Source organism: Arachis stenosperma, chromosome 6 (assembly GCF_014773155.1).
Source record: "Arachis stenosperma cultivar V10309 chromosome 6, arast.V10309.gnm1.PFL2, whole genome shotgun sequence".
Taxonomy (NCBI): Eukaryota; Viridiplantae; Streptophyta; class Magnoliopsida; order Fabales; family Fabaceae; genus Arachis; species Arachis stenosperma.
The window spans coordinates 6,447,488-6,517,279 of NC_080382.1; the positions used below are offsets into that span (position 1 = coordinate 6,447,488).

General features: G+C 34.2%; 11 protein-coding genes and 1 long non-coding RNA gene across 14 annotated transcripts; 7 read left to right on the top strand and 5 right to left on the bottom strand.

The window, feature by feature from the left end:
- The first annotated feature begins 1,753 nt into the window (after positions 1–1,753).
- LOC130933549 (uncharacterized) lies at positions 1,754–4,105 on the top strand. The gene is made up of 4 exons (XM_057863180.1): positions 1,754–2,186; positions 2,408–2,799; positions 2,861–3,238; positions 3,584–4,105. Exons 1-4 carry the CDS (start codon positions 1,754–1,756, stop codon positions 4,103–4,105), a joined length of 1,725 nt encoding a protein of 574 aa, XP_057719163.1.
- Positions 4,106–9,797: 5,692 nt separating this feature from the next.
- On the top strand, positions 9,798–11,088 carry LOC130933550 (uncharacterized). Its single transcript, XM_057863181.1, has 3 exons — positions 9,798–10,217; positions 10,297–10,395; positions 10,783–11,088. Exons 1-3 carry the CDS (start codon positions 9,798–9,800, stop codon positions 11,086–11,088), a joined length of 825 nt encoding a protein of 274 aa, XP_057719164.1.
- Positions 11,089–13,079: 1,991 nt separating this feature from the next.
- Positions 13,080–14,658, bottom strand: LOC130936507 (uncharacterized). Its single transcript, XR_009068120.1, has 3 exons — positions 14,500–14,658; positions 14,268–14,383; positions 13,080–13,332 (listed from the first exon to the last, which is right to left on the bottom strand). It is a non-coding gene; the product is annotated as an uncharacterized LOC130936507 (long non-coding RNA).
- Positions 14,659–14,831: 173 nt separating this feature from the next.
- Positions 14,832–21,135, top strand: LOC130934106 (pentatricopeptide repeat-containing protein At4g11690-like). 2 transcript variants are annotated; one of them, XM_057863695.1, is made up of 6 exons: positions 14,832–15,229; positions 15,648–17,768; positions 17,915–18,320; positions 18,900–19,043; positions 19,140–19,958; positions 20,564–21,135. In XM_057863695.1, exons 2-3 carry the CDS (start codon positions 16,089–16,091, stop codon positions 17,987–17,989), a joined length of 1,755 nt encoding a protein of 584 aa, XP_057719678.1. In that variant the 5' UTR covers positions 14,832–15,229; positions 15,648–16,088; the 3' UTR covers positions 17,990–18,320; positions 18,900–19,043; positions 19,140–19,958; positions 20,564–21,135. The 2 variants fall into 2 exon arrangements, with proteins under 2 accessions (XP_057719678.1, XP_057719679.1); XM_057863696.1 differs by having other exon boundaries at positions 14,833–15,229; positions 18,065–18,320.
- An 8-nt stretch (positions 21,136–21,143) lies between these two features.
- Positions 21,144–23,999, bottom strand: LOC130934107 (TITAN-like protein). The gene is made up of 7 exons (XM_057863697.1): positions 23,617–23,999; positions 23,346–23,472; positions 22,870–23,194; positions 22,725–22,759; positions 22,384–22,429; positions 21,699–22,120; positions 21,144–21,592 (listed from the first exon to the last, which is right to left on the bottom strand). Exons 1-7 carry the CDS (start codon positions 23,964–23,966, stop codon positions 21,557–21,559), a joined length of 1,341 nt encoding a protein of 446 aa, XP_057719680.1. The 5' UTR covers positions 23,967–23,999; the 3' UTR covers positions 21,144–21,556.
- Positions 24,000–31,264: 7,265 nt separating this feature from the next.
- On the top strand, positions 31,265–38,780 carry LOC130933552 (uncharacterized). The gene is made up of 4 exons (XM_057863182.1): positions 31,265–31,433; positions 32,838–32,935; positions 38,614–38,665; positions 38,713–38,780. Exons 1-4 carry the CDS (start codon positions 31,265–31,267, stop codon positions 38,778–38,780), a joined length of 387 nt encoding a protein of 128 aa, XP_057719165.1.
- On the top strand, positions 38,215–40,757 carry LOC130935286 (nuclear transcription factor Y subunit C-9-like). 2 transcript variants are annotated; one of them, XM_057864974.1, is made up of 4 exons: positions 38,215–38,368; positions 38,614–38,665; positions 39,486–40,299; positions 40,485–40,757. In XM_057864974.1, exon 3 carries the CDS (start codon positions 39,487–39,489, stop codon positions 40,264–40,266), a length of 780 nt encoding a protein of 259 aa, XP_057720957.1. In that variant the 5' UTR covers positions 38,215–38,368; positions 38,614–38,665; position 39,486; the 3' UTR covers positions 40,267–40,299; positions 40,485–40,757. The 2 variants fall into 2 exon arrangements, with proteins under 2 accessions (XP_057720957.1, XP_057720958.1); XM_057864975.1 differs by having other exon boundaries at positions 38,231–38,317.
- A 114-nt stretch (positions 40,758–40,871) lies between these two features.
- On the bottom strand, positions 40,872–42,838 carry LOC130935284 (putative pentatricopeptide repeat-containing protein At3g05240). Its single transcript, XM_057864973.1, has one exon. The coding sequence runs from the start codon at positions 42,803–42,805 to the stop codon at positions 41,105–41,107; it is 1,701 nt and encodes a 566-aa protein (XP_057720956.1). The 5' UTR covers positions 42,806–42,838; the 3' UTR covers positions 40,872–41,104.
- A 5,617-nt stretch (positions 42,839–48,455) lies between these two features.
- LOC130936835 (NADPH-dependent aldehyde reductase 1, chloroplastic-like) lies at positions 48,456–49,830 on the bottom strand. Its single transcript, XM_057866996.1, has 4 exons — positions 49,729–49,830; positions 49,259–49,635; positions 48,646–49,004; positions 48,456–48,540 (listed from the first exon to the last, which is right to left on the bottom strand). Exons 1-4 carry the CDS (start codon positions 49,828–49,830, stop codon positions 48,518–48,520), a joined length of 861 nt encoding a protein of 286 aa, XP_057722979.1. The 3' UTR covers positions 48,456–48,517.
- Positions 49,831–50,299: 469 nt separating this feature from the next.
- LOC130933553 (uncharacterized GPI-anchored protein At3g06035-like) lies at positions 50,300–50,984 on the top strand. The gene is made up of 2 exons (XM_057863183.1): positions 50,300–50,375; positions 50,455–50,984. Exons 1-2 carry the CDS (start codon positions 50,300–50,302, stop codon positions 50,982–50,984), a joined length of 606 nt encoding a protein of 201 aa, XP_057719166.1.
- Positions 50,985–58,983: 7,999 nt separating this feature from the next.
- On the top strand, positions 58,984–62,047 carry LOC130933274 (serine--tRNA ligase-like). Its single transcript, XM_057862841.1, has 7 exons — positions 58,984–59,309; positions 59,386–59,653; positions 59,831–60,024; positions 60,137–60,240; positions 60,319–60,502; positions 60,606–60,785; positions 61,261–62,047. The coding sequence occupies exons 1-7, from the start codon at positions 59,106–59,108 to the stop codon at positions 61,468–61,470; spliced, it is 1,344 nt and encodes a 447-aa protein (XP_057718824.1). The 5' UTR covers positions 58,984–59,105; the 3' UTR covers positions 61,471–62,047.
- Positions 62,048–64,736: 2,689 nt separating this feature from the next.
- Positions 64,737–67,665, bottom strand: LOC130933275 (uncharacterized). The gene is made up of 6 exons (XM_057862842.1): positions 67,412–67,665; positions 67,278–67,317; positions 66,892–66,972; positions 66,520–66,712; positions 65,223–65,490; positions 64,737–65,140 (listed from the first exon to the last, which is right to left on the bottom strand). Exons 1-6 carry the CDS (start codon positions 67,460–67,462, stop codon positions 64,934–64,936), a joined length of 840 nt encoding a protein of 279 aa, XP_057718825.1. The 5' UTR covers positions 67,463–67,665; the 3' UTR covers positions 64,737–64,933.
- Between the last annotated feature and the right edge of the window lie 2,127 nt (positions 67,666–69,792).

Consider the following 69,792-nt stretch of genomic DNA (forward strand, 5'->3'; position numbering starts at 1 on the left):
TTAATTGCCTATGTATTAGTTTAGTAATTACATTTCCTCAAATATAAATATATAATCATTAAGAGGGTGAAAAAAAAATTAAAAACAGAATTCATCAATCATCGATGACAACCAAGAGAGTAGAGACACTAAGCCAATAATTTCTTGACCATATTAGGAGGTGATTTAAAAAAAAAACGTTGTGGATTTACTTCTAGAAATAAATAAATTTAAAGAAGTCTGCTATACATACAAGCCTTTTTGACTTACAAGTTATACAAGTTGTTCTAAGTTTAAAAAAAAAAAAACACGCGCTCCTTCAACAATACGTTCACTCTTCGTCTTCTTCATCAATCAAAACGCAAACCATCAAGAAAAAAATACGCACCACTTCCACAACACGTTCACTCTTTCTCTTCTTCCTCAATCAAAAACGCAAACCATCAAGATTCAAGGGATATTCAAAACAAAATACTACGATTCTGTAGAAATGTTCCAACTCCTCGCGAAGAGTAGAAGAAATCAAGAAAAAAAAGATATAAATCTCTATAAAAAATCACCAGAAAAAAGGAAGAAACATTATTCAAGGTACTGTTTTACTATTCTTCTAGGTTTTTCTTCTAGATTGTCTCTGCCATGTGTCTCATCCTTAACCAGCAAAATATTAAAAGATTTCAAGAAGAAATATACTGTCTCCTCCTGTTTTGGGTGTATTTTTTAAATCCTTTAGATGTATTTCTGTAATCCTTTGGGTGTATTTCTGTAACCGTTTCTGTAATTCTTTCGATAACCGTTTAGGTGTATTTCTGTAATCGTTTGGGTGTATTTCTGAAGTTCCATTATCTTCAAAATGATTTCAAAGCTTGATTTCAGAAACCATAACAACATTAGAAACAGAATTAAGTATAGAAGAATGTCAAATTAATTTTTTTTAAATAGTATAAATAACCTCACATTTTAATAAGACTGATAATTCTATTTATCTTTATATAATCTTTTGTAATTAGTATAGTAACTTGTAAATTATATAAAGTTTTAAAAAATATTCTCAAACTCAATTGCTTCCTTAAAATAAAAAAAAGTTTATTTAAATTTAAATTTAAAATTTTAAACATAATACTTTAATTAAAAATTATAATTAATTTTTTTAAATAAGTACACATTAAAAATTAATAACTAACTTAATTATATTAACAATTCATACGAGAAATTTATAACTTCAATTTAAATTTAAAAAAATACTAATGGTGTGAATAGAATTAAAAATAAAACCACAAGCAATAACCAAATAACTTTAATTTATATTTAAAAAAAATTCTAAATTTCAAACGTAAAAATCGAAAAAAACCAAAAGAAAAATAACAACTCAAGAAAAGACAATGTTTTCACAAAAACAAACATATGCTTGGCATTATTCTATTAGACAGACTTTAAAAGGGATTCCAAAACACTGCATCCAAATTCTCAAGTTTCATTCTCAATCTTGATCTTCTTGCAAGTTGAGGTATCTCCTTGCACCTTCGAATCTTCCAACTCTGAGGATAGTCGCTTGGCTGGTGTAATAGCATTTTTCAACACTTCGAATTCATCATTGTCCGCAACTTCATTGGAGAATTCAAACAACAAATTCTGTACAAAATACTACGTTAAATTAAAGACTTCATTCTCATCTTTGAATAAAATAAAGATCTAACTTTGAGAAAACAAACAAACAAAAAATTCATTTTTTGAACAAATAACTTAGCACCTACTTTCTCTCCAGATAGGCCGCAATATGGAGGTCTACGTAGATGACATGGTAGCAAAAACACCTATGCAAGGGTCACACTGTGACGACTTAGTAGAAATCTTCAAACAACTCCGAGCATATAACATGAGAGTCAACCCAGATAAGTGTGCGTTCGGAGTACAAGGAGGGAAGTTCCTTGGATTCATGTTAACATCTCGAGGCATTGAGGCCAACCCAGAAAAATGCAAAGCCGTACTGAACATGACAAGCCCAAAGACAGTGAAAGAAGTTCAACAACTAGCAGGGCGAATAGCCGCCCTGTCACGTTTTCTACCGGCAGTGGCAAAACGATCTTATCATTTTTTCCAAACATTCTCCAAAGGCAAGAAATTTGCATGGACAGACGAATGTGAGAACTCCTTTACTGAACTCAAACAGCTCTTAACATCACCACCAATCCTCCAAAGGCCTGAGACAGGTAAACCATTATACTTATATTTATCAGTATCTAACCATGCTATAAGCTCGGTTCTAGTAACAGAAACAGGGAAAAAGCAAAACCCAGTATACTTCATCAGTAGGGTGCTACAACCAACAGAAACAAGGTACCGAAGATAGAACAATTGGCACTGACACTAGTCACTACGGCAAGAAGACTGCGGCACTACTTCCAGAGCCACACGATCATAGTACGAACAGACCAACCACTGAGGCAGATACTAACCAGACCCGAGCTCGCCGGCCGACTAAAAAAATGGGCAATCGAGCTCTCTGAATTCGATATTCAATACGAACCAAGGAAGACACTGAAGTCACAGGTGCTAGCCGACTTTATATCGGAAATGACTAACGATACACAATATACAGAGGTTAGTTGGAGCATGCATGTGGATGGAGTGTCAAACAAAGAAGGCAGTGGAGTAGAAATTCTACTAAAGGAAGGAGACAAAGTGGTGGCCGAGCAGTCACTACAGTTCCGCTTTAACGCAAGCAACAATCAGGCAGAATATGAGGCCCTACTCGCTAGACTAAAGCTCGCCCTACAACTGCAAATACCTCGAATAACAGCCTACTGCGACTCTTCATTAGTGGTACATCAAGTAAAGGGCGAATTCCAGTTTTGAGCAGGATACAATTCTGAGTATTACATAGGCCCCAGACTGGCGAACACCTTTTCTCGATTACATCAACACAGGCACTATGCCAAATGACGAGCCGAACTTGCCGCTCTTCCGAAGAAGAGCAAGCTTCTATATAGTGCTAGGAAACACTTTGTACAGACGAGGACACTCCCGACCACTCCTTAAATGCATCAGCTGGGAGGAGGCCGAGGATGTCATGGCCGAAACACATGAAGGAGTCTGCGGCAACCATATCGGCGGCCGAGCTTTAGCAGCAAAGATCCTGCGAACAGGATATTATTGGCCGACAATAAAACGGGACTGCATCTCCAAAGTCAAGGCATGTGATAATTGTCAAAAGCACGCCACCCTCTCGGAGACCCCGGCCGAAGAACTCCATACCATAGAGGTAAGCTGGCCTTTCGATAGGTGGGGATTAGATATCCTCGGACCTTTCCCGAAAGCGCCAGGCCAGGTAAAGTTCTTTTTGGTTTCAATAGGTTATTTCTCTAAGTGGATAGAGGCACAACCACTAGCACACATAACGGCAGAAAAAGTGCAATCTTTTTTATGGAAAAATATCATATGCAGATACGGTATCCCAAGAGAGATCATCTCGGATAACGGGAGACAATTTACAGATCATAAGCTCGCCGCCTTTCTAACAAACTTTAACATCAAACATCATTTCAGCTCAGTAGAGCACCCGCAAACTAACTGACAAGTTGAATCGGCTAACAGAATTATCTTGCAGGGCTTAAAGAAAAAGCTCGGCGACGCTAAGGGAGAATGGGCCGACCTCATTCCTGAAATTCTATGGAGTTACAATACCAGCATTCAATATGCCACAGGAGAGACCCCTTTCAAACTAGTATATGGCGCAGAAGCACTTATCCCAGTAGAGGTCAGCGTCCCAACATTAAGGACCGAGCTCTATGATCAATCGAATAACCTACAAGCTCGGACAGCCGAATTGGACCTTGTAGAAGAAGAAAGAGACATTTCCGCCATAAAGCAGCGAACCAGAAAACAATACCTAGAGCAAAGACACAACAGAAAAGTAGTTCACAGGTCTTTCAACAATGGGGACCTCATACTCAGACGCACAGAAGAAGCCCGAAAACCCCCGGCACATGGCAAATTGGCAGCAAACTGGGAAGGGCCTTTCCAAGTTCTTCAAAATCTTGGAAAGGGGGCTTACAAGCTCGAAACCCTTCAAGGAGATCAACTTCCAGGAACATGGAACATCTCCTCCCTAAGAAAATATCAGTCATGATGTAGTCTGTAAGTTGCGAATGATGGTACTCTTTTTCTCCTCCGAAGGTTTTCTCCCAAAATACATGGGTTTTACTCGGAGAAGGGTTTTAACGAGGCCGGACGCCACAAATCATCACGCCGATGTACCTTGTATCAAGACATTTTTTACATTAGCCGTTACCATACATGAAAATTCAAAACTAATCCGAGCTTCATACTCGGAAACCGACAAACGCGCTCCGAGCATAATACTCGGACAAATACAAACAAACACGAGCAATCACTAAGTTATTCTAGTGAAATTTTAAAAGCTCATTCAAACACAAGCCATACACTAGAGCCTCAGCTCTCCTTATCGACAATTCACCAATGATAAAACAAGACAACTTTTATCTAAACAGCTATCACAATACACGTTCAAAGTTAATCCGAGCTTCATACTCGGAAGTCAACATGCGCATGCCGAGCATTATACTCGGAAAAGTACAAACAAAAAATTATCATCAACTTACCCATAGCAAATCTTAAGCACTTCCATTCAAAACTGCAAAATACCATATTAGAGCACCGACTCTCATTTTTAACAAATTCGTCCAAAACAAAAGAAATGGCTTCGGTCATCTCCAATACATACATACGATTGCTTCCAATAGATGGTAATATCCAAAATATCAGATTCTATAAAAAAAAAAGTCATTTTCAAACCAAGCTATATACTCGGAAGCCAAAATACCACTACTAAGGATAAAATTGGAAATTGTTCAAATAAGACCGAAACAGCCACAAGTCTAATACACCCTGCACAGGGCTTACAAAAGAAAATATAAACTAACGGCCTAATTCGCCTTATCACCAATGCTTGACCCCTCACTCTCACTTCCAGCAGCAGCTTCATCTTCTATGAGTTCACCATTCACAACCACCTTCATAACATCAAGCTTTGAAGAATCAGCTTCCGGATATAACACCTTGACCTGGGAAACAGCACGCTCAAAACCTTGAGCAAAAGCCTCATAGATTCCACCCTCTAATTCTTTGATCCGAGCAGAGAACTGATCATTCTCGGATTCCAAGATCTTCAACTTTTCGGACAAAGTTTTTCGGAGATTCCTCTCATCAGCCAACTCCAATTCTTTCTTCTCCATAGAGGCAGAGAGTTCAGAAATTTTTTGATCATTCTCTTTAATGATTCCAGACAGCTCCTCAACTCGGGAAGCCTCTTTCACCTCCTGCTCTAGAGCAAGCTCTTGAGACCGACCAATAGCAACGATCCGAGCACCAATCACCTGCGAAGAAGCAAGCCAGTAAATGAAAAACATCAACAAAAACATACAACGCTATAAACAAGACCTTTTACCTGAAGAAATCGGCTAACACCAACTTGGCCAACTTCGCTGATCATCCTCATGTCATCCGGGAAACAGCAAAGCTCATCAGCCATGACGCCAAAAGGGTACAGCTTCGCCCACAAAGACCTAGCATGCTCGTTCTCACCATAACCATGAAGCCTCCTCTGAGACTCATACGCAGATTCAACCGTCTGCAGAATCTTAGACGACTCCCCCTTACCCTCCAAGACCTCGGCAAGACTACCTTGACCTTGCCCTCTCTTCCTCTTATGCTTCTGCCCAAGGCCATATTGCACCAAAACAGAAAGACCCTTCCCGGCGTTAGACGAAACCTCCTTCTCTCCCTTCTTACGTTGATTAAAATAAGATTTCAAGCCCGCAGTAGTGATTGCAGGAGCTTTCTCGACTGAGAACCACAAGAAACCAAATCAGAATCAGCATATTAAAGCAGAAAAGAAAAAGAAAACATAGTATATCAGTTTACCTATGTGATCATACACAGCTTGTTTATCGGTATCCCATTTCAACATTTCAGCAACCGACAACAAACCCTTCGGTCCCAAAGACTTAAACAAAAAATCCATTATAATATCATCATCAACAAGCCTATCATCTACATCCAATGCCTGATAGGGCTCGGCACACCAGAACAAAGGGAATCTTTCCACTAAATGCTCATTCAAGTAAAAGGGGAAATCCTCGAGTATACTTCTAACTTTCACAAACATAGATTTGAAGTCCTTAAACGAGGACTTATACAGTCCAAAAATCGCACGACGAGGATAGCTACTAAGGTTCACCCACAAACCCCTATTTACCCCCTTCACCTGAAATAAGGAGAAAAACAACCTTAGGGACGGCGGACGCTCTAACAACTCCATCAGTATTTCAAATGCACGAACAAAACCCCAAGAATTAGGGTGAAGCTGAGTCGGGGCACAATTCAACCAATATAAAACCCCACACTCGAACTCAGTAAACGGAAGTCTCATACCAAGCTCAGTAAACAGACAGCTATACATATAGAAAAAGGACCAATCCTCTAATCGGTCACAGACCCGGTCATCCCTACCACAAGGCAACAATTCTATCCTCACATTACTACCATCTCTAACCCAAATGTTGGACCCCAGCAACCTCACAGACTCATCATCATCAAACTGAGACATGCGCTCCCTCACCCTAGTATCAACCCAGTCATAAGGATCTACCACATCACAATTCTCCATCAAGGACGAGAAAAGAAAAAAACGCAAGAAAACAAGGAAGAAAAGGAAAAAATCACAACTGACCTTGCTTACTCATCTTTCGGACAGCAAGAGGAAATAAACTTTATCCAAAATCCCAGCAGTTTGAAAAAAGGAAAAGAAAGAAGTGCAAAGCATAACTCCTATAAGCAGACGGTTACCAAGGTCATGCATTTACTCCATTTGATAGAAAAGAGACAAGCATTAACACCACTACCAAATCCAACGGACAGGGGCACCTCGAGAAGTGGGACAGTTTTCACATCAATCATGTCACAATGGCGCGCAAAACGAAGCCACCACTACAAAAGGAAAACGTTTTCGATACTAACACAAGACCAAGCCGAGCTTGGGGGCTGTAAGGAGCACACATGACGACAACTCAGCGACCGAGGATCCCGGCGCTCCTAATTCGAAAGCTCGCCTTGATCCTGTCCAAGCCAAGGCAAGCTTGGGGGCTATGATACGTCACCCTTATCCTCGGCCGTACAAAACCCTTATCCTCGGCCGCGCAAGAGACTCGGCACATAAGCCGATGATACCATTAGGCCGATATACTCGGCACGACATCAGACAATAACGACCCCACTCATTTGAAAATAGGAAACGTGCTCAACCTAATCACATGAAAATAGAATATCCCAACCAACCTACAAACTAGGACTTATCCACATGAAAACGGTAAAACAATCCCTATAAAGCCAGACTAATACTCTCGGCTAAAGCAGGTTCCACTATCAGTTTTCATATTCACTTATTTCACTCTCACTTAATTACTCTCTCTCTCCTCTGAGATCACTACTAACTTGAGCGTCGGAGTATCTTTTGCAGGTATTCCCGCCGCGGTGTTTGACCTTGGCCGACGTAAAGCTCTTCCTCTCGGTTGACGACCTGCTCGGAAGTGCTTGAGCTCGGCCTACCCAGTGTTCGGACGAATCACTAACAATAACAATTATAATTATAAAATATTAAAAAAATTCAAATAAAAAAATACATCACGTCAAAAAATAATACACATTTCTATTTAACTTCTAACAATAACAACAATAATAATCAACTTCTTAACAATAATAATTTTAATTATAAAATATTAAAATAATTCAAAAAAACCTACCTCTGGTAAACATGATAATAATTTCTACATTCAATTTCTAACCACAACAATAATAATTAACCTCATAACAATAATAATTATAATTACCAAATATAAAAAAATAAAAAAAATAAAAAAACTTACATATTTTAGATGACTAAGATAATGTATAACATGGAGTTCAAGACGATTAATATCTCTATTTTTTTTTCTTTGGCATCTTCAGCTGTTATCACCATGCAAGTTTAGATAGTGAAAAAAGAAAGAAGACGAATAATGGGGTAAATTTGGTGAAAAGAGTAAAGTAAAAACGGATAATGAGTGTGAGAAGTTAATATTGAGTAGGGCACCGATGGAGGAACCAACTGAGCGTGACAAGTGATAGAAAAAGTACAAGTCGGAGGGTCTGTTTTCTCACCTACAACAAGGACCGAACCATCAGAATTGCACCATACAAAATTCACGGTTCGATTTGTGGTATACCCAATATTACACTCAGATAAAACATCACCCTTCTCCGTAACAAAGTCCAATACATACTATACTTCCATATGAAAATTAAAAAGCGAAAACTTTTCCCTAGGAATAACCCTGGTTGTGCATCCCAACATCATTAAACCCAAGATTGCGTTGAACTTTAGTGTACCCTAAACCTCCAATTTTACCCTTATTCCCTTAGGCTCCGTTTGGTTTGTGTGTATGTCAGGCTAAGACATAGACACAGCAGGACATGTCTTTTGTTTGGTTTCTGAGACACAGAAAATGAAAGACACGCTTACACACAAGAGCACACATAATACACGTATTTCATGTCTCAAGGAAATGATGAGACACGGACAAAAAGTGATGGACACGGATCTGAGTTATTTTTTTTTTACTTGTTTATTCTTATTAAAATTAACTTACCAGACTTCTTTTTCTTCTACCTTTGACAAACCCTAACAAGTCTCAAAACCTTCTCTGGAGCTTCCTCATTAACGGCTACTTTTGTGGAGCTTCTCTAATCTTTCTCTGTTCTTGAAAACTCCACTGAAGGTTTGTGATTATGCTATCCCTCTCTTTTATTATCTCAAGTTTTTAATTTTTATCTTCCCTTGCTCTTTTACCATGAACTTTAATATATTTAGTTTTGGAAAAAATATTGGTGTGTGAATAAGGAACAAATAATACTGATAGACTGTGAAGTATTGTGATTGTTGAAATTTGTTTTAGGGATTAATGCGGGATGATGAGCAAATTAGAAGTATTGGGTTTTATTGTTGTTTAGTTAATATTTGGGGCTATTATCTGACTATTGTAAGGATTAGTATAAGGAATGTTTAAAAAGATTCAACAAATAACTCTCAATAACATTTGTCATGGTCTGGTTGCCTTTCTTGTATTTTCAAACAGCAAGAAGACTGTTTATGTTGTATGAGTAGCAAGCAATTTTTGGAATGTATTATTTAATGAAAAGCACATAGTTTAGGTGTCTTTCAACTTTCTCGAAAAAATTTATGAGTTTAAACTTAAAACTGCATTAGATTTGAAATTCAAGTTGTAGTCTCTTCTGAATTTGAAAGTTTTGAGATATTAATGAGAAAATTCAGAGGCTTTTATATAAGTATGAATTCGGTGTGGGTCATGGATCTTTTATTTTGTGGAGTTGGAAGTTTAAACTATTGAATTCAAGTTTTTTATTTTGTTTTTTATAATTTAGAGTAATGGTTTGTGGAAAAAGACTTTGAATGGTAACTATAAGGTAGTAGATATTAAATTTCTTGGACGGTAGTTGGATCCCAACCCGCTCTAGTGTTGCTAGCTCTGCTTCTTTTGGATTTGTTATGGTGATTATATAAAGCTTATTTGAATGTTTTGGTGCCGAATATTTATTATTTATTTATTTTTACGCATTTACTTTTTATTGTTTGTTAGGAAGTGATGATGGATCGTTCCGAGCAAATTAAGCTATGTGTTGGATATTACTGGATTATGAGAATGCAGTTTGACACGTTAATGTTATTTATGTTAGTTACTTTATATATGTATGTTAGGAATAGAAGGTGGAGTCATTCTTCGATTGGTCGAAGAGTGAACACATTACCATTAAGGCGAGATGCATTAGATAATATTATTGGGGCGGGTGGAGATAGAAATTGCATATGGGAGCTACGAATGAGTTTGAATGCATTTGCCAATTTGTGTGAATTGCTAAAAGTTCAGGGTGGGTTGGACGAAGATGGTCATGTTGGCATAGGCGAGCAAGTAGCTACTTTCTTAATCATTTTAGCTCACCATACCAAAAATCGTAGCGTACAAGTTAGGTTCTATAGGTCTGGTGAAACTATAAGTAGGTATTTTCACAAGGTATTGTGTTCGGTTTTGCGTGTTCAAAGTATATTATTTGCAACGGCAGATCCTGTTCCGGAAGATTGTGTGGATCCAAGATGGAAATGGTTTAAGGTAGGTCTTGTATATAGCTCAATTTCTTGCTGGTCAAGTTTATCTGGTGTGTAATAACTATTTTTGTAACATTTGATAGGGTTGTCTAGGAGCATTAGATGGAACTTACATAGATGTCACTGTCCCGAAGAATGATAAATCTAGATATCGGACGAGAAAATCTAGAATATCCACCAATGTCTTAGGAGTTTACAATCGGAATATGAATTTTGTCTATGTCCTTAGCGGTTGGGAAGGATCGGCATCTGATTCAAGGGTACTTAGGGATGCAATTACTCGACGTAATGGCTTGAAAATACCTGTTGGTATGTCTAAATTAATCTTTTCATAAGAGTTTTAACTATTTATTAAAGAATTCTACCCTATTTCTTATATTTTTTTTCATCCTTCCATTTTAGGATCTTATTATTTAGTGGATGCTGGCTATACCAATGGTAGAGGATTTTTATCTCCTTATAGAAATGTTCGCTATCATGTAAATGAGTGGGTTCAAGGTCACCGTGCACCACAAAATCGTCTAGAATTATTTAATAAGAAGCACTCTTCGGCTAGGAATGTGATTGAGCGGTGCTTTGGATTGCTTAAGAAAAGATGGGCGATTCTACGAAGTCTGTCATTTTACCCTATTAGGATTCAAAGCCACATTATTATCGCTTGTTGTTTGTTACAAAATTTTATTCGTATGAATATGGATGTTGATCCCGAAGAAGATGCAACTCTTTCACCGGAACACATACCCATAGGAGATGATACTATTGTTGATGAAGCCGACACAATTGATGTTGTGGAAAGTAGCCACGAGTGGACTCAATGGCGTGAGGACCTAGCAACCGAAATGTGGGAAATATGGAGGGGAGAACATGGCGCGTAGAATTTTTATTTTTAATAATTTTATGATGTATGCAATTGTCGTCGACTATTATTATATTTGAATTCATTTGAGTTTTTTTCCCTTGTGGCATGTGTATTAGCATACAATTTAGTTTGATGACTTGTATTCTAATTAAAGACACAACTAGATAAGAGTTTCTTTTAATTGTTTCACAAGATGTTAAACGTGTATAATGTTCTTGAAAATGTTAAAGTGTGTTGATATTGTGCTGGTAATTATTTGTTTTAATGTGGTGAAAATTCTGTTATATTCGTGCTAGTAAATTTGTGCTAATTGGCATAAGAATTCTTGTGTATAACTCAAAATAATTGTACTTTATGGTGTTCCTTTTCATTATTGTGCATATATCTTATCCAGCAGCAAATGGCTTCCACACCACGCCAGTGGACTGAACAAGAAACTGAACAGTTTGTGGTCCTCATGGAGGAATTAGTCGTTGAAGGCAAGAGGGCCGATGCCGGTCAATTTAAACCGGGGGCATTTCAGAAGTTGGCAGATAAGATGAACAAAAAGTTTCCTGGATGTGGTCTCACTGTGAAGCACATCAGAAATAAACACAAGCGCCTGAAAGAAAAATATATGTATGTGGCTGAGATGTTGGGTTGTAGTGGCTTTGGATGGAATTCTCAAAAGATGTGTGTTGAAGTAGATAGTAAACAAGTGTTGGAAGCTTGGGGAAAGGTGTGTTTTTTTTCACTTTTATTCTTTGTTCTTACAACTACATTTTAATTTTCATGTAAGTGTATGCATATGCATTTGTTAATGTATACTCTGTCATATGGTATAGGGTCGCAATGTGACGCTCTATACTCCAGGCAAGCCATTTCCGTTGTTTGAACGTCTTGGAAACATTTTCGGCAAGGATAGAGCTACCGGTCTTGAAGCCTGCAGTGGAAAAGATGCTGAAGAAGATGTTACTCCGGGCTCTACATTTGCTGCAGCCACAGCTGGTGGCTTGGGTTTAGACGGAGAGGATGTTGACATGGAGGATTTAGCAGCTGCTGAAAGTGAATTACCCAATACCTATTCGACCTCTTTTGCTTCATCAAGTGAGAGAAATCATGGACGTCAAAGTGCAACTAAAATTAGCAAGGATGCTGCAATCTTATCAAATTTGGCTGAAACTTTTAAGGCTGCAGTTCAGGATCAAGGAAAGCATGTGCAAATACTTGCCAATGCAATGTCTGGGGTTAATGAGCAAGTGAATCTTGGTCGAACATTGAGGAGTCTTGGTTTCGACACAATGGAGATCGTGCAAATTGTAAAGAAATTTGTGCAGAATCCAGAATTGAAGGCAACCTTTTGGAGTTTAGATGAGGAAAAAGCGGCATTTGCACGAGATATTATGGACAACTTTTAGTTATTGATGGTGTAGTTGGTCTTAATTGTTAACTTGTTAGGGTATATTGGTAAACTTACTAGGGTATTTTGATAAAGTTATTATACTTTTCAAAAACATTTTGGTAAACTCTTTTCTCTGTTAATTTCCTGCTATTATGCACTAAGTTATTCATCAGCTGAACTTCACTTGTATTGTGCAATTTTACACTTAAAATTGTGCATTCCTGCAAAATTTTATTGAATCTGCATAATTTATTCTAATTTTCTGCACTTAAGTAGAGTTAAATTTTAATTGTGCAGCGTAAATTTTCACTATAAAGTTGTGCACTTTTTAAATCACAGCAAAATTGTGCACTTTCTAATATCACAACAAAATTGGGCACTTGTTAAATCACAATTTTAATTGTGCACTTTGTAATATCACAGCAAGTTCGTGCACTTTTTAAAATCACAACAAAATTATTAACTTTCTAAAATAATGCACTTCCTGTGTAAATTTTATACATGATATTTGCGGCCTGAGTTCTAAATTCCTGCACTTACATATTTGTTCAAAGCAAACAAGATATACTCCAAATACTCATTCTTGAAAACAACCAGCAAGCCAAAATGAATTTCATGTAAACCACTTTCCATTTAATTTTCAATTCCTACAATTTTCAATTCATACAATTGGGTATTTCTAAAAACTATACCAATGGAACTTCATGATTCATTGTACAAATACAATGCCAAATAACAAAAAAAAAATACAGCTTTCAAAAGTAATATTTGGTCAAAAGTTGCAGTTGTCTCAAGCCCTTGAATACTTGATCCATGACCAACTTTTATTTGTACATAGCAACCAAGCATTCCCTGAAGAAAGAATTGCACAAACATTCCCTGCAAAAAGAATTTCAATAACAACTTTAGTAGTCTCAAAACGTGCTTTGTTCTTACAACACACACTGTATTCCTTTGAAGCTCATAACTTCAGCACTTTACACTAGTTCTAATTTTAAGTAAATTTTCTAACAATGTAAACACAACAACAAACTGAAGGATACCCAATGAAGATCCATAAAAGCAGGTTGGTCCACAAAGAAATTTATCTTATTATAAGTTTGCTCCTCTAAAAAAATACAAATTTTTTTTACCATCACGTTTGGTCAGTGTATATTCAAATTCAAAATCTGTTTGCTTCAAAATATTGAAAAAAATACAAAAAAAAATTTAGATTGAAACATACATTATGACAAACGTTGTTTAAATAGATCCAAAGTAAGCATATTGTTTGTCCACATACAAACAATTCATCAAACACATTGAATGCATACATGTAAAAGGGCTAAAATAATATAGAGCCAGTTCCAAGAACATACCATTATAATGAATCATTTATGAGAACCAATGTAAAAATATTACCTTTGTTACTAATTCACTTCCATGCCACTAGGAAATCATCATATGCTTTGTACAAAGTAACCAAGAAACATTAATATAAATATATATGTTCTTCTTAATCCCAAAGTCTATGGAAGAGTATGGCTTATTTTCATCTTTCCAATTACTACTCTTTTAATTCTTAATCCACACTTTTATAACACATGCAGTTTTTAATTTCATTCATCAATACTTAGTTAAACCGTTAAAGTTATGAACTTGGAGATATAATTACACTATGTAAACTATTAAAATTATGAACTTGGCATGCCGCAGCTAAACATATCAAGCACCGTATTCCCAAAATGTGCTAAACCTTAAATCCTAAATTGCAAAATCAGAACTCTGAAAGATATAGTTGAAGCTGTAAATATTAGGAATGGTATGGTAGATACCTGCCAAGTGCGTAGGAGATGCTTTTTGGCATTGGCTTTTTCTTCGATGCTAATTCTACACATGGTGCTTTTCATCGATGAGCCATGCCTTCCCCCTTCTCTCTGTTAAACTGAACCTACCAAATACACTCGCAACAATTAAAACTAACAATTAAGAAGAAGAAGGGCACCACACAAAAGAAGAAGAACAAGAATAAGAAGAAGGGGATCGCATAGAAGAAGAAGACCGCACAGAAGAAGAAGGGGACTGCACAGAATAACGAAGAAGGATGATGCCAACTAGGGAGAAGGGAGATTTTTGGGGGATTGAGGTGAGGGGGAGAAACCCTCGACTCAATTTGGGCTCTCTGCCTTTCTCTGGTCCTTTTTTTTAATTTTAAAATGATTGAATTTTTATTTTAAATTAAAAAGGTAAAATAGTCATTTTAATTATGTAGTGTTCTTGTGTCTTATTAATCAAACATAACATTAGACACTACAATATTGTCATGTCTCTATATCCAAACATCATACATAAACACAAATATTTTTTATCTATGTCTCAAGTGTCTATGTCTTAATGTCTATGTATTAGTACATACACAAACCAAACGGTGCAAGTCTATGCGCGAACACACTTGTCCGCCCAGCCCCACACCTCCTCACTCCTCAGGCACAACCCCTCGTCCTTCAATCTCCTCCGCCATCCGCCGGACAGCAGCAGCCGCGGAGGCCCTATCCCCTTTCCCTCAACCCTCCTCAACTCTCTGTCAGCCCTATCCTCTCCCGCTCCCTTCGTCGTAGTCGCGCTCCCTCTCCGTCGCCCTCCACGCAGCAGCAGCCTCTGTGTCGTCCTCCACGCAGCAGTATCCCGTGTCTTCCTCCGTGCATCGCAGCGCACTCCAGCTGGCAGCCACTTCCGTGTCTTCGTCCTCTCCTTCCTGCACTCTGCCACATCATCAAGAATGGAGCCTTTGACTCAGGTTGGTTCTTGATTTTTTGTCTGATTTTTCCCTGCTTATATTTTTTTCTGTTCTTGATTTGATTTTGGTCTGTTCTTAATTTTTTCGGTTCTTGATTTTTGTTATGATTTTTAATTTGTTCTTGATTCTTGGTTGACATATTTTCTCAAGTTCTCTAGTGTTTTCTTGGTTGCTGTTCTTGGTTCTTGTGTTTTGGTTATGATTTTTGACTGCTGTTTTTTTTTCTGTTCTGTTTTTGAGCTGATTCTGTTCTTGATTTTTGTTCTTAAGTTTTGTCTGCATCTATTTTTCACTGCCAATTTCTGTTCTGTTCTTGATTCTTAGATTTTCGTTATGATTTGAATTTGTTTTCTAATTTCAATTTTGGTTTAGTGTTCTCTGTTCTTATTTTATTTTATTGTTTTTGATATTACTGCAGTTTGATAAGAGTACAAGTGAGAACATTGGTGAAACAGGAAGACCGAAAACCCAAATCAAATCAATCCAATTACAATTGGTTTAGTTTGGTTTGGTTAGCCTTGGATAAAAAACCAACCGACTATTTGTTCAATGTATTGGATGGCCTTTCCTCTAACAACCGAACTATACTGCACTGTGAACACCGCTACATAATATGGCTTGTACCTGCTTTATTTATTTATTGATTTATTTCACATGCTTGCACCTCCAGCTAGAATTAGCCATACCTTTCTGTATCTTTTCTTTTCTTTTAATCATCTGCAGTTTCGGCTTTTTCCACATGATATGTTATTGTTGTTGAAGCCCAACTCATTCTCACAAGGTTCTGAAATTCAAACACTTGGAAGTGTCTCACTTTATATTCTGTATCTGGAAGTGTAAACTGTGAAGAGGAGAAATCATGTGTCATAGTTACGAAGCTCTGGTTCTAATTCAAAAAATGGTGAAAGTGCCTCCAACAAAAGCACTTTCTTTGTTCAATTCTTTAAACCATCACCACACCCCTCAATCTATTTCCTTCATTCTTAACCATCTTCTCTCCTCTGCCATGCTCTCCCATGCCCATTCGCTTCTCCTCTGCCTTATCTCCGGCAGAATCTCCTCTCCTTTCTTCTCTCCATCATCACTCATGCACCAACTCACACACACCCAGTTCATTCATAATTCAACACATACTCTTCTCTACGAGGCAATCATTAATGCCTATGTTCATTCTCACTTACCTGATCAAGCTCTCTGTTTCCTCAACCACATGGTTTGTAACGCCCATTTTCCCACATCAAACACCTTTAATAACCTTTTGATCTTGCTCCTTAGATCTAATTGTTTTGGTAAAGCATGGCTGCTTTTCAATGAAATGAAGGGTAAGGTTGCTATGGATGTCTACAGTTTCGGGATTATGATCAAGGGTTGCTGTGAAGTTGGTGACTTGATCAAGAGTTTTCGGCTTTTGGCTTTGTTGATTCGCATGGGTTTCTCTCCAAATGTTGTCTTATACACTACCTTGATTGATGGTTGTTGCAAGATTGGTGATGTTCACTTGGCAAAGAAGTTGTTTTGTAAGATGGAGGGGTTGGGCTTAGTTCCCAATCAGCACACTTATAGTGTATTGATAAACGGGTTCTTCAAGCATGGCCTTCAAAAGGAAGCATTTCTAATGTATGAAAATATGAAGCAGAGAGGAACGGTGCCCAATGTTTATGCTTACAATTGTATCATCAAAGAATATTGTAAGGATGGGAATGTAGATAAGGCTTTTAAGGTGTTCGATGAAATGCGTGAGAAAGGTGTGGCATATGGTATTGTAACGTATAATATTTTGATTGATGGGTTGTGCAGATTGAAGAAGCTTCAGGAAGCAGTAAAGTTGGTTGATAAAGTGCATCTTGTTGGCTTAACTCCTAATTTAATTACATATAATACACTAATCAATGGTTTTTGTGGCATTGGAAAGATGGACACTGCTGTTAGATTATTTAATCAATCAAAGGCAATTGGACTATCGCCATCATTGGTGACCTACAATACTTTGATTGCAGGGTATTGTAAGATTGGAAATTTGGATAGAGCTCTTAACATGGTCAAGGAAATGGAGGAGAGAAGCATCGCTCCTTCCGAAGTGACTTATACAATCCTTATTGATGCTTTTGTACAATTAAATCATATGGACAAAGCATTTGAAATACAGTCTTTAATGGAGAAGTCTGGTTTGAATTTAGATGTTTTTACATGTAGTATCCTTTTGCATGGGTTTTGTATGAACGGTAATATGAAAGAAGCATCAAAGCTCTTCAAATCATTGGGTGAGCTGCGCTTGGAACCAAACAGTGTCATTTATAATATCATGATTCATGGTTATTGCAAAGAAGAAAGCTCTTACAGGGCTCTTAGATTACTCAAAGAAATGATTGACAATGGAATGGTTCCAAATTTGGCTAGCTTTTGTTCAACCATAGGGCTTCTTTGCAAGGAAGGAAAGTGGAAGGAAGCGGAGTTTCTCATACAGAAGATGATAAATTCAGGATTGGAGCCCTCAGTTTCTTTGTACAATATGATTTACCGAGCCAAAAGTGAAGTTCTGGTACAATAGCCATGAAAATAATATAACAGATTCATAGCTTTACTTTATCTTCCATTCTGCTTCATATCATAGTATAAATTATGATAATTAATCAAGCTCATTTAAGAATAGCTTAATTTATTTGTTGCTCAATTTGATTACGATAGGATATCTTGAGTGCATATTTCTGCATTTTGGCATACAATGGGAAGCTGCATATGCCATATGAAATTGAATCTTAGAATGTTTACAATCATTCTTATTTGTTATAAACCAAGACAAATCAACTATTCTACTAGCCACCTACTTGAATGTAGTTAAAGTGGTGCAACAACCTTGGAGCTTTCCTGGCGTGAATGAGCAAGTTACATTAGACAAGTTTGATGGAGGTGCTCATAACAACTCCATTTGATGGAGCTGCCAAAACTATTTGTAGAATTGGCGCAACTTACTTTGCTGTATTTACTAATGAGCACATCCCTTGCCCGCATCTGAAGACGTGGTCCTGGTCGACATTCGGCGATGGTTGGCGGCTTAGCTGCTACCGGAAATCCCTTTAATGCATGGATCAAGGTTGGTTCATCCCTTAAACTCATTCTTTCTCTTTCTATTTTTGTATCCCCACCTCTGCGTCTATCTGCGTCGCTGCCTAAAAGCTGTTACTGGCAACGAGTCGTTTCAAATGGCAACATTGTGTATAACAGCTTCATGTTTTATTCCCAAAGTTAAGCCCTAATGGCAGTATAGCATGGATATAGAGAGTTCAAAGTGGCTGATTTGATTAATTAAACTCTTAATAAAAGTTAATTCTTCATGATCAATTCTTTTGAATGCACGTTGTGTTGTTAATGGCTATAATTTATATTTGTCAAATTTCAATGCATCATTGCTGTTTTGCATCCTATGGTAAGTCTTTGCTTTTTACGTTGTAGTTTGTCATTACTTGTTTCTATAACCATTGGAAGATCTAGTTATTCTTATCTGATAAATTAAAATAATCTTTTAAGCAAGTTGTTTGTGCAGTAGAATGCTATTCACTAAGATCTTGAATTTGGCTTATGTATGCATGTTCTATGTTGTACAAGCACTTTGCTCTATCATAATTATGGTGAAGGAAGTACATTTCACTCATGTATATTGCTTTAACATCAGGGCTTCTATCCTCTCAGAAGTGTATTCGAAACATAAACATTAGCAGAAATATGAGGCTGTTGTTTCTCAATGAAAGAAGCATCAGCAGCAGACAGTTCAATTCGGCAATCGGTCCAATAGCACACAAACTGTTGAGGAACTCAAGTACGCTGGGAAATTACAGATTCAACAATATGGATTTTTTTCTAATATTTGCTTTAAATAGAATAATTTTATGTTTGATTTGTTCCATCCTTGCAGATGAGCTAGTTTGATGACTCAACTGATCTTGACGCGTCCTAGCATTCCGTGAATAAATTGATGTATGGTTCGGTTGGAGGAACATATTCTAGGAACACGTTCTGCTTCAACTATGTCCTGCAATAAAAACCATTCCATCTATTTGTATTATGTTTAATTGTTTATTTGGATGCACTGTTTTATTGGTTAGGGGTTGTCCGATGTATTTGTGGGCAAGGTAGTTAAAATCGTGACTCTACTCATAGAATCGCACGATTCTGTGATTTTGCTTCTCCCTCCTGTCTCGTTTATGCTTCTCGTCTTCCAAGAAGCAGCTCCGTGCTGAATTTCCGAAGAAACACGCTCAAATACTAGAATCACTAGTTTCGAACGAGGTTGCGTTTCAGTTTCAAGAAATCTCTAGAAAGCGGTTTTCTTGGCTCAAATTGCAACCAATTCAAACCCTAGAGTCCAATCTGAAGTAAAAAAGATAAATGTCCCTACAAATTCTTCTTGAACCGTTTACCCTAGCAATTTATCCCCAATCTATGACTGTCTTTTTAGTTTTCACATCATTTAATCTATCACTTTCCCTCCCTCCAAGCTCTGAACTCCCTCTGAATTCTAAAATCACCGAATCAGAGAAGAAAAGTTGTTATCGTGACCTGAGGCTTGTTGCGGTGCTGTCTGTGAGTGTATCTCTATTTTCCTGACTTTCTCTGACTGCAACTGTGACTGCATTAGAAGGTTGCTGGCTTAGTATTGCTGCTGCTCTATGTCATTGACCGCCGGTGTTTATGGTTGGTTGTTGCCTGCTCCTCCCCTATTTAGTGATTTTAGGTAAATCTTAAATCTTTTTCGCCTCTCCTATTCGGTGATTGTTCATTATAGTGGTTTGTATTCACAAGTCACAACAAAGCTATACTTCATTTCTTTGTAGGTTGAATTTTTTTGTTGAATTTTGTTTAACTAAAAACTTGAATTGTTAATTTATTATTGTGGCATTAGACATAGTTCTTCAAAAACCAAATACTTCTTCTACAAAGTGAGCAAATACTCTCTGAAGGATGATTGAAAATTTTATATTATGGTGTAATGCACAAGCAAAATTAACAGATTTTTTATGTCGTAATTAGTTGTTCAACACAGTAGTTTAGTTGTTTTATTTATTACTTAATTTTATTTTATGTCGTATAAATTTGTGAGTTATGAATTTGTGTTTTGATTTGTGATCGAGTTTTGTTATGAGTTGTGACATTTGACTTGTGAATTTGTGTTATCAGATTTTTTATAATTTTTAGTTTTATATTTGACTAGTCACGTTTACATTTCATGTTACGATTCATTGACTTACCATTTTGAACTAACTTTTTCAGTCGAGGTAAAAATTAGGAGTTCACTACCTTGTTTGTGGATGTGTAACTATTTTATTTACCAAATTATAGGAAAGCATGATGGAACTTCAAGATCAGAGGTCACTTTCCATTCCACAGGATTCTGCCTCGAATGGATACGATCTATAAAGCAACAGTGTCATCAATCATCAATCATGTATCTATTTTCACCATGAATCATGTTAGATAGCAAAATCATGTCTCTGCAATGCAGTTAGTTCCTCTGATCAGCAAGAACAGAGCCAGTGGGAGAGAAATGCGCATCTCTCGCATACTTCTTGTATTAATTTATTTTGGAAGTAAGGAAATTATGTTTGAATTATCCCAAAATAAGAACTTTTTGTCTGTCTATTTTCTCCAAAGTTCGAATATGTTTCTATCCTCAACATGTCAATCTCCTCTATCAGTCTATCACAGCATAATAACCAAACACTATTCTTTAGTTCAAACCTTAGTCATTTTTGCATAAATTGACCATATCATCATAGGAAAATTAAGAGAAATTTGACTCGCAGAATGATGCCAAATACCTTGGGTTGAGAGTTGTGTCAGCTCACAAAACTGCACTACTAAAAACATCACAAGCAAAATGAACACAAGTCTATTAAATTGACAGGAATAATCTAAATATTCTCAATTCTGTACACTAGTATGGATAAGTTGTCCGTTTAACATGGAAAAGAGCAACATTTTGAACGCTATCTAAATGTTAATAGCAATCACTGAGTCACCCCTATATTCAAAATCTAGCTGGTTGGCAACAATAAACCAAGAAGCTACAAAAAATTGGACAGATCAACATGGGTGCAGAATTACTGCGTCACTCCTTGCTCAATGCATATACTAATACATACACCTATTTTACTAAACTATTATTGTTGCAGGACAATATGAAACAACGATTCCACTATATCTTATATCCAGGATTTGATATGAATCCCATGTTTTATCTGTTAATTGAACTCAGCCTCTGCTCATTGTAAAAGATTATGACAAGTGCATACCACGAAGATGACTCCTTGAACTAGCCTGTAACCTGAAATGTCACCCATTTGCTTCATCACCACCACCTTCCATCCGCTGCAAAGAATAAGCAAAGGAAGCCCATTGAAAGATTTACAAATTGATGGTTGGAATAGCTTAATTCTGGTGAGTTAGCGATACAAGAATTAGGAAAATGACTCACCATTCTTTTACTAACATAAGGTTGTATCTTGAGTGGAATCTCAGATTGATTTTCAGCATTGAATAATTTCCGTTTCTCCTTCTCGAATTCTTTTCGGGATTCTCTTCTGCTACCAGATTGCCAGACTCTGCCAAAATTAGGAAGCCATGTGGGATCACATTCATTTCGCACAGCCTCTCCTCTCTTTTCCCTCTCCATCTCAATCTTTCTCCTTTCTGCCCAAGCAGCTCCCACCCGTTTTGGATTCAATTTTTTGGACTTCCCAGACATGTTTGAATGGGAAGCTGCACCTCCTAAAACAGGTATAGAATGTATCTGAATTCCCTCGGTTGCTTCAAACCATGGTGGGGGTGCTCCAGAATGTATATTTCCACCAGCATTTTCGGCAGGCACAGAAGAGATTTGGGTGAGCATCTGCAGACCTGAAAATGCAGGACCATAAGCAGAAAATACATCACTCAAGCAAGTTAACTACACATACAACCTCCTCTAAACGAACGATTCATAAGCAAGTTATAATGCCATAGTAAGTTCATAACTTTTTGGCGCACAGTATAATCTTAAATATATGACATATTGTCATTAAGTTAACATATTCAATTTGCCATATGCTCTGCAGTTTACTGGCTATTGTATATTATAAGAATGGAAGCAAAATAGCTTTGATACAATTGTAGATGAATACCATGATGACTGCTCTCTCTGCTTAACATTCTACCATTGTCTAACACCTGGTACAATCATACATAACCAAATCCTTTTGTAAGTGTTGAAACAAGAAATTATATTTATAGACACAATAGTAAATGGAGGAATCAAGACAAGAATATTCGAAATAAATATACTCATGGATTGTCAAGTCGAGACATTTTTTTTTTGCAAAACTCAAAAAATATTGATCTTGCAAACTAATCAAGTTACCAACCATTGGCTTCGAAATTTCTGAGACACAAATAGCTAGATTCAGATGAGAAACAGTTAAGGCCTTAAAAGTTACAGTAGTAGAGGAAGAAGACAAGAACTAACCCCTTTATTACTCGAGAGATGGCTTTTCTTGTCAACTGAAACATAAAATAAGCAGGCAGAAGATAAGTCCCAGTTCTGAAAAATCCCATGTGGATAATAGTTGTAAGGGATACAAAAAGAAATTAAACGCACAGGACATCCATACCTGCAAAATCCTGCAAGGCAAAAGAATTTTCATCAGAGCACGAAGCTTCCAAACGTACCACAGACGTATTGTAACCTAAAACACCAGCATTGTGAACTCTAGAGAGTCCTGATATCTGATTCTCATTTGTATAGTATTGTAAAGGCAAAACATCATTTGAAGAAGGATATGATTTCACAGAATCAGAATAAACATTTTCGAAACTAGTAATATTTCCACTGTTGGGTTGATTATGGATATCACTTGAAGGACCAATCACGGCTCCACGGCATCCACCACTCCCCGACACAGCTTCATTTTGCAGAGCCGCACACTTCTTCTCCCACTGCAGTTGCAAAGAAACAAACAATAACTACCAATGAGAAATCACATTCCAAAATCTACACATTCATTACATTCTAAATCTGTTAGTAATTTGTAGTTCATGCCAATTCATAACGGGACCAATTTGGTGTAAATACAAATTTATCAATCACCTTGGCAACATCGTCATCAGAGACCATAAACGCCTCCAACTGATCCACCGAGCCACCATTTTTCCAGAAGAAGTGCTTCAAATTCTTCACATGCTCAGCACTCGCAAGGTGGCGAATTCCATTAGCACTACCACAACATCCACGCGCGACACGCACAATTGAATTATTTAAAAACAGAAACTCGAGCAACAATCCTACAGCTACGAATTTCAAAATGCAAACCAAGAATAGACAAAAATCTGAAGCTCGAAATTGAGAAATCGGCGGTTACCAGGCAAAGGAACTACGGAGCTCAACGATATCAACGTTGCAGAAGACGCACCAGAATCGGTTCTGAGAAGCGAACTCAGGATAGAGAATTTTAGGGTTTATGAGGAAGAATCGAAGGTCGGTGAGCTTATTGCGAAACCTGGAGAGGAAATTGGAGAGCGATTTGTTGTGGTTGGGAAAGTACTTGTGGCGGAGACCTTGGTTGTGGTTCAGCTTGCATACTTTGCAGAATTCGAACTCGTTTTTCTTCTTCTTCTTCTCATTCTCGTTGTTGTTGGTGGTGGTTTTTGACGTCATTTTAGGGTTCGTTATTTTGTTACCGATGCGCTCCGATTGTTCCCCCGCCGGCATCGCCACCGAAACACAACTTCTGTTCGTCGTTCTCCGCTCTCAAGCCTGAATTGAGAACACGGTGAATCAAAATATTTCTTTGGGCCTACAAGGAAAGAGAAAAGGCCTATTTGGGCTTACAAGAAATGATAAAGGCCCAAATCAATAAACTAGAAGCATTCTTGGGTTGGGACGTTGGGCTTTGACTGGACCAAAGTATTTAAATTTTTGTTTTATATCCATTCCAAAAATATTAGAAAAATCCGACCCTAAAATGACAAAAAGAACTAGTCCCAAAAAAAACAAAAAGAAGTTTTTAGACATACAACTCACACACATGTAATCACATCCCCTAATATATTCTACTAAAGGATTCTTCGCTATTGTCTCCACTAAACTTAGACCCAGATATGTGGCTTATGAAGCTTATAGATTGTCCACAAGTTTTCAGAGTCTAATTTGACCTTGCAATTTAATAAGTTTCCTACTTGTACTGGGTCTGTAACATTCACATTAGGTAACTAAACTCAGCGTGCATGAAACCAACTTTTGTTGGATGAGATGACGTATACTTGTCGGCTTAAGTAACTGCCGATGGTTCGAATTTCGTTTTGTATATGTATTGGCTAACGGATTTTTAAATAGAATTCAATTTTGCAACGGATTAATCTTTGATATGTCGGACTAAGAATTCAATGATTCGGCACAACTTATCCTCTTTTTTTCCCTCTCGATCTCAAATTTTTAGACTTCTAAAACATGTTTAAATGAAAAACTACACCTTCTAAAACAGGTGTAGAATCAGACAATGTACCTATACTAATATGGAGGCTACAATCTAGAGTGAATTAGGTCATAGAGTAGCAAGATATCAATAATTTGAACATCTATAAAACTTAAAAAGGTTGTCGATTGTATTTTTTATTTAAGAAGGTTGTTTTAAATTTTTTTATATTGCAACGTTTTATAAATGTATCTTTAGATATCAAAGATAACTATTTTTATAGGTTGCAATAATTTAGTTATCAATAACATATCAGCAAAAAATTAACTAGAAGACCAAATTGATTTAATTAGTATTTTTCGTGAACCAATTGAAACATTGAATACTCTAAAGACTAAATTGATTCAGATAGTTATTGTTGGGTTTTTGGGCTCCCTTCTTATGTGGAGAAAAAGCCCAAATGCTAGTATCCAAACCCATGAATAGTTGAAGTGGCTGAGGTGAGTTAGGGTTGAGTGAGAGAGGTCTCAATTGCAAGGAAAACACCAAACACCAGAGAGAAGAGAAGAGAGAAAGTCATTTTCGCACATACACAAAGTTGTCTCTGTAAATTGGTCACTGCAAATTTGTTAACCGTTGGATCGAGCTCAAATTTGAACAGTGTGTTCTACACATCTGGTTCTTTGATTTCACCGCTCGGATCTTCAATTCGACATCTGTAGCTGGAGATATTGGCCACGCATAGTAGCTCTGTTTTTGTGGTATTTTCATCTTCTTGCTCTTGTTTTGTAAGCTTTGAAACTTGGGTTGTTTGGCTTGTTGTATGCACGTTTTGTGCAGTAATTTGTGACTCTCTTGTACCCTATTTTTCATCTTAGTGAAGCTATATCATGGTCTTGGTGACTCGTGATTTTTACTTCTCTCATTAAGGAGGTTTTCCACGTTAAAAATCCTGGTGTGTTAGCTTGTTTCTAATTTCTAGTTTATGTTATTTTTCGCTGATATTGGGTATTATTATGCTTGTGTTAATACTTGTTATGAGTGGATATTGTTGCTCCTCTAATTCTTGCAAGTAGGGAATTATGTTTTATTTCTATCGATTGGCATCAGAGCTCAATTTTGGGTATTTAGTTATAACTTGCTTAAAAGATGGAGGCAAATAATTTTACTAGGATGATAAGTTTGAATGGCACTAATTACCATCTATAGAAGGGAAAAATGAAAGATTTATTGTTTGTCAAAAATTTACATTTACCCGTATTTTCTATACAAAACCAGAATCTAAAACAGATGAAAAATGAGAGTTTGAACACCAACAAGTTTGTGGTTTTATTAGGCAATGGGTGGATGATAATGTTTATAATCACATTGCTAATGAGACTCATTCTAGGGCTTTGTGGAATCAAATTGAATCCTTGTATGCTTCCAAGTCTGGCAATAATAAATTGTACTTGTTGAATATGTTGATGAATTTGAGATACAAGGAGGGGTCACAAGTATTAGATCACTTGAATAAATTTCAAGGAGTTCTGGATCAGTTATCAAGCATGGGAATCAAGTTTGAAGATGAGGTTCAAGGATTATGGTTGCTAAATACTCTACCAGATTTTTGGGAGACTTTTTGTATCTCTCTTACTAATTCTGCTCCGAATGGTAAAGTGAGCATGCAACTTGTTAAAGGTGGCATTTTAAATGAAGAGATGAGAATGAAGACGCAGAATTCTTCATCACACTCTAAAATGTTAGTCACTAAAACCAGGGGAAGAAATCAGAATAGAGTTCAAAAGGGTAGAGGTAAAAGCAGGAGCAAATCCAAGGAAAGATACAAGAATGTTGAGTGTCACTACTGTCACAAAATGGGTCACGTTCAAAAATATTGCTATCTTTGGAAAAAGGAAAACAAAAGTAAGCATGAAAAGAAGGATGATAGTGGTAATGATCGTGTATCTTCTATTTCAGATGATCTTCTTACTGTTGATATTGTTGATTATGAGTACAAGGTCAATCTTGTTTCTGATGATGAGTTCAGCTGGGTAATTGATAGTGGCGCCTCAATACATGTTACACCGAAGAAGGAGTTCTTCACTTCTTATACTCCAGGTAATTTTGGAGTGCTTAAGATGGGTAATGATGGCTTGGCCAAAGTTATCAGTGTAGGAGATGTTTGTCTTGAGACTAATATGGGAATGAAGCTGCTACTCAAAGATGTTAGACACGCTCCAGATGTTCGCTTGAATTTGGTTTCAGTTAAAAGACTTGATAATGAAGGCTTTGTAAACACTTTCAGCTTTGGACAATGGAAGCTTACAAAAGGCAACTTAGTGGTGGCTCGAGAAAAAGGTACTTCAAATATGTATGTGATGCATGCCATGATTGCAAAAAGTAGTGTGAATGCTATTGAAAGTAAAGAAGTTTGTAGCTTGTGGCACAGAAGACTTGGTCATATTGGTGAAAAAGGACTTAGCTATTTGGCTCGAAAGGATGCTCTTTTAGGTTTGATGAATGCAGAGTTGGAGAAATGTTCTCGTTGCATGGCTGACAAACAAAGAAGATTATCCTTCAAGAAGTATCAACCTTCAAGAAAATCAGACTTCTTGGAATTAGTGCATTCCGATATTTGTGGTCCTTTGAAGGTACGGTCTTTTAGTGGAGCTATTTACTTTATTACTTTTATTGATGATCATTCAAGAAAGCTTTGGACTTATGCTTTGAAAACAAAGAACCAAGCTTTGGAAAAGTTCAAACAATTCCAAGCTTTGATTGAGAGACAAACAGGTAAAAAGCTTAAATGTATTCGCACTGATAATGGTGGTGAGTATTGTGGACCATTTAATGTGTATTGCAAGCAGCAAGGCATTAGGCATGAAAAGACACCTCCTAAAATACCTCAGTTGAATGGTTTGGCAGAAAGGATGAATAAAACACTGATTGAAAGAGTTAGGTGTATGCTTACTGAAGCTAAGCTACCTAAAGTCTTTTGGGGTGAAGCGCTACTTATAGCGGCTCATGTGATTAATCTGAGTCCTACAATTGCTTTGGACAATGATGTTTCGGATCATGTTTGGTCGGGCAAAGATGTCTCGTATGGTCACTTGAGAGTCTTTGGATGCAAAGCATTTGTTCATGTTCCAAAGGATGAGAGGTCCAAGTTGGACGTGAAGACAAGGCAGTGCATTTTTATTAGGTATGGTCAAGATGAGTTTGGTTATAGGCTTTATGATCTAGTTGAAAAGAAGCTTGTAAGGAGCCGTGATGTAGAGTTTATTGAAGACCAGACCATTGAGGACATTGATAAGGCAAAGAAAAATCAATCACAAGAGAGTAGTGACTTGACTGATGTAGATCCAGTTCAGCTGCCTCCTTTGTCAGAACTAGCAGAGAATCAAGATCAGGAGCATATGCAGCAAAATGAGCCTTTGGTTCCTGATGACCAGGAGATGGGAGATCCAATTGATGCTCTAGTTGATGATAATGCTAATAATCAACCTGAGCTACCTGAAGATCCACCAGGTTTCCATCCTATGAGGTCTACTAGAGAGCGACGACCTTCAACGAGGTATCCTTCTAGTGAGTATGTAACATTTACTGATGGATATGTGACATTGACTGATGGGGAAGAACCTGAATGTTATGCGGAATCTATGAAAGGTGACGACAATAAGAAATGGTTTGATGCAATGCAAGATGAAATGAAATCCTTATATGATAATCAAACATTTGAGCTTGTGAAGTTGCCAAAAGGGAAGAAAGCTTTGCAGAACAGGTGGGTTTATAGGTTGAAGCATGAAGAAAATTCTCAGTGTCCAAGGTACAAGACTAGATTAGTGGTCAAGGGCTACAGGCAGAAAAAGGGAGTTGACTATATTGAAATTTTTTCACCGGTTGTGAGAAGATCTTCTATTAGGACTGTTTTGAGTTTGGCTGCAAGTCTTGATTTAGAGATAGAGCAGATGGATGTGAAAACTGCTTTCCTTCATGGTGATCTTAAGGATGAAATTACATGAAACAACCTGAAAGTTTCATGGTAAAAGGCAAAGAGGATCATGTTTACAAATTGAAGAAGAGCTTGTATGACTTGAAGCATGCTCCAAGACAATGGTACAAGAAGTTCGAGTCTGTTATGGCAGAACAAGGCTACAAGAAGACTCCTTCTGATCATTGTGTATTTGTTAAACAGTTTGCTAGTAATAATTTTATTATCTTTTTGATATGTGTTGATCACATGCTTATTGTTGGTCAGAATGCTTCTAGGATTGATATGTTGAAGAAGCAACTTGCAATGTCATTTGCAATGAAGGACCTTGGGCCAGCAAAGGAGATTCTTGGTATAGGAATCGAGCGTGATAGAAAGGAGAAGAAACTTTGGTTGTCACAGGAGAAATACATAGAGACAATGTTGCACAGGTTTCAAATGGAGAAAGCAAAGGCCGTTAGTACTCCTCTTGCTACACACTTTAATTTGAGTTGCAAGCAAAGTCCATCAAGTGATGAAGAGAAGAAAGACATGGAAAAAGTTCCATATGCATCAGCCGTGGGTAGTTTAATGTATGATATGGTGTGCACAAGACCGGATATAGCTCATGCTGTTGGTTGTGTTAGCCATTTTGTTTCAAACCCAGGAAGAGAGCATTGGAATGCTGTAAAATAGATAATAAGATATCTTCGTGGTACTTCTAACATGAAGTTGTGTTATGGAAGTGATAAGCCTATTCTAGTTGGTTACATTGACTCAGACATGGCAGGAGATATTGACTCTAGAAGGTCCATTTCAGGCTTCTTGATCAACTTTGCGGGTGGAGCTGTGTCTTGGCAATTAAGATTGCAAAAATGTGTTGTTTTATCTACTACCGAGACCGAGTTTATTGCCATTACCAAAGCGTGCAAGGAGATGCTTTGGATGAAGAAATTCTTGAAGGAACTCGGGTCTACTCAAGAGAGGTATGTGTTGTTTTGTGATAGTTAAAGTGCTATACATCTTGGTAAAAATTCTACTTTTCATTCTCGGTCCAAACATATTGATGTGAGATATCATTAGATACGTGATGTTTTGGATGCTGAGTTGTTAGAACTTGAAAAGGTTCATACTGATGAGAATGGTTCTGATATGATGACCAAAGCATTACAAAGATGGAAGTTTGAAGTTTGTTGCTTAATCGCCAGATTGGCGATTACCTCCACATAGTCGTGAGGGGGAAATTTGTTGGGTTTTTGGGCTCCCTTCCTATGTGAAGAAAAAGCCCAAATGCTAGTATCCAAATCCACGAATAGTTGAAGTGGCTTAGGTGAGTTAGGGTTGAGTGAGAGAGGTCTCAATTGCAAGGAAAACACCAAACACTAGAGAGAAGAGAAGAGAGAAAGTCATTTTCGCACATACACAAAGCTGTCTCTGTAAATTGGTCACTGCAGATTTGTTAACCGTTGGATCGAGTTCAAATTTGAACAGTGTGTTCTACACATTTGGTTCTTTGATTTCACCGTTCGGATCTTCAATTCGACATCTGTAGCTGGAGATATTGACCACGCACAGTAGCTCTGTTTTTGTGGTATTTTCATCTTCTTGCTCTTGTTTTGTAAGTTTTGAAGCTTGGGTTGTTTGGCTTGTTGTATGCACGTTTTTTGCAGTAATTTGTAACTCTCTTGTACCCTATTTTTCATCATACTAAAACTATATCCTGGTCTTGGTGACTCGTGGTTTTTACTTCTCTCATTGATGAGGTTTTCCACGTTAAAAATCCTGTGTGTTAGCTTGTTTTTAATTTCTATTTTTTTGTGATTTTTTCGCTGCTATTAGGTATTATTATGCTTGTGTTAATACTTGTTGTGAGTGGATATTATTGCTCCTTTAATTTTTGCAAGTAGATAATTGTGTTTTATTCCTATCAGTTATGTGTATTCTTTCTAACACAAACTTGAATATTATTTTAATTGAAAAATTATTTTTACTAAGTAATGACAGTATAAATGAAATTAAGATACCAATATAAAGTTTGTGATAAATACATACATACATATCTTATGATGATTCTTTTCTATATTGACAATGACTGCATATATGTATTCATTCAAAGAATGAATTATCCACATACAAGATTATTTGAAAAAAGATCATAGAATTCATTAGAAGTTTAATTTATAAATAGAATCAACTTGGCAAGGAAAAAAATAATCAAATAAGAATTTTATCTGTAGAATGAATCAACATCAGGAGATGTAATTGAGATATATTAAGAATTATTAATTGCTGATATAGAAACTTGAATAAATAAGATTAAACAAAAAGCATAATGCTTAGCTTGATGACCCGTTTTGTTTTGAATATTCAATTTGATTTCCTATTTTGTATTTAAGGATAGAATCAATCATATATATATATATATATATAAATGAAAATGTAGTCAATTAAATATTTTATTTATCAACAAACCAATTAAAGAATTTAATCAAGATATTATGAGAATCAAATCACTGTTATAAATTTACACTTATCTCTTTTTAATAATTATTCTTTAATGGTAGCATAGCATGCAAAGCTTCTCATTGCTATATATTCCTTTGAAGAATTTTCTTGATTATTACAAAATTTCGTCATAAAAACATGAATAAAGCTCTAGCATTAGTTGCTTCTTCATTCTTGATTTTGTTGTTGGCTTCTCCAACAGTTTTTGCAACAGATTACACTGTTGGAGATGCCTCTGGATGGACCCTTGGAGTTGATTACACCAAATGGGTTGCAGGGAAACAATTCAAAGTTGGTGATACTCTAAGTGAGTCTCCTTTCTTCTGCATTTTATACTTATTTAATTTGATTTTAGGATTTGTTTGGATAAATTTTTATGATAAGATTTTTTTAAAAGATTTTTTACAAAAATAAAAATAATTTTAAAATTAGATATCTAATGTAAAAAAAAAAATTTATTTTATTATATTTAAGTATAATAATATAAAAATATTATTTATTTATTTATTATGTTAAAGACATTTTTTTAAGTAAAAAAATCTTTAAAAAAATATAAATTATAACTTAAAAAACATTCTGATGTTTTTATCTTTATTACTAAAATTTTGTTAAACATACCAAAAAATAAAGTATATCATTTTTATTAAGATTGTCAAAATAGTTTAGAGTCGTAGGATCAATCTATTTATCCATTTAAATGAGTACTTTTTTGTCTTTAAAATTTGAGCCAAACAAGTTAAATTTGATTAACCCAAAAAAATAATAGATTAAATAGATTTGGACTACTGATTAAATAGACAATCCATTTTTTTTTGTATTTTTAAAAAATAATTTAGTATTTTTTTTAATATTCCCCCTAATCTAATCCAAAAATACGACCTGAACCTTGTTTCCCCCTAAAAGAACTTTGTTTCTATAAAGTTTTTTACTAAAAAAAAGTAGCATTCTTTGTCAAAAGATTGTCTTTTTTTATAAAATTATATTTTTTTATATTAAAAAAATAAAAAATAAACCAATCAACCTGTAAAAATGGTCATAAACGATCTGAACTTGAAAATTAAAACTCGTGAATAAACAAAAAATAAATAGATTCACACGTAGACCTACGAACTTAAACCAATTAAATTTAAAAAAGCTAGACTAATTTGTTTGATGGTATTTATATTTTAATATATATTATATAGATTTTCGGTGTATATATAACATGACTAGTTCATATTATGAATTTATGATACATACTTAGAGCTAGACATAACCACCTATATACCAAAATATTACAATTTCTTTGTAACTCTTGGAACAAAAATGACCAAATTTGTTGTTTGCAAATAACTAATTAAGCATTCAAGTATTCCCCAAGCTTCCACCAACTGGACGAAGTGAGCGAAAGTGACTTCAATAGCTGCAATCCAAGCAAACCAATCAGAAACCACAGAGATGGCAACACCAAGATCACACTTTCGAAGGCAGGGCGCTTCTTCTTCTGCCCAATCGGTAATCACTGCTCTCGCTCCATGAAACTTGCAGTCACTGTTGGTGCTTGAATGCGGCAAGTTTTCGTTCGGAACGAAATAGAGTTAGGAGGTTAATGTATCCGCTCTTATCTGTTCTGGTATATATAATATATATATAAAAGTTAATACAGAATAAAGTATGATAGGATATATAGTGCGAAAATTTACCTAAATTCATTGTATGTTGTCATCCCTAGATTCTAGTGGTGTTACCCAATTTGTTGGGGATTCGGTTGGTTCTTCTTCTTTTGTTCTTGGATTTGCATGTGTTATGGGGAAGAGGCACGCACAGCGTGTAACCAAAATAGTTAGTTTCATTTAATTATTTTACAGTCGAATTTTTCTCCCCAAATTCGACGGTAATGATCATTCCAGTTTTTTTTTTCCTCTAATTATTATCGGCAAATTTACCGTCAAAAATTCAAATTCGACGGTAACTTTTTTACTCGACGAATATATTACCACATTTGTTAAAAAATCTACTGATAAATCCGTTACTAATCCCTAATGCTAAATCAAACAGTAAATATGATGATATTTATTATTTTTTTTGTAATGTTAATTACAATAATTAAGATCATTGTTATATAAATTATATAGTATAAAATATTTAATTTGTGATTATAATTAATATATATATTATCCATAAATAGACTAGAAAATAATTTCTAATAACTTATAAGTATTTCTTGTCTTATTTGAAGAATCTATTACAACTATTTAGAAATCTATAAAAGAATATAAGTCCACAATTTATATTCAAACAATTAATAAAGAATGTAAACCCCTTTTCTTTTTTTTTAAATAATGGGAGAAGAATAATCGTATAATTGAAGTATACATGTAAGTTAACAATAATAATTATTTGGAATTAGGGGTGTCAGTGGATCGGATCGTATCCGCAGATTCGCGGTAAATATCGATATTCGATCTAAAAATTGCGGATACGATCCGATCCGCAAATTGATCGGATCGGATCGCAGATCTCTACTCTACATCCGTGAATCCGCAGATCCGCACAATAATAATTAAAAATAAATAAATATATATGTTTAGTATTATATTTACTTGTTTGTATGTTTTAGTTAGTAATTATTATTCATATATTGTATTATTTTATTTTTGTTATTTAGAAAGAGTTTAATTAAAAATATTTTAGGAATAAATAAGTTTAAAAGTATAAAAAAATATTTTTATTTAATTTTTTTACATAAAAATATGATTAAAAAGAAAAAGTTTAATTATGCGGATACATTCGATATCCGATCCGTGCAGATTGGATCGAATCGAATCTGACACTAAAAAACGTGGATATCATATCCGATCTGATCCGATGAAAATTGTGTGGATCGAATCAAATTTTTGACCATATCTAATCCAATCCATCTGCGGACACCCCTATTTAGAACCTTGTAAAAGAATTTAAATCACAACCCTTATTATAAGGGTTAGTGAAGAATGTAAACGCCCCTATTTAAAGAATTAAAAAAAAAAAAAAGTAAAAAGAGGATAACGAAAAGGCACAACAAACCTTGGATTAAGTAAAAGGAAAATGATTTTGATCTAGGAATGCTAGAATGCAAAGAAATAGGGGAAGGATAATTGTATTCTTGAAAGAATGAGTTGAAAAGAAAGTGTGCATGCGAAGATGAAGTTGTTAACGGAAGTTGGTGATATAATGACACAAACATAACGGTGTGAATCTGAAAACCGTTTCATCATCATGTTATAATGACTTTAATGTAATTGTAGTAGTTGGGGACTTGGGGGTAAAATAGAAAAGAAGAAATTGGACAGTAAATTTTTTCAATCACCTTTATATATTGTTATAAATATTAATGACTCAAAATTATAATTGAGTATTTATTTAGATATCATTAAATTAATAAAAAATTTATAAAAAAAAGAATTTTTATTTATTTTTTAATATATTTAATAAATTTCTAATAATAAAAATAAAAAATTGAAAAATTATAATTTATATTTTTTAAATTTTTTTTAAAGATTTTTTTAAAAAAATATTTTTTACATAATAAATAAACAAAATATTTTTATATTATTATATTCAAACATAATTAATAGATAAAATTTTTTTTGTATAAAATATTTAAATATAAAATTATTTTTATTGTTTTTATAATATTTTTTTTTAAAAATAATTCAAAAATATTTTTTTAAATTTATTCAAATAAACTCTTAAAATTGAAAATTTAGAATTTAAAATTTTGAGGTTAAAATTTAAATTTTAAATTTTAAAGTTGAAGAAATGCAGCGATCTTTATTTTGTATGGAGTGCATTGCTCAACATTAGTATTGGCGGTTGGACTAAAAAATAAAAAATTTAAATTGTAAAAAAATATCTGATCTAATTATAATTATAGAATTAATTGATTTGTTATAAAAAGAAAGAAATGCTGACTGAAATTATTCTAAAGGCAATCAATTTAGTCACCAAAAAAAAAAGCAATCAATTTGTTGCTCCTTCACCGTATCCAAATGCCACGAACTGAACCATTAAATAAGTCAACAATGGTATGATTATTATTGGAGGAGCAGTAATGTTCTCTTCAAAAAGGTTAAGCCGTTAAGTCTTAAGCCTTCCAACCTCTAGACATTTATATTTATTTAATCAGATAAGTAAGTTAATTATTCCACCAATTTAAATTAATTAAATATAGTGTATATATATTACTTAATAATTAATCAAGTTATTTGTTTTGGTTTTATACTGGTCACGCTATTTTCTATTCTTTTGGTGATTGAAATAAATTAAGATTATTTTTAAAATTTTTTTAAAGTGAATAAAATTTTATATAAAAAAGTTGTAATTTTATTATTATATTTGTCATAATATTTATCATCGTGTTTGTATCTCTTATAATTAAACGAAAGTTAATACGCCAATTCTAATACATGATATCTCTTATTTTGAGCACCAATGGATTAATAAACTTAAAATCATCTTGAGTAATAAGATTAAATATTTTCACACAATCTGTCTCATAAATAACATCTCGTTGACCCACATCTCAAGTTAAGAGATATTCTCTCTAAATAGCAAACAATTCTCCTTGAAAAATACTATTACTCTCAATTATTTTCAAACACTTCATTTGCCAACTCCTATTACAATCTCTAATAACACAAGCAAAACCAACACTATCACTTAAACCAAAATAACTAGCATCACAATTAATCTTAAAAGTATCGATAAATAGAAAATTCTAAAAACCATTTAGAATAAAGAAAAAGAACGTACGTTGTAATTCAAAAATATTCCTAAACTTCTTTTCTGAAGTTAATGTCAAAAAAAAAAATAAAAATTTTATTTAAAAATTTATCGATAAACTAATGAATTATTGCATCTTCCGTACAAAATTCAAAACCCCTTAAACAAAGGCGCTTAACAATATGTCAAACACTAACAGAAAAAAGTGGAGATTTTTTGTTTCTTTCAAATTTATTAGTTATAAAGTACAAAAAATATAAAAAAAAACAGCTTAAAAGAATCTTCCTATGCCCCCCTTCACTAGTACCATGTTATGCAATTTTGTGCAAGTTTTCTTAGGTGCGATGTCAATGCTACGATAGAAAGTGAGAAAAAAGAACAAAAAAAAAAAAAACAAGTAAAAAACAAAGAGAGTGCAAGATTTTGTACTTGCATGCTGAAAATGGTGGCATGGTGTGGCCACTTGGCCCTCGTAATAACGATAACAATGACATGATGAGATGGATGAATAAGAAATAATGATGCAGAAACAAAGGCAGAAAGTGCTCTTTCTTTTACAATGTTGGCTTTGGAATGAAGCAACTCACCAGACACTCCTCAATTTCCCTCCTCTCTCTCATTCATATCAACTCAATTTTTTTTAATTGACAAAACTAACCTCGTAATCTAAAATTTAAACTCCAAATGTTAAGTAATTGAGTTTAATTTGTGGTAAAAACTCAGATGAAGTTGACTTCATATGAAGTTGATACCTAAGAGTCGTTAAATAAAAATTTAGTCAAATCAATCAAATTATTTATCGGCTCTCAGATATCAACTTCACATAAAGTCGACTTTACCTGAATTTCTACCTTAATTTTTACGTTTTATAATTTGATTTGATATTCAACTTTTAGACTTACCTTCTTAAAAAACAAAAGAAATCACTTTCATTGTTACTTGACTAAGAACATGTTTTTAATCATTATAAAAATACCTTTTTTTTAAGAAAAATTATTTGTTAAAATATAATTGAGTAGAAAATTGTAAATAAATTATAATCAAAACTTATCATTTAAGATAAAAAAGCTTATCAACTAAATAATATTTTGAAACATAAGATTATAAGCAAAAATTTATTTTGTGAATTATAATGATTTACTAATTTAACCTCAACTATTAAATATTAAATAATAATAATAATACAAACAACTATGTTATACTTACTTTTGTAATTATATTACTTAAAATAGGTTTTTCATATATTCTAAACAAAATAGATTATGTTAAATTACTTTTTAGTTAAAATGTGTAAATACAAATTAATGAGTTTAATTTTGATGTTTTGATGGTATAAAATATTTTTTAAAGTTATTTAATCACATTCTTTCTGTTGAAATATCACTTATGCGATTAATTTAAAAAATAGTTCTTTTTATTTATTTATGTGATTAGATAATTTTGTAAAAAATATTTTACACTATATAATACATCAAAACTGAATTCTAAATGAAATATCACATGATCATTTATGTTAAAAGATTAGAATAAGGTAACAATTAGATTAGTTCTTGAAGAAAAGATTTTAATTTTGTCCTCTACGATAATAAACAGTGGATACATAGATAAATAAACATCTCATGTTATAAAACCATTTTAATTTTGGGGTTCACTAAGGATCGAACTCCTGACCTTCCGGATCTAGAACTCTAATATCATATCATGAAACCACTCATCCCAAAAACGTAATCTAATATGACAGTGTAACACTAATGATTATATCTCTAATACTTCCTAAACCTCCATTGTACGCATTGTACGCTTAAGCCATTAACTTTGTATACTTTCCCTATAAAAAATTATCACATAGATAACAATTTTTAAAGTGAAACTTCACCTATTTTAATACTATTCATGGTAAGTACCAAATAGAGAACAATTGATAAATATTATATAGAAACTCAAAAAATAATCCAAAACTATATCGTGCTCATACTCATGTGACAACAACAACATACGCACCATTATAAATAACAAAATACATAAACAATTCTATTTCGATTTATCTTTACCCTAAAAATTAATTATATCAAAAAATTATTCAAATAAATTCAATGTTTAAACGTTCCCAAATACGGTATACCCTAAATGTTTGCTCAATCATAAACATTTCCATCTTATTCTACCCCCACCCAAATAAACCTGAGTTATATAATTTTATTATTTTTTTTTATCTGTAGTAGTATCTTCTTCTTTTTTTTCAAAGAATTTTTTTTGTTTACTCTCTCAATTTAAAAAAAATATATATATTCCCTCTTAATTTAAAAAAAAAAAAAACTCTGGGCAAATGAGGTAGTGAGGTAGAGGTAGATTCCTGAGCAGGCAATAAAATAGAATAAAAGAAAAGAAAAGAAAAGAAAATAAATAAGAGCACAAGAAACTACAAGGAGTTAGGTTCCTCTGACAAAGGTAGTCAGAATCGATCACACAGCTTTTCTTTCGTACTTCGCTTTCTCAGAGGTTCGTTCCAAAGGGAACATCGTCAATCTTCACGAAAGCTCTCTTCTTTTTCTTTTCTTTTCTTTTCTTTCTTCTCATAACCCTAATAACTTCTTCTCTTCTCTTTTGATTTTGGATCTTGGAAACAAAAAACGGCGGAGACCTTCTTCTTCTTCTTCTTCTTCTCCTGTTCTTCCACCCCCTCACCCCAATTCTCGTCGATCTTAATTCCTGATCTTACCCCCACTTTTTGGTTCCCTTTTCAGGTTCCTGTGTTCTCAGAGTTCTTGCGGAGCACAGCATCAGCTGTAAACAAAGGTAAAAGCTTTTTTCCACTGATTTTGTTTGTGATTTCTTTTTCTTAGAAAAGAAAAAAGATTACTTTACATACTTGATTATTCTCTTTGCTGCTGCTGCTGGTTTCTTAGGTTAATTTTGGCGAATTCTCCCTTTATGTGAAATTGGCATGTGATGGGAACTTAAAAACACATAATTCTCTTTTATCTTTTGTTATTAGAAAATATTGGAAGCTGAAAGTTTCTATTGTTATGGAAAATATCAAGCACATGGTTAAAATCCCAATTCTTCTCTGAATAAGGGATGAATTACAGATCCCCGGATGATGGGTGTTGTTTGGAGATATGAATTTCTTAGCGGATTTTCTTCATGTTTTGTGGATTTTGGATGTCCTTTGATCTTTGGGGCCATATAGGAAGCTTATTAAATGGAAATTATTTGGTCGGATTTGATATTTATTTTGCTTTAAGAACTGTTAGTTATATCACACATGTTGCCTTTACATAGGTCTTTTCCGGATCCCAATTTTCTTCTCCCCAAAGCAATATATTGTGTTTGCCTTGAATGATTATACATAAGTAACTTTTTTCATGATTTATGCTTTCCTTGAAAATGGGATGCCTGTTTTTTGTCTGCATTTCGTGCTTGTGTCATTTTCGATCTTGACACTGAGTCGAGAGCACTGCTTTGGAGGTCGAATTTCTCATTGCCGGCACTTTAGATTGTTCTCATGATATATTTATTAGTACGTTGACAAATTCACTTTAATGATTACACGATTCGTTGTTTTCTGATGCACATGTAGCATGGGCTTTGACTTGTTTGATTTCAATTGTAACAGAATGGATCATCAAGGGCATGGCCAAAACCCATCCATGGGGGTTGTCAGTAGTGGGGCTCAACTAACGTATGGTTCTAATCCGTACCAGCCAAACCAAATGACTGGGGCACCAGGGTCAGTTGTTACATCGGTTGGGAACATGCTAAGCGGTCAACCTGCTGGAGCTCAACTGGGACAACATCAACTTGCTTATCAGCATATTCATCAGCAACAACAGCAGCAACTTCAGCAACAACTACAGGCTTTTTGGGCAAATCAATACCAAGAAATTGAGAAGGTAACTGATTTCAAGAACCACAGTCTCCCCTTGGCAAGGATCAAGAAGATTATGAAGGCTGATGAGGATGTTAGAATGATATCGGCTGAGGCACCTGTCATATTTGCAAGGGCATGCGAAATGTTCATTTTAGAGTTAACCCTGCGTTCTTGGAATCACACTGAAGAGAACAAAAGAAGAACCCTTCAGAAAAATGATATTGCTGCTGCAATCACGAGGACCGATATCTTTGATTTCTTGGTTGATATTGTGCCTCGTGAGGACTTGAAAGATGAAGTGCTAGCATCGATCCCAAGAGGAACAATGCCTGTTGCAGGGCCAGCTGATGCAATGCCTTACTGTTATATGCCGCCTCAACATGCACCTCAAGTTGGACCTGCAGGTGTCATAATGGGTAAGCCTGTGATGGACCCAAATATGTACGCTCAGCAATCTCATCCCTACATGGCTCCACAAATGTGGCCGCAGCCACCAGACCAACGACAATCATCTCCGGATCATTAGCTGCTACATTGTGATTGTGACATTCAAGTTAAGGTGAACCTTTTAGACTCTCACTTAGTCTTTAATTTCCATATCAGTTTCTTGAATGGAATTTAATAGTTCACCCAACTCTGTTTGCATGGCTCTTTCATAACCGAAATGTTCCATGCTTGAACCTGTTGCTTCCTTTTCATAACTTCGGGTCTGATATCTTAGTACCTACACTTCATGGCTTGCAGGTTGCTACCGAGTGCAGGGGTGGTTTGGAAGGTCCATAGCGATCAGAATTCGTAGCTGAAGATAGTTTAAATGCAATGCAGACCCTAAACATATGTAGATATTGTGCTAGTTTAAACTAAAATTATCTTTGGTTAAGCTGGTTAAGATGGTGTATTTCTTAATTTTCTGGTTTTCAGATTATAGATGGAATACAGGATCCGATTTTTACTTATATGTAGCAACGTTATAAACTTGAACACTTAGGATCAATGCCATCTCTATTATTATCTTCATTGATGCTTCCTTTATACAGGTGATTACCTTTGTGGTGGAACTATAGTGAGTTGTGTCACGTTCAAATCACACCATCAGATTTGTGTATGAATCAGTCCATATAGTAGGGACGGTTTCTATTTATTCTTTTCTTTAGCTACATAACAAGAAGGGCAAAAAAATGTCAAGAGATCGAGTAGGCAACAATAAATAAAAACAATTGGATACAATACATTAATTTTGCACACTTATATTGTTGAACTATATTTGGCTTCCGATCCGTTAATAGTAACCTACTAACCTTCACTGGTGAAAGTAAAGGAGTTACTCTGTAATCTGATACAAGAGATGAACCCTACGATGATCATTAGCTTATCAACTTCATTTCAACTGAACTATGACCAATTGTCTTTGTGATCCTTCTATGCTTCATCACTTTTCTAGTCATGTTAACCTCTTCCCATCTACCAGCCCTGGCATATATATTAGATAGAAGAACATGAACTCCACTCCAATCAGCAGGTTCCAGCTCTGTAAGTTGCATTTTCACTTGATTGGCAAGAGAGACATTTTCATGAATCAGGCAGCCATTTAGAAGAGCACCCCATATGGCTATGTTTGGTTGTTCCGCCATGGTTTCCACCAATTTTTCTGCCTCTCTGAAATGACCTGCGCGACTCAAAAGATCAACCATGCAACCATAATGCTCACTTTCCGGCATTATACCATATCTTTCTGTCATCAGATTGAAATGTTTTTTAGCCTCTTCAACCAACCCAACATGACTACATGCGAATAAAACTCCAATGTAAGTAATATGATCAGGGAGAACCGAATCATCCTCTTGCATCATTTGAAACATTCTCAGTGCTTCATTTCCATTACCATGCATGGCTAAACCGTTAATCATGCTACTCCAAACCACCACGTCTTTCTTTTGCAGACTATAAAAAATCTTCTGCGCGCTAATCAACACACCGGTCTTGGCATACATGTGGAGAAGGGCAGTTGCCATTTCAATGTCTTCTGCAATGTTGCTCTTCAAAAGATAAGCATGAAGAGTTTGTCCCAGTGCCAAAGCACACAAGTGAGCACAGACACTCAGAACACTTAGAAAGGTGGCCTTATCTGGATTAAGGCCGGATACCAACATATCAAAGAAGAGATCTAGTGCCTCCTCATGTCGCTCATATTGATTGTAAGCGTTAATCATACTGTTCCAAGCAACAGTGTTTCTTTGAGGCATTTTATTGAATAAATCTCTTGCAGTCTTGAAGCTACCACATTTAGCATACATCTCAAGAATTGCAGTTGCAAGAATGATATTGCTACTTGATGATGAGAGGAAGGGATCATAACCGGCCTTACGAATGCGCTCGTGGACCCATCTCCCCGTACCTATGTCTCTACTCCGTGCGCAAGCTATCATAACCTTAACCATGGTGATTTCATTTGGCTCTACACCCCAATGATCCATGTCCTTAAACACCTCCAAAGCTTCGTATGGCTGATTATTGTCTACGTACCCAGCAATCAAGCAAGTCCAAGCAACCACATTCCACTTGGGAATATTATCAAACACCTTGAGCGCAGAAGTCATATCTGCACAAGACACATACATTTGGAGCAACCCAGTGGCTGCATATGCATCTGCTTCAAACCCAGATTTCACTATGCAGTTATGGATGCATCTTCCACAATCTTGATCATAAAGCAGGGAACTTGCTTTGAGCACAAAAGGGAATGTGAAGTGATCTGGTGAGTACCCTGTCTGCATCATTTGTCTATAAAGAATCATAGACACTCTTGGATTGTAACCATTGGCATAGCCTTTAATCATGGAGTTCCAAATGTAAACGCTGGGGGAATCAATTCGGCGAAAAACTAAGTGTGCATAATCGATGTCCCCAAATTGTGAATCTATACAGAAGTCAATGAGCTTGCTCAAAGGGATTATGCTTTTATTAATAGTTGGGGTTGTGATTATTAGCCCATGCAGTTTCTTCAACTCACTCATGCTTCGGCACTTTGCTAACAAAGAGAGAATGGCATTTTGGCGTATTATCATCTTTTTTGGTGTATTTAAAATAAACCAAGTTTGTTGCATTTCTTGATGCGTTTAATATAGCAACTGCCAAAGAAGCATGTTGAGGAGCATATGGTATCATAAAAATATGAAGGATTTACCATTCTTTTGAAAGCCTAGGCTCACATATGTATTGGTGGCAAAAAATAAAAAAATAAAAAAATAAAAAGGTCAAAAAGAAAACTATTAAAGAGAATCATGAAATTATTGAAATATTAATACACTAATTTAATTTTATATCAAAATAAAATACATTTTTCTATAGGTGAAAAAAAATTAAAAATGCTCAAGATTTTATGAAAGGAAACAAATCTGGTAATTTATTACTTTAGCTTATTGGCATTCTATTTTTGATATTATATAATAACGAATAATAATATTTTATAGTTTATAAAAAAAATCAAAAGAGTAGAAATAATGTATTATAGGAAGAAAAAAATATTACTAAATGGAAGAATAATTGATAAAAAAAATATGAAATTTTCTTTTAGCGTACATGACTTTTTATATCGAATAAGTTATGAAATACATAAATAAGTAAAACAAAAAGGGAATGAATAAAATTGTATTTTTTAATAAATTAAAAAATATTTATGACTATATAATTGATGGTAGACATATAATTATTAGATAATAAATTATAAAAAAATATTACTAAAAATATTATATTTAATATTAAAATAAAAATATAAACAGTCACCAATATATATATATATATATATATATATATATATATATATATATATATATAAAAGCAATAATGAATAAAAGTCTAAATTTAAAAATCAAAATATTTAAGAGGAGTTTCTGGTAAACAATAAATTAAATATTAACGTAACAATAAATTGAATCAAATAACATATATTTAAATTAATTAAATTAAATAATTAATATAATAAATTAATTATAATTATTTAACTTAATAAAATAAGTTAAATAAATAAAAAATATCTTATAAGTATGCTATGTAAAAATTATAAAAAAAACTATTAATAATTAAAATGCATAAAACAAAAAAATGATAAAAATTAAAATAAAATTAATTAATTTATTTTATTTAAATTAAATAATTAATATAATTAATTAGTTATAATTAATGTAATCAAATAAAATATTAAATAATTTAATATTTATTTCAATTAAATTAAATAAATAATTAATTATAATATTTTTAAAAATTATTAATTAAAATATATAACACAAAAAAATTAATACAAAATAAATAAAAAATTACCTTTAAAAATATGTCACGTCAGTTATACTATTAATTGAAGGAAGTGGATTTTGATAAATGATAATAGATAATAGATTTTGACTACTACAGCTAGTCTCGATTACAATATTACTAAATCATCAGGGGTAGGGAAACTTATTTTAGTAAAATTTAGTGTGATCTTTAGTTTATGCATTTACAGGTCTTGGAAGAGAATACAAATTAAAGACATGGTTATCTGGATTATTAGGAATTTAGAACGCTAGAGTGGACATGAAGAAAATTTTTATTTTTACTTTTTTGTTTTTTGTTTTTGGGTTAATTGATGCATTGGATATGTGGTTTTAATTATTTTTGTTATTATGTGATCATTATTGATTTGATTGTTTTTATTCTATATGTTAGATTATATTACTTTATCCTTCTCTTATTCATCTAGGATGAATTAAAACTGAACCTAAATAAAAACGATTAATATTACTCTCTTTTTTTTGTACTCTGTTTATTACAATTGATGATTTAAAAATATTATAATTAACTAGTTGTGGAAAAAATAGGAATAAATTAGTGACAAGGAGAGAAAAAAACACATACTAATAAATTGGACAAAATTTTAATAAATGTAAATTTTATAGAATTAGAAGGACAATTAAACTTGTCCATTAGTCTTTCCAAGCACTTTTCACATTGGAATGTATTATACATAAAATAATACAACTATTATTTTTCTTAAGTTAGTTTTATTTTAAAATTTTTCAAGATATATACATACTATCATAACCTTATATATTTACACTTTTATTGTCTATTATACAAAGTAAAAATTTAGGATGTAAAATTGTTTGACTCAATTATTATTATAAATCTCTCTTAAGGTCTAGAGTACATGCACACAAATATTTTATGTATAACATAGAGTTATGTTTCAAGACAAGATCATGTTTGCATTTCTCATGTGCCGCCATTTCCTACAAATAGATAAGTCCAATCTTAGATTCACTTAATGCAGTGCTACGTTTTATATATGCTAATGATGCTTTGTGTAAGACTAACAGCAAATTACAGTTGGATACAGAGTAAATTCCGAAATCGTGAATAATACCATATAAGTGGCAATGACCAATGTTGGAACAAAGTCCAAGATGGTAAGACATTAAACGTGAATCATAATAATAATTTATTCATGAAATCCATGCATAATATATGTTAGGATCGGACTTGGATTCTTTAGCCACACACATACATGCTCATATATCACATATCGCTTAATTTCATTGTTCATTTCTTGAAAGTTACGATGGATTATGCCACACAAGATTGTTCTAGCAATGGCAACAATAATCCATGGCCATTCAGAATCAAGCTCACAAGGGATTGCATGAAATCGGATAGCATCAAGATCCTACCTTCCAAGGAGTTTGAAGCAAAGATCCTAGGAGAAATGAATGAGAGTAGCCGCCAAGCGTTGGAGTCATGGAGGCCAGTAAAGATAGTGATCTATGATGTTGATATTTGTAAGACATATGATACAAAATTGTGGAAGAAAGAGGCATTCTGGTTTGAGCCTATTCGTGCTTTGGGTGAAAAGCCAGATGTGGGTGCAACCATGACGGACCTACCTAGTTATGATGCGGTTAAGGCAAGGCAAGATTTTGTTTATTCAATTCACCCTTTTAAACATATTATAAGCAAGAGAAATCTGAATTATGGTCAACAAATTGGGCTTCGCGTTTCTCATGACCAACCAGTTGTAACATTCGACTTTTCGGTTATCAATTCCTCATAGACCTCATTGCTTCATATTAGTTGCTTTAGAGTTTAGATTACTGTGGCTAATTCGTTTTTGGCCTATGAAAGGCCTTAGCATTCAACATCAAGTGGCTTATTAAAATAGCACATAGCCACCAAGGCGTTTGATTATATATACCTTCAAAGCGAATTATATGTATCTTATAATAAGTATATTATTATGGAAAAGTATAGGTAGACAATAAAAATGCTAAACAATGTAAACAATAGATATATTGGATGTTTAATTCATTGTGCAAATGGTTATCCTAATATTAAGATTTAGGTGGATAATTTGGAGGTGTAGTGTATTTTTACTTTATTGGGCCAATTTTAGAACCCATTGTTCACAAAAGTTATTGTCTATCTAGCAAACGAGATACATATATTAGATAGTATTAATAAATAACCAACTTAAGTTGGTCGAATGGTCAACTTACTCGTTCGTTTAAATAAATGTGGAAAGTTTAAATTTTACCTTGTGCATGTAATAATTCATTGACCAATGACAGACCCTTAAACAAAATTTAGATCCGTGACATGTAGGGTTAAGGAATACCGTGAACAAAAAAAATAGTATTAATAAAAATATTTACACTATAAACGAGATATACAATGTAAACAAGATATATACACGTATCGCATTCACCTGTTTTATCTCGCGAGATACATGCAAAATTATTTTTGGTAAATATTTTTTAAATTATTTATTTCAGTAATTATTATAATTAATTAATTTATTAAAATAAAAAATCCAAAAGAGAAGATATTAGGTAATGAATTTTAATTATATAAAAATTTTCTAAAATTGAATTTGTAATTCTTATTATTTTCACACAAGAATTACTTAACATTAATATTAAAAATTAAAATCTATATTAATTAAATGGATCCTAAACACACCATTATGGCAAAACTATATAACTCTTATAATATCTTACCTTCCAAGTTAAAAAAAATTATTTTTTGATTAAAAATTTTGAAAAGTTTTGGTACAATAATGAAAAAGAGTACCCAAAAAAAATGGATTTAGATCCTCTAAATTTTGAATTTTTACTTTAGATGGTAAAGTGTGATCTTCTACTCTTGAATGATTTCTCTCTCATATTTACTCTTGGCCCACCTACAAAATAAATGGTGAGAGATCACACTTTACTTTTCTAAAGTGAAATTCAAACTTTAGATTATCCAAATCCAAAAAAATATAATACTTTTGAATACTTGAAAATTAAATATGGATCCTGATAAGATTACGTACATTTATTATGAACTAGAAAAAGGGAGTTAACACCCCAAAGATGAGAAATAGAAGAAGGCTAACCATCTGCTCTTATTTTAAGAGTTTTCTGAGAATCAGAAAGTAGAGCATGTACAACATCATCAGGAGGTGGCCTCTCAAACAAATGAAAACCTATAAGGTATCGGCTATAATTTTCCTGGCTATACACTTTCATTCATGGGTAACCATCTATACTTAATTTTCTATGCAGCTCTCTAATATTAGAGTTGAAATTAGTCGGTGAGATTTTAGAATGTTTCTAAAGTACATATTAAATATGTGATCAAAAAACCAACTTGGATGGCTAGTTCAATCATTTAGCTAGGAAATACCATCGGAAAAAAAAAAGTGTTCAACTAGCATGCAATAGTTACAGGTATGCTACAATCACACATAATGAAACACACACTGACATACCATAAAAAGGCTTGCAAGTGAACAGAGAAATAACATAACAGCTATGATGCAATACTCCATTTTCCTCACACATGCGTACTGTATAGGATCATATATGCATATAACATCAAATATTGCTGCCTTTGAATGCTCAAGTTACTTGGGTTTTGCTATTATTATCAGGTAACATCATAAGCTTCAAGTCTGGTAACATGACACACATGAAGGCAAACGTGTCACTGAAAATGCTCATAACTAACACCAAAGTAGGAAGGAACACAAAAGCATTGTTAAGCCACCCGGAGGCAATGGCTTTTGTGTTCAGTGCTGTTGATTCTATCAGCAAGGAATTGACCTTGATTTTGCAGTCACCGGAATCAGATGATGCTCTCTCTGTAACTCAGAAAGAAGAGAAATGAACCAAGGTCTGCTCCAATCTGTGGTGGTCAGTCATGCCACAATAGAAACTGTTCTTAGAACTACATTGAAGTACAAGTTGGTTTCCAAATTAACCGGAGCTGGTGGTGGTGGCTGTGTTCTCACACTTCTTCCAACATGTATCCTCTTTATTCATGATCCTGATCCTGATTCTGATTCAATTGTCATTTTAAGGTTTTCCATTATATTTGTTTTTATCTTCTCGTTTTCTGTTGTATCTATACTTCTATTATATAAACACCAAGTTATATGTCCACCACACAAGCATGATAAGAACTGCATTATTTTCAGGAAGATTCTCTGCATCATTATATGTCCAACACACATATTGATCATCTATATTATTATTAGTGGTAGTGTTACACACTTGCACTTTAGTTTATCAAAAGTACTAGCTATTTTCTTAGGTTTCTGATAGAAAGAACAAAAGGAAAAAGCAGAGAGAAGCTGCTGTGTACATATATTTATTCACACGGTACTGAGGTATTGACTGCTCTTTTACCATTCTTACATAAGACAAGAACCATAACAAAACATTACATATCGAACTTCATTATCACTTGTGAATTTCCATCATTCTTCAACCGTTGACAATGGTACCACCTGAAAAATGCCAAAATCATAAGAACTGTTAGATAAAAAGCCCATACTAACATGAGCCTGATTAAGAGTATAGTGTAAAATATAAACTATTATAGAACTATTAACCGTTGGGGTGGAGGACTTGGCCGCTTATGTAAGAGGAGCACTCATTGCAGGCAAGGAAAACATAAGAGGGAGCCACCTCAATAGGCTGACCAGCTCTCTTCATTGGCACATCAGAACCAAACTGAGCAATCTTCTCTTCACCGAAAGAAGCTGGTATCAAAGGTGTCCAGATGGGTCCGGGGGCGACGCCATTGACACGAATTCCCCTGCTCAGAATCTGCATTGAGAGTGCTCTTGTAAAGGCCACAATGGCCCCCTTGGTTGCAGTGTAGTCCACCAGTGTAGGGTGCCCCTTGTATGCATTTATAGATGTGGTGTTGATGATGCTGCTTCCTTCCTTCATGTGCTTCAGTGCATGCCTACAAATACATACCTAGATTATTTTTTTATCAATAATAAGTTTATTATTATTATTATAATTTTTTTTAGTGAGAGTATTAAAAGAGTCTAAAAGTATAATAACTCAACAAATATTTTTGAAGAGGATTTTTCTTCTCTTCCGTTCTGAGAAGAACTCATGTTTCTCTCTCTTTAAAAAAAATCTAGGTAACACATTGGAGTGCACGAATCTGATTGAACTACTGTGTAAAATTATTGCAGTTATAGTTAGTACCTGGTCATGAAGAAGTATGAGAAGATGTTAGTGCGGAAAACCCTTTCGAGCCTTGGATCGTCAATCTCCTCAATAGTTATATTCTCGTACTGCTCAGCAGCATTGTTGACCAAGATGTCAATTCTGCCATAAGCGTTGACCACCTCTTCGATGACCTTCTTGCAGTTCTCATCAAAGCCTAAGTCAGCAGCTATGGCCTTGGGGGCCATGGCATCCTGAGTCTTGGCCCTGTTGATCATCTCAAGGGTGTCCTTCGCGTCCTTGTCTTCGTGGCCCTTGACGTAGGTGAAGGCCACGGTGGCACCCTCCAATGCAAACAAGTTGCATACAGCTCTTCCTATTCCGGAGTCGCCACCCGTTATTACTGCTATCTTACCCTGAAACATTATTACTTAGAGGCAGGCAAACTGATGATGAATTAAACATTCTATTGTAATTATGTATTTACAAAATAAAATTTTGATTAGTACTTGAAGTTTATCTGATGGTTGGTAGTCAGGGTTGGTGAACTGGGGTGTTGGATCCATGACGTGTTCTTTCCCTGGTTGTGTGTGTTGCTTCTGGGAAGCCATTTTCTGACGACGAAGGATTTTGGTTCACTGGTTGTGTTGTGTGTGTCATGTTGCATTGCATATGTAATGTGTAATGTAGTTGGTGGTGATGATGATCCAGCACAGCAAGTGTGACGGTGATGAAAGGCAGGTTAACAGATGTTGTTTGATGATGCCACGTGGCGAGAAGTGGGAGTAGGATTGTGTTGACGTGTCCAAATCATCTCATGCAGTGGCCACGTGAAATTAAGTTTGGTTTTCATCGGTGGTGTTTAACTTCTAGATGTCTTCATTGCATTATTACTAATTACTAATTGTTACTAATTAAACTCTAGAACATAGCTTGCTTTGCATGGAAGCCACGTGGAAGAAAAGTCATTTAACACTTGTCAGTAATAAAGTCTCTAGTTCTTCTCCTATCCATTTCTTCTATGTAGTTCTTCTTCATCAGACTACTAGTTTTGTTTACCAAAAGAGAGAACAACACAGCATGGCCTCAATCAAACTTGGTCTACTGTTCCTTCTTCCAAATCTTCTACTCCTTTCTACTCCTGCACACTCTAGCGGTACTTTAATAGATTTAATTACAAAGTAGTTGGTTCTTTTTACATGAAAATAACTAATAACTATTATTTGATGAATCAGATAAGGAGGAGGAGAGTGTTCTGAAGGGAATCAATAGCTTCAGGCAAACTCAGAATCTTCCAACACTGAACAAAGTTAAAAAGGCAAATTGTTTAGCTGATGAGATCGCTGAAGAAATAGAGAACGAGCCATGCGAGAACGTGAACCAGTTCTACCCGTCAACAAGAACCGGTGCTGCCTCCAGCGCAAACATTCCAAACCTCCAAAAACACGTAGACAAATGTGACATTGACATTAACACCACCACAGACGGTGTGATTCTACCAGTTTGTGTGTCCAAATTGGAACCCACCGTTGTGCTCTCTAATTACACGCATTCTGATCGCTACGCACGGTTTCTCAACAATTCCAGGTTCACTGGGGTTGGTCTTGGTTCTGAGGATGATTGGATGGTTCTTGTTCTCACCACCAACACTTCCTCTGGCACCTTCTCTGCTTCTCATGCTGCTGCAACAACTTCTGGCATCATTAAGCATGCCGTTTCCATGGACTTTATGTTCTTCGCTTTGCTTTTTCTTCTCTTGTTGTAGTAATTAATAGTATGTATTAGCTTTAGTTAATTAGATTCAATGCTTTCTGTTTCTTTTCGGCTTTCATTAGTTAGATTTTAATCCAAGGTGTAATTTGGATTTGCTGTATGTAATGTAAACTTGATTTGGACTCGCGAATTTAGTTATCTGTTAATTAAGATGTGTAGTTTGATTTTAGATACTTGATTAATTAATTAATATGGTTAAGAGAATTTGATTTATATGCACTGCATACCAACAATGATAATATTTTACATTGATCCTTGAAGGTTTATCCTGATTAGACAATTGTGGAAATGTATTGCCATTGCATTATTTGAAACTCGATTCTTTTCGGTAATGTTACGGAGAGAATTTAATTTGGTTTATTTAGTCTTCATTAATTGTTGTGAGACAAATTATGACTAATTGTTGTGAGACAAATTATTGTTATGATAAATACAATAGATATGGATGACCATTAATGTCATGGTTGGATGACTCAGTTCTCATTTTACCAAGAAAGAATGTACATTAATGAAGGTTGAAAATTTTCTTTCATTATGCCTATAAAAGGAGGTTAAGCCTCCGTCCATATGACACACAGCAAGAATATATATAATATATTCTCTCTCTCTTTCTTACTATAAAGCATTTATTTTTCTTTTCTTATTACACACAATCAAATAATAAGAAATCGATTTCCTTTTATGTTGCAATCAAATACCCTTCTCCTTATATTACTATTACAATTCTTTCTCTTCTTTTATTTTATAAGTATTTTAAATTCTATTTTCTATTACTCTTTACATATAATATTAATAGCAATATTAACCATCTTTATTATATTGAGATAATAACAATAAACAAATGCAATTCTCTCTCTCTTTATTTTTAATACTTTTTCTTATCTTTGTGTATATATACACAATACAACATATAATATTATTATATATATATAAATTATTGAGCTAATTATATTAATAATAGAGTCTTCTATTTATACATCTTTATTTTATATATCTTTTATTTATTTCACAATACGTTATCAGCACGAGATTCTGATCAAATCTTTAGGAAGACTCAGGTAATATTTTCATTATGTCGAAGCTCTCTCATCTTGAATTCAATGCTCTTGATATATCTGGAAACAATTATTTATCATGGATACTAGATGCTGAAATCCATCTTGATTCAATGGATCTTGGAGATACCATTAAGGCTGAAAATAATGCATCCCAGAAGGATAAAGTCAAAGCCATGATTTTTCTTTGTCGTCATCTTGACGAGGGATTGAAAAATGAATATCTTACATTAAAAGATCTTGTAGATCTTTGGAAAGACCTTGAAGAAAGGTACAATCATCAGAAAATGGTGATACTTCCTCAAGCCCGGTATGAATGGACGCATTTGCGTTTACAAGATTTTAAATCTATAAATGAATATAATTCTGCAATGTTTCGAATCACCTCACGAATGAAATTGTGTGGGGAAAAAATAACTGATCATGATATGTTGGAGAAAACTTTCTCAACCTTCCATGCCTCGAATGTGCTCCTGCAGCAGCAGTATCGAGAAAAAGGGTTTAAAAAATATTCTGAGTTAATTTCTTGCCTTCTTGTTGCCGAACGCAACAATGAGTTGTTATTGAAAAATCATGAAGCGCGCCCAGCTGGCGCCGCCCCATTTCCTGAAGTAAATGCGGCAAATCATTACCCCAGAAGAGGTAAATGGCAAGCTTTTAATAACAAGAAAAATTATGGAAGGAAAAAGAATTATGTTCAAAAGAGAGGATCTCACCAGAAGTGGGACAAAGAAAGGAATATCGGGCAGAATAAATCAACCGAGGAGAAGTGTTTCCGCTGTGGTGGAAAGGGCCATTGGTCACGTACCTGTCGTACCCCAAAGCACCTAGTCGATCTTTACCAGGCATCTTTGAAAAAGAACGACAAAGGAAAGGAAACAAATTTTGTTTCAAATGATGCTGAGAACTGCACCACTCATTATGATGTATCTGATTTCTTTGAGGATCCTGAAGGAAATATTGGTCATTTGATCAATGATGGAATAGTTTAATATATGGGATTGTGAAGTATATATGTAAATAAATAATGTAAAGAACTTATTATTAAGTTGTATTTTCTATGTATTTAAGTTTCAAATGTGATGTACATAAATAATGAAATATTAATGTTTATAAATTTTGAAATTATTAAATGTGTCAAATTTTAAAATAAAATTTTAGTATATGACATTATTTTATGTACAGTATTTCTTAGAAAATAATTCTGATCAAGTATTCAATTTAACTGTGTATACTACTCATTTTATTATTATTTGTTTTTGAAGAGAATGGCAAGGATATGTAATGAAGATGTATGCCTTGCGGATAGTGCAAGTTCGCACACTATTCTCAAAAGTGATATATATTTTATCCATCTTGTGCCAAAAGAGGAATAGGTTAATACTATTATTGGCTCAGGCAATGTGATAGAAGGCTCCGGAAGAGCTGTAATTTTGTTTCCTGGAGGAACAAAATTTATAATAAATAATGCACTATTATCTACCAAGTCTCTGAGGAACTTGTTGAGTTTCAAAGATATTCGCCGAAATGGATATCATGTTGAGACGATGAATGAGGAAAATCATGAGTATTTATGTATCACAACTCATGATTCAAATAAGAAAGTTATATTAGAAAAATTACCCTCTCTTTCATCTGGGTTGTATTATACCAAGATTAGTGCAATTGAATCACATGCCACTGTAAACCAGAAGTTTACTAGCCCAAATGAATTCATAACTTGGCACGACCGTTTGGGCCATCCGGGAACAACCATGATGAGGAGAATTATTGAAAATTCTCATGGACATTCACTAAAGAACCAGAAGATTCTTAAAACTAGTGAATTTTGTTGTGCTGCATGTTTTCAGGGAAAGTTAATTTTAAGGCCATCACCAGTAAAGATTGGATTTGAGTCCCCTGAATTCCTAGAAAGGATTCAAGGTGATATATGTGGACCTATTCATCCACCATGTGGATCTTTTAGATATTTTATGGTTCTAATAGACGCATCTTCGAGATGGTCACATGTGTGCTTATTATCTTCTCGCAACCTGGCGTTTGCGAGATTACTGGCTCAAATTATTCGATTAAAAGCACAATTTCCAGAAAATCCAATCAAAGCAATTCGTCTTGATAATGCTGGTGAATTTACTTCCCAAGCTTTTGATGCTTATTGTATGGCTAATGGAATAAGTGTTGAACATCCAGTAGCTTATGTTCACACACAAAATGGGTTAGCAGAATCACTTATTAAGCGCCTCCAATTAATTGCTAGACCCTTGCTTATGAGAATAAATCTCCCAACCTCGGTTTGGGGGCATGCTATTTTACATGCCGCAGCACTTATTCGTTTGAGGCCAACGAGTTATCATCAATTCTCTCCTATACAATTAGCTTTTGGCCAGCAGTCAAATGTTTCCCATTTAAGAATATTTGGGTGTGCAATATATGTTCCCATTGCACCACCTAATCGCACCAAAATGGGACCCCAAAGAAAATTGGGGATATATGTTGGATATGATTCTCCCTCTATAGTGAGGTATCTTGAGATACAAACTGGTGATGTGTTTAAAGCCCGGTTTGCGGATTGTCATTTTGATGAATCAAAATTTCCAACATTCGGGGGAGAGAATAAGCTTCCTGAAAAGGAACTTAATTGGAATGCATCATCGTTGATGCATTTAGATCCTCGATCAGGGCAATATGAACTAGAAGTTCAAAAGATTATACATTTGCAAAGAATAGTAAATGAATTGCCTGATGCATTTTCCGATACAAAGAGGATAACCAAATCTTACATACCAGCGGAAAATGCCTCAATTCGAATTGACGTCCCAGTAGGACAAGTAGCCACTGAAGCAAATTCACGCCAGAAGCGTGGCATGGCGAAAAATGCCCCAATTCGAATTGATGTCCCAGTAGGACAAATAGCCACGGAAGCAAATACACGCCAGAAGCGTGGCAGGCCTGTCGGTTCCAAAGATAAAAATCCTCGAAAGAGAAAAGAGGTAAATACGATTCCTGTTGAAAAAGACATAGTAAAGACACCGGCAGTTGTCCAAAATTCTGATATAACGCCAGAAGACGTTCAGGTACCTGAAAATTGTGAAAATGATGAGATCTCAATAAATTATGTCTTTACAGGAGAGAAATGGGACCGAAATAAGACAATTGTCAATGAAATATTTGCATATAATGTGGCATCAGATATCATGCATGAAAGTAAGGATCTTGAGCCAAGATCAGTCGAAGAATGTCGACAAAGAAATGATTGGCCAAAATGGGAAGCAGCCATGAAGGCTGAATTAGACTCACTTGCAAAACGTGAAGTCTTTGGACCTGTAGTCCGTACACCTGAAGATGTAAAACCTGTTGGATATAAGTGGGTATTTGTGAGAAAACGAAATGAGAAAAATGAAGTTGTGCGCTATAAAGCCCGACTTGTGGCACAAGGTTTTTCACAAAGGCCCGATATAGATTATGAAGAAACGTATTTCCCTGTAGTGAATGCGATAACTTTGCGTTATTTGGTCAGTTTATCTGCATATCATAAACTGCATATGCATTTAATGGATGTGGTAACAGCCTATTTATACGGCTCATTAGATCGGGATATCTATATGAAAGTCCCTGAAGGATTAAAGATATCTAAACCATCCAATGAATATTCACAAGGGCTATACTCAGTCAAATTACAAAGATCTTTATATGGTCTAAAGCAATCTGGACGAATGTGGTATAATCGTCTTACTGAGTATCTGGCCAAAAACGATTTCAAGAATGATGACATCTGCCCATGTGTTTTCATAAAGAAAACTACATCTGGGTTCATTATAATTGCTGTGTACGTTGATGATTTAAATATTATTGGGACTCCTGAAGAGATTCCAACAATTATAAAAACTCTAAAAGAAGAGTTTGAGATGAAAGATCTTGGAAAGACTAAATTTTGTCTCGGCCTGCAGATCGAGCATATAAAAGACGGGATCTTTATTCATCAAACAACATACACAGAAAATATCTTGAAGAGATTTTATATGGATAAGTCACATCCATTAAGTACCCCAATGATCATAAGATCTTTAGATGTGAAAAAGGATCAATTCCGTCCTAAAGAAGAAAATGAAGATATCCTTGGTCCTGAAGTACCATATCTTAGTGCCATTGGAGCACTAATGTATCTTGCTAATAATACGCGACCTGACATATCATTCGCGATGAATTTACTAGCAAGGTATAGTTCCTCTCCAACCAGAAGACATTGGAGTGGAATCAAACAAATTTTTCGATATCTTTATGGAACGGTTGATATGGGATTGTTTTATCCCTACGGATCCAAGTCACAACTAGTTGGCTATGCAGATGCCGGATACTTGTCTGATCCACATAAAGGGAGATCTCAAACAGGATACATGTTCACATATGGTGGTACAGCTATATCATGGAGGTCCACGAAACAGACGATAGCAGCAACCTCCTCTAATCATGCTGAAATACTGGCGATTCATGAAGCTAGTCGTGAGTGTTTTTGGCTGAGGAGTCTGATTCAATATATTCTGTCATCATGTGGACTGATTGATCATAAGATAGCTCCAACTGTCCTGTTTGAAGATAATACAGCATGCATTGCTCAACTTAAGGGTGGATACATCAAAGGCGATAGAACAAAGCACATTTCTCCCAAATTCTTCTTCACTCATGATCTTCAAAATCAAGGGACAATTGATGTCCAACAGATCCGCTCAAGTGACAATCTGGCAGATTTATTTACAAAGTCACTCCCAAAATCCTCTTTTGAAAGATTGGTACATAAGATTGGAATGCGCCGATTTCGAGACATTAAATGATGTCGGCAAGAGGGGGAGACTGTACTCTTTTTCCCTTGGTCAAGTTTTTTCCCATTGGGTTTTTCTTGACAAGGTTTTTAATGAGGCAGTCCCCATCACTGGAGGATATTGTACTCTTTTCCCTTCACTAAAGTTTTTTCCCACTGGGTTTTTCTTTAGTAAGGTTTTAACGAGGCAATAATCCGAAATGGTCATCCAAGGGGGAGTGTTATGATAAACACAATAGATATGGATGACCATTAATGTCATGGCTGGATGACTCAGTTCTCATTTTACCAAGAAAGAATGTACATTAATGAAGGTTGAAAATTTTCCTTCATTATGCCTATAAAAGGAGGTTAAGCCTCCGTCCATATGACACACAGCAAGAATATATATAATATATTCCCTCTCTCTCTTTCTTACTATAAAGCATTTATTTTCCTTTTCTTATTACACACAACCAAATAATAAGAAATCGATTCCCTTTTATGTTGCAATCAAATACTCTTCTCCTTATATTACTATTACAATTCTTTCTCTTCTTTTATTTTATAAGTATTTTAAATTCTATTTTCTATTACTCTTTACATATAATATTAATAGCAATATTAACCATCTTTATTATATTGAGATAGTAACAATAAACAAATGCAATTCTCTCTCTCTTTATTTTTAATACTTTTTCTTATCTTTGTGTATATATACACAATACAACATATAATATTATTATATATATATAAAAATTATTGAGCTAATTATATTAATAATAGAATCTTCTATTTATACATCTTTATTTTATATATCTTTTATTTATTTCACAATAATTATGACTATTTTTAACTAGTTTTTTTTGTTACTAATATTTTTTATTTTTTTTAGGAACGATTATTGATGGTTGAACTTCGAATTTGAAGTCATACGTATGCTTAGTCACACGTCTAGAGTCGATGCTTAAGCAGAGCATGCTTATGGTTAATCAGATAGAAGTGTTTTTAGACAAGAGGAAGTAAAGAGAGTTAATGGAATATTTTAGTGTATAATAAGAATTTAGGAATGTTTAATTTAGTAGGATATCAGATGTTTATTATTTTTTGATATTTGAATGATTATTTTAAATAATGTAAATGTATTATGTTTAAGAAATTAATAGTATTTTATTTTAAATATTTATTTTTTAACTCATATTAAATTAAATAAATAACTTATTATATATATTGTATAAATATTTTATTAGCATTTTAGCGAATTCAACAAGACAAACAAGTATAGAGGGTTATACAAAGTTGTGATACAATCTCCCTCTTTTTTATTTTTTTTGGGGGGATGTGCTTACATTTTTTTGGTTGAACTTGTAACTCATTGTTAAAAATTGAAATTAATAAATTAATGGTATTAGTAGAATTTTAGTCCGAAAATATTATTAGTTAAAAATAGTTATAATTTACTTTATTTAGTATTTATTATTTGTTATAATAAACGATAATTAATGAATACTAAATAAGATAAATTTTAATTTTTTTTGTTTCTTTAACATTATCGATCCCAGTCCTAACTAAGGTATTTGCAGTCATGATTAAAATTTTTATTTAAAATCGTATTAAATTTATCAGATCAGATCGAATATTTATATTTTTTATTCTTTTATTCACTCGATATATTTGCAGATTGCTAATTGGATTAGATATTAAATATATATATAAAATATAAAATATATTTAAAAAATTAATATTTTTTATTATAAAAAAATCTTTTTTATTTTTTAAAATTTATTTACTCTTAAAATAGTATTAAATTAATTTTTTAAAATAATAGAATAAAAATAAAACAATTTATATGAATAATAATTATTAATTAAAATAAAATATGAATGCAATATATATATTATTTATTTATTTATTATGTGATATATGCGATCCAATTTTATTAGAGTGCCGGATTATATCCAATCGAATACGAATAAATATTATGAATTTGTGATTCGATTCATGACACTTTTAGTCCTTATATTTTCATATAATATTTTTAATTATATATTTATTATATTTATTATTATTTAATTATATTTATTATTATTTAATTATTTGTGCTCAAATATTTTTGGGATATATGATAGTTTTCACTTGTTTACACTAAGGAAGTGGTCTGGTAGAAGAGGAAAAAGAATAACGCAATTACGCAACACAAAGCTTCTTAAACCCTATTGCTTTGGGAAGCGGAAGCACCAGCAGCGGCGGCGGAGGGTTGAAGATGTTAGATATTAACCTGTTCAGGGAGGAGAAGGGCCACAACCCTGAACTCATCCGCGAATCTCAACGCCGTCGTTTCGCCAGCGTCGAACTCGTCGATGACGTCATCAATATCGATAAGGAGTGGCGCAAGCGTCAATTCGAGCTCGAAACTCTCCGCAAAGACTTCAACAAGATCAACAAGGAAGTCTCCAAGCTCAAGCGTGTACGCTACTACTTCACTCTCTCAATTCCTTTCATTCATTTTCTTCAATTGCATCATTTCTTCAATTTTTCCTCAGGCTGGTGAAGATGCAACCAAGATTATTGCCGAATCGGAGGAGACTAAGAAACTCATTGCTGACAAAGAGGTCGAAGTTCGCGACACTCTCAAACTCTTGAACTCTAAATTGGAGAGCATTGGAAACCTTGTCCACGATTCTGTTCCCGTCAGTGATGATGAGGCCAACAATGCTGTCATTCGAACGTGGGGAGAGAGGAGGCTCGAGCCTAAGCTAAAGAATCATGTCGATCTAGTTGAGCTTCTTGGATTAGCAGACACAAAAAAAGGTCACAACTTTTCTTTTTATGATCTTCAATTCAATGCCTGTATCTATTGTTGTACCATTGGACTAGGAGTTGACTTTAAATTTTTAGCATGTTGAGTTTTGATTTACTATACAGACTATGTTATTACATGGAGCATATCTTTTGCATTTCAACGTCATGTTGCTTGATACATAACAGGAGCTGATGTTGCTGGAGGTAGAGGCTTCTATCTTAAAGGAGATGGTGTTCGTCTTAATCAAGCACTGATAAACTTTGGTCTTGATTTTTTGGAGAAAAGGGGATATACTTTGTTGCATACTCCTTTCTTCATGAGAAAAGATATAATGTCAAAGTGTGCTCAATTAGCACAATTTGATGAAGAGCTTTACAAGGTACCGAATATTGGTTAACATGTTTAAATCTGTGTGTTGGAAGCCCTGTTGTATTATGACAGTCACTAAAGCTTAAAATGAAATTTTCATCCCACCATTATTTGTTATGCAGGTAACGGGTGAAGGAGATGACAAATATCTGATAGCTACGGCTGAGCAGCCCCTATGTGCTTATCATCTAGATGATTGGATCCACCCAACCCAGCTACCTATAAGGTATTCATTGATCACATTTAATAATGCATGGTAAATTGGAAGAGTATTGTTTTTAACCTTGAAAATATGTTTTTTTAGATATGCTGGATATTCATCTTGCTTTCGAAAAGAAGCTGGCTCACATGGTCGAGATACTCTTGGGATATTCCGTGTTCACCAATTTGAGAAAGTGGAACAGTTTTGCCTTACTAGCCCAAATGACAATGATTCATGGAACATGCACGAGGAAATGTTAAAAAACTCTGAAAATTTCTATAAAGAAGTATGTTTTTGCCCTCATAAAAGCATGTTTGTTAATTATTCTAGTTGTTTCCTACCTACGTTGACTTCCCAAACCCCTAATTCCCTTTCAATATTTGCTGCAGTTGAACATTCCATATCAAGTTGTTGCCATTGTGTCTGGTGCTTTGAATGATGCTGCAGCAAAGAAGTATGATCTAGAAGCATGGTTTCCATCTTCACAAACATACAGAGAGCTAGTATCCTGTTCAAACTGTACAGACTATCAGTCCCGAAAACTAGAAATTCGATACGGGCAAAAGAAGGTCAGTTATGTTGAATATCGTTATCAATGTTTTGATATGCCACGTGTGGAATCTGATCCCACATCCCCTCAAATGCTATATCATTACCAGTGCAGTAGCTATTTCTTCCGGTCAAAGGAAGAAAAAAAAGCTTTAGTAATATTTCTCAACAATTTGGTACTAGCAGATTTCATTTCTGTTGCCTGGTATATGTCAATAATATTCATCTGAATTCATGATATGCATTATATCTTGTAATTTCTTAAGAGCAAATATTGATGATGATGATGACAATGATGATGCATGTGTGCCAAGAGTGGAGTTGTCTATGCATATATTCTGTGATTAGACTTACAGGTCTTTGTATTCTTTATTGTGCTATATCTGAAATAGATGCACCTTTTTTGTTATTTAAGTTGAACGATATTTTGTTTTGACACTTACCTATGCACCAATGATCTTTCATAATTCTAACTTATCCTCTTTGATGTTGCAGAGCAATGAGCAAATGAAGCAATATGTTCACTTGTTGAACTCTACTCTCACAGCTACTGAGAGGACCATTTGCTGCATACTTGAGAACAACCAGAAGGAGGATGGTGTAGAGATACCCGAAGCCCTCAGACCATTCATGGGTGGAAAGACTTTCCTACCTTTCAAGAACCAACCAGTTAGTGAAGCCAAAGGGAAGAAATCAAAGGCCTAAATTTCATTTAGTCTCAATGATATTTATGAAAAAAGAAAATGTTCATTCACGATTTTGTTCAGAAAGGACGCACTTAGATATTCAAACTATAACTTAAGTTACTACATTGTAGAAGTCTTAACAAAAGTTTTATTTAATGACCTTATTCCTTGCTGGCTTGCATCACATTGTTGATGTGAATGATGATATTATTCAGCCCATCCTGTTGTAATGTTATAATTTTGGTTGAAGGGGCATAAACCTCAAATACTAGAAGATGTTGTGGGATTCTGAAGTCTTCGTGGTTTCTGTCTTGCAGGTCATTGAAATTGAACCATGTTCAATTTAATGGATCTGCGTCTATCCTGGCTTCAATTACAAATTTTTTTGAAAAGAGCAATACCGCCTGGAAATTTGGGACTAAACTATTGAAACAAGTTTTGTAATAGAATATTGACACACCAGATGCATTGTTGTGGTGCCCAATCTTTTTAGCTGGCTCTTAACAGAGTAGCATTCACGGTCATAGCTCATTTAGGACACTGTTTTTGATTTGTTCTTTTGGGAGAATGAACAATAAGAAACATCATTTTTTGGTATAATTTTTCTCTTGGTGCGCATAGTAACTAAGCTCAAAATGACCACGATCTGAGGCAGTGATTATTACTGATTGTCGCTTAATAATACATACCATTACTATTAGAGCCTGGAAAGGGGATATTTTATTGCAAATTATTGTTGTGTACTATTGAATAATGAGTAATGACCAACAATGTTACAGGGTTTCAATAAAAACATAAGAATAGACGTTAAATAAAATAAAATAATAAAATAATAACTTGCCAACATGAACAACCATATCTAGCTGTACAAATAATATATCTACTCTCTAAACATTGAACCTCCAGATTCAAAATCTTATAACTTGAGCATCCTTAACTTTGTTGATCAAATGATCTGAAACATGCTGTGATTCTTATGAATGATGATGACAAACAGATTATACATGTATGTAAGCTTTGGCTTGAAGAAGTAGCATATCTACTACCTGTTGTGTAAGGGGTCAGGAGAGGATGGAACTTCTCTATGAACTGTCTCGAAAGAGTAAGAGCCTCCATCACCATCTGTTTCATTATTGTTAATGCAGCTTTTCCTCCAACATGGAGGAGATTGAAGAACATACTCATCCACTAGTGTTACTTTTACATATCTACCACCCAACACTCCATCTCTTAGAACTGAAACACTTAATAGTATCATCAATAAGAGACACCCCACTTGACTCCTTGATGAACTTGACATCATCAAGAATGAGAATGTGTAAGAGATAGTAGGAAAAAAAGAAGGATCTAATTAGTAGTGTCAAAAGCTCAAACAAGGTTAAGGCTCAACTAGATTAGTATTTTTTGTTATAAATGGGGCCAGTTTTTTCTCTGTTTCCACGAACTTCCACGTGTGAATCGGCCATAATGGAAACTGTAGTAGAGAAAGAACAAATGGTCAAGGTTGTGCCTCACTTAATTAGTAATATAATTACCGAATCACAGTTCATATTTGACCGTTTTTCCATGTGCTCATATAATGAATGTTAATGTTAATCAAATACAAGAAACTAGAGTTTAAGCATTGATCTTTGGTGAAATAATGTGTACACTATTAGGTTTAGATACCAACCATTACATTCTTCAAAGTCAATTAAACAAGTCCATCATTGAACCGCAATTCCAGGATGAAGACTTGGACCCCTTTGTTTAGTTTATTATATGATGCCATTTTTTTCATACTTAAAGTCTAAAATTACACTTAATGTCTCCACTTAGCTTGTGTTATTTTTCTCAATGAAATTTTCTAATGCTAATGCATCATTTCTTTAACTATGTCCTATGGTATCTTCACATTTTTAGCAATATCAATGTCTCACAAAACTAAGATATTTGGCAGTTGAAGGAGCAAGCGATTTCAGTATACAGTACATGGTATCTTTTTTAGCTCACGTTTTGTTTTCTAATTAGGCTTAAAATGTTTCGAGTGATGTATTTTATTTTAACAAGGGCTTGTTTGTTTCTTTGGAGTTGTTTGTGGCAGCTTTTACATTTTGTTGTGTTGGGGTTCGCTTGCTTCTATTTAGCTGCATAGTTGTGTCAGAAATTTGTCATTAACTGATTATTAAAAACTTGTTCTAATGACTTGTGACCCTGAGCTCGATTTCAATTAACTGAATACTACTTCAAGTTGTAGACACTGTCTTGGTCGGTTCCTAATAGTTCTCAATGTTAATCGGGGCGAAGTTTATTGTCTCGACTCTCGAGTTTCTAACTTTAGTTGGCATTGGCATAAATAGATTTTTTTATACTAGTTGCATTTTTACTGTTTTTGGTACCATAAAATATGTACTATTTGGACACATTAATTTTTCAATGTAGTAATACAATTACATATTGTAGGTGATGTTACTGGGACCACTTGGCCCAGAAGTGTGAGCATCTTGTGGTTTGTTTCTTCCTCGGGCTTCTGACCCCTTATTTTACCAGAAAAGGTAACTATTTTTGGCATCAACTAGGTGAAAGACTTGTATGGGATTTGACTTCTGCTAGGAATTGCTGAAATCTGAGGGGATCATTAATGGTATTTGAGTCAAGTGATGGAGGCCATGACCAAAAAAAAAAAATAAAAAAAAAAATCAAGTGATGGAGGCATAATGATTATATTGTATTAGAAATTTTATTGTAAATGTCTGATATTCTTATTGGCTGTTGCCTCTTAAGAGAATAAGAGTTATTGAAGCAAACAAATAAAGTAGAAATCGGTTGGTTGGTAGAGTCTATTGACAACGGAGCATAGTTCATTAGGAGTAGTAATTTCTGCCTAACCTTGATGATTTTCGGAGCCAAATCAATCATGTCCAAGCATGCTAAGTTTGACAATTTGTCAGCATAGTTATGTAATCATGACATCACACGCAAGTGAATGCAAACGAACCGTCCATAACTACAATTTTTGGTGGGGTTGATTCAGTAGAGTGTTTTTAAACTATGCTAATTCATTATATTTTATAACATTTTCATTAAATAACATTATTTCTTTAAATCTAGTTAATACATTGACACATAGCACCATTGCTTCGATACTGACTTAGTAACTCGTCAACAAAAAAAAGCAGCTCCTTATTATGCCTATGACACAGTCAGCTTGAAACTTTGAAAATGTGCTAAATGTCTATATCGTCTTCACTCCAGTTTCCACTACATTAAGTGCTTACTGAGCCGAACCAGCATTTGCGAAAACTGTTTACAAATTACAAATGAGCTGGTATATTATCTGTCGAATAATTTGTGTAGTTGCAGTGTATTACACCTTGCAATGTCTAAGACAAATGCTTGTAGTTCCGAAAATCACAAGTTATTCGCCTTTATATTGCACAAATGAATGAATACATGATTTTTAATCTGTGAATTATATTTCATTGACACTATCCAGATTCCTGTCAAACTGATACTGTGAAGAGGTAAACCTTTAGTACAACGGCTAAAGCCAGCTGCAACAGAAAAATGCCAGCAACAATTAAGAACCACCTTTCACCTGCCGATACGATATGTGCCCGGAGATTAAGCGCCAGAAATGTCGCTGACATTAACCCAGCCACAGCTGCAATCACCCATCTAAATATCTCCAGAGGCACAATGGACATACACTGCACCAAACAAGGGGTTTCAGGGGGTAATATGATGGGAAATGCCAAAAGGGTGAGAAAAAAAGTATGATCAGCAACTTACCAGAGCCGGAATAAAGACAAACAGGGAATATCCATATAGACAGAGTAATTGGACAATGCCAGCTGGCACGGAGAAGTACTTGAGAATTACATATAGACAAAGTGGTACTATGGTAACATAACCATAAAACAAACCAGCAGACCAGGACACAAGATTAATGTCATATTCCCATTTCTCGTGCTTCAGCTTGTGTGATATATATGTCACAAATGTGCTCATAGATGCCGCTACAAATATTAAGGTGGTACAAATCCAGAAAGGTCCATACCTGTGTATTTATAGTGAATGTGACAAACCAAAGTTACACGCAGACGAGCATAGAAATACAGAATTCATTTCCTTTTACGACAAATTATGAAACATGTCCACCAAAGTCTAACAAAAATGGTTAACAGCCTCTATGTAGGAAAATAGTATTTATATGGCTAGAAACTACACACATGATATTATAATGGCTAACATAATGAAGAAAAGAAACCAAAGCCACATATAAAATGGTTAAAAACAAATAACTGATTTATGTCGGGGATATATTGGGCTATTTTACAATAAACCTTGACTTATGGATATTCTGTGTTCTAATGTTTATACTTTATACCTAGGAGATTCTAATGGAGGATAGTGTTGATCCATCTTATGCCTTTTGCTCTTCTGCCCATGATTAATCGTTACTAGAAATAGTTTGTTTGTCCAACCCCAATGCAGGAGTACTTGTTCCATATCAACTGGGATCAGTGCTTGATTACCGTGTATTGTAGTGGCACTCTTCTCCTAAAAATCAAGCTGTAGGACTCAGGAGCAGTATCTCTACATTATGGATAAATTGTTAATTACTAAGTTCATTTCTCCATTTGTTAGGCTCAACAAGACACTAGTGTTTCACTAATACAAAATCCGTAACTTCTAGCCAAAAGGTTTATTTGTTATTTGCGAAAGGTGATTTCCATAGTTCATGAGTGATGCAACTCATCACCCTATTTGAGATGCTTGTTTAAGAGATATCCATCGACCACCAGTCTTCATGATGATAATGTGTCACACTAAAGAAATAGAAAAACAAACCCAAAATGCCGAACCACTATTGTATTTTAGGTTTTGATTAACAACTTATGAATGACTTCAGTTCATAAGGGAATATGATACCAAGGCATGACATGGCAATTCAATATTTTAGCTCCCTCTTTTCGCCAAACAAATGATATTAGCATTATCTATGTTTCGTTGTTTGACAGAACTCAACCATAGAATTGGCACCTAAATAAGTAAAGCAAATTAGCAAACAACAAAATCAACTTACAAATCAGGGTTGCTAGCAGTTTTTTCAGTAAAAGTTCCTCTAAACGGAAAGAGTGAGTCAATAATCCTCTCTACAACATCTGAAGTGTCAACATCAAAGAAGGGTTTGTATGTAGAGAGTGCAAACGTCTTAAACCACCCACTCTGCTGGGATTCATCTGAAGAACCACCAGATCCAGGTTTTGAAAATGTATCTGCACAAAACGAATGAAAATAATTTCAACACAACATCTTCCTAACCATAATGAACAACATTAATGAAAAACAATATAATGTAAACAATAAAATTACAAGTATATATACTTGAAAAATAATTGTTGATTATCAATTAGGAAAGAAAACAAATAATTAAAATCCTTAAACAGGCACATACCATCGGCATCACGAGGAGGCCTGGAACCACCGGTAATCTTGCCCTGTGCGCTAGACGGAGGAAATGTCTGGAGATTTGAATCTGAAAAGAAAATGAAAAAGTTCGGATCAGATCAACTATTATAAAATCAGCTGACAACACTTCAGATCGAAGGAGAATTGATTATCCAGGCTACACTAATAATTAATAACGGATTCAAAAGATCCTCCTTCCAAATTTCACATAGCTACGGCTAGTGCGATGATCTAAAATATTGAAAATGCAACGAATGAACATAATAATAATTAGAACCTGATCTAATAATTTAACGGAGCTAGAAAACCTTACGAATTGAGATGCAATTGGAATGAGAATTGAAGAGAGAAAGGAGAAAAAGAATAATGTACCGGCGAACTTAACAGCGACATGGCCTGAATCTGGAACCGCCTGAAAGGAAATAAGGAAATATGGAGAGTGAGATGACGAGACGAAACGAAACGGAAGAGTGAATGGAAGAAGAGAGAAGAAGAATAGCACTGACAGGAACAGATCCTGGCTGGTTATCAATGGTAGTGTATTTGCCTGACATCATCTTGATGTTCAGATCTGCCTCTCTTTCTTTCTCTCTGTTCTTCAATCTTCAACACTTTGAGAGTTTCAGCGTTTCAACCTTCACCGTTGTCTTTCTCGTTTTTTATCCCTCCACACCGCAAATTATCGCACTTCAGAACAAGTTCTTTTTTTTTTATTTTTATTTTTGATGGAGTTTTGTGGAAGGAATATTAAGCGCCTCTTAGTTTTTCTTCGTCAAACATGGTGGTCAGTCTCGTAAATCAGTAAATGTCTCAGGTTTTTTTTTTTTTTTTTTAAAGGCAAAGGGGCGTGAATGTCTTATTAGTTTAGCGGGTATTTGATATAGCCCAAAACATTTTGAGGACCCAAAAAGAAAGAAAACTTCTTAATTGAACGGATATGTGTAATCTATATCTATCTATTATATAAAATTCGAATCTTAATGATAGAACAAACATAGTATATTTCTAAAAATATTTTCGATTTATTTTTTTTGGCTCATCGAATACATAATTTATTATATCGTTTATTTTGATTCAGTAATTTAATAGATGAGATTTTTTTAAGTTAGGGATAAAATTTAAATTCGTAACTAAATGAATATAAAAAAATTATATTATTTGAATTATAGTTTATTGACAATTTAATAGATGATTTATTAGTTATTACTTATTGTAATTAAATACAATAAATACAAATTAATTTGGTTAAAAAAATTATTATCTTCTAAAAGAGTATTTTATTTATTTATTTATTTTAATTCATTAAATTCAATCAATTATAATAAATTAATTATATCAACTAATTAATTCAATCAATTATTTTTTTATTTATTTTTAATTTAATAAATCAAATCAATTCTGATAATTTAAAAAATGAGTAATCTTTTAAGAACGAATTTAATCATTTACTCATTTTTAATTAGTTATTTTACTTTAAATCTTCATATATTTAGTATATTTCACTTTGTGTTAATCTAAATATCATAGTTATCTTTAGACTGTATGAAATTAGATAGTTTCTTTCAAAACATACTTAATTATATTATCTACAATATACAACAATTATGATAAACAAACAAATATAACTTGAATATATAATTTAATCTGAATTTAACATAAGAGTAAAGTATTGTTTTTGTCCTCAACGTTTGGGGTAAGTTCTAAAGTTGTCCCTAACGTTTCAACCGTTCTATTTAAGTCTCTACCATTTTAGGGATCCATTAACAGAATTGGCGGCGGGACAAAATTGAGACGATTTTGAAACATTAGGGACTTAATAAATAGGAAAAAAACGTTGGGGACAAAAATGATACATAGAAATAAATTTTAATTTTATCTTTTAATAATATCAATTTTTTACTATACATATTATTCAATTATTTTTTAATCACATCTAAGTAAATTATACTTAATCACATTACTTTCATTCTAAATAAATTTATTTTATTGTCAAACTCTAACTTGTTATCATTATTATAACGGATAAGTATTGTTTTGGTCCCTCACGTTGAGGGTCGGAATCGAACCCATCCCTGGTGTATATTTTGATTTAAAATCATCCTTAATGTTGTATTTGGTTTTAAAATCGTCCTTTTAATTTTTTTTCTAAATGACAAAAATACCCCTTTTTTACCATTTCATTCTTCTTGTTCTTCTTTCTCTAGGAGAACAAATTATGTTCTTGTTAACAAATTCTGTTCTTGTTCTTCTTCTTCCAGAAGAAAAAATTCTTCCAATAACAAACTCAACTTCAAATCTTAATACAGTTAACAAAATTCAATTACAAGAATTAAAAATACCCCTTTTTTTTCACCATTTTATTATTCTTGTTCTTCTTCCTCCAGGAGAACAAATTCTGTTCTTGTTCTTTTTCTTCCAGAAAATAGAAAAAATTCTTCCATTAACAAACTCAAAACTTCAAATCTTAATACAGTTAACAAAATTCAATTACAAAAAATTAAAAATACCCAAATTCATCTCCAATTATAAAAATAAAAAATCTATCATTTTAATTACCAAGAACAATCAAATACAAGAAAAAAGAACAAAAATTAGAGAGAAACACAAAATTCAAAAACAAAAATACAACAGTAATCTAGAAATCCAAAAATGCAGAAATAAGAATAAAAACAAAACTAACAAAAAAATTAGGAAATTAGGGATTATAATGAACAACATCAAATTCTCAAAATCTAACAACAACAACATATTCAATTTCTTTTTAAAACAGAAAGAATGAAACTTTATCTTATAAAAAGCATGGAGATCGCCGTTATTGCTCTTGGAGATCGCCATCGGGGTGAAAGTCATCGTTGGCCGCTGCTGTTCTTGGAGATCACTGCACCGT

Coding starts and splice junctions, on each gene's coding strand:
- LOC130933549 (XM_057863180.1), top strand. CDS start 1,754: ATGGAGGTCTACGTAGATGACATGGTAGCAAAAACACCTATGCAAGGG. Junction 2,800..2,860: donor ACTGCGACTCTTCATTAGTG/GTACATCAAGTA, acceptor AGTATTACATAG/GCCCCAGACTGGCGAACACC. Junction 3,239..3,583: donor AAGAACTCCATACCATAGAG/GTAAGCTGGCCT, acceptor ATTATCTTGCAG/GGCTTAAAGAAAAAGCTCGG.
- LOC130936835 (XM_057866996.1), bottom strand. CDS start 49,830: ATGGCTTCCCAGAAGCAACACACACAACCAGGGAAAGAACACGTCATG. Junction 49,636..49,728: donor AACCATCAGATAAACTTCAA/GTACTAATCAAA, acceptor ATAATGTTTCAG/GGTAAGATAGCAGTAATAAC. Junction 49,005..49,258: donor TCATACTTCTTCATGACCAG/GTACTAACTATA, acceptor ATGTATTTGTAG/GCATGCACTGAAGCACATGA.
- LOC130933550 (XM_057863181.1), top strand. CDS start 9,798: ATGTATGTTAGGAATAGAAGGTGGAGTCATTCTTCGATTGGTCGAAGA. Junction 10,218..10,296: donor CAAGATGGAAATGGTTTAAG/GTAGGTCTTGTA, acceptor AACATTTGATAG/GGTTGTCTAGGAGCATTAGA. Junction 10,396..10,782: donor AATCTAGAATATCCACCAAT/GTCTTAGGAGTT, acceptor AATGTGATTGAG/CGGTGCTTTGGATTGCTTAA.
- LOC130934107 (XM_057863697.1), bottom strand. CDS start 23,966: ATGCCGGCGGGGGAACAATCGGAGCGCATCGGTAACAAAATAACGAAC. Junction 22,430..22,724: donor ATCTCTCGAGTAATAAAGGG/GTTAGTTCTTGT, acceptor TGATTGTACCAG/GTGTTAGACAATGGTAGAAT. Junction 22,121..22,383: donor CAGAGAGAGCAGTCATCATG/GTATTCATCTAC, acceptor CTGCATTTTCAG/GTCTGCAGATGCTCACCCAA.
- LOC130935284 (XM_057864973.1), bottom strand. CDS start 42,805: ATGATAATACGCCAAAATGCCATTCTCTCTTTGTTAGCAAAGTGCCGA.
- LOC130933275 (XM_057862842.1), bottom strand. CDS start 67,462: ATGATGTCAGGCAAATACACTACCATTGATAACCAGCCAGGATCTGTT. Junction 66,973..67,277: donor TGTCGCTGTTAAGTTCGCCG/GTACATTATTCT, acceptor TTTTCTTTTCAG/ATTCAAATCTCCAGACATTT. Junction 65,491..66,519: donor ACTGCTAGCAACCCTGATTT/GTAAGTTGATTT, acceptor ATAAATACACAG/GTATGGACCTTTCTGGATTT.
- LOC130934106 (XM_057863695.1), top strand. CDS start 16,089: ATGTGTCATAGTTACGAAGCTCTGGTTCTAATTCAAAAAATGGTGAAA. Junction 17,769..17,914: donor GAGCCAAAAGTGAAGTTCTG/GTACAATAGCCA, acceptor TGATTACGATAG/GATATCTTGAGTGCATATTT.
- LOC130933274 (XM_057862841.1), top strand. CDS start 59,106: ATGTTAGATATTAACCTGTTCAGGGAGGAGAAGGGCCACAACCCTGAA. Junction 59,310..59,385: donor AAGTCTCCAAGCTCAAGCGT/GTACGCTACTAC, acceptor ATTTTTCCTCAG/GCTGGTGAAGATGCAACCAA. Junction 60,786..61,260: donor TTCGATACGGGCAAAAGAAG/GTCAGTTATGTT, acceptor TTGATGTTGCAG/AGCAATGAGCAAATGAAGCA.
- LOC130933553 (XM_057863183.1), top strand. CDS start 50,300: ATGGCCTCAATCAAACTTGGTCTACTGTTCCTTCTTCCAAATCTTCTA. Junction 50,376..50,454: donor TACTCCTGCACACTCTAGCG/GTACTTTAATAG, acceptor TTGATGAATCAG/ATAAGGAGGAGGAGAGTGTT.
- LOC130935286 (XM_057864974.1), top strand. CDS start 39,487: ATGGATCATCAAGGGCATGGCCAAAACCCATCCATGGGGGTTGTCAGT.
- LOC130933552 (XM_057863182.1), top strand. CDS start 31,265: ATGAATAAAGCTCTAGCATTAGTTGCTTCTTCATTCTTGATTTTGTTG. Junction 32,936..38,613: donor GGAAGAGGCACGCACAGCGT/GTAACCAAAATA, acceptor TTCCCTTTTCAG/GTTCCTGTGTTCTCAGAGTT. Junction 38,666..38,712: donor AGCATCAGCTGTAAACAAAG/GTAAAAGCTTTT, acceptor TCTTTTTCTTAG/AAAAGAAAAAAGATTACTTT.